This window comes from Mus musculus, chromosome 5 (genome assembly GCF_000001635.26).
Source record: "Mus musculus strain C57BL/6J chromosome 5, GRCm38.p6 C57BL/6J".
Classification (NCBI taxonomy): Eukaryota; Metazoa; Chordata; class Mammalia; order Rodentia; family Muridae; genus Mus; species Mus musculus.
In genome coordinates, this window is record NC_000071.6 from 138011784 (window position 1) to 138073973 (window position 62190).

The 62190-nt window shown below is 44.5% G+C and overlaps 3 protein-coding genes across 5 annotated transcripts; all 3 read left to right on the forward strand.

The window, feature by feature from the left end:
- The first annotated feature begins 9492 nt into the window (after positions 1-9492).
- On the forward strand, positions 9493-22882 carry Smok3a (sperm motility kinase 3A). 2 transcript variants are annotated; one of them, NM_001126045.1, is made up of 3 exons: positions 9646-9904; positions 20567-22152; positions 22568-22882. In NM_001126045.1, the coding sequence occupies exon 2, from the start codon at positions 20593-20595 to the stop codon at positions 22105-22107; it is 1515 nt and encodes a 504-aa protein (NP_001119517.1). In that variant the 5' UTR covers positions 9646-9904; positions 20567-20592; the 3' UTR covers positions 22108-22152; positions 22568-22882. The 2 variants fall into 2 exon arrangements, with proteins under 2 accessions (NP_001162073.1, NP_001119517.1); NM_001168602.1 differs by having other exon boundaries at positions 9493-9904; positions 20567-22877.
- A 2558-nt stretch (positions 22883-25440) lies between these two features.
- Smok3b (sperm motility kinase 3B) lies at positions 25441-38850 on the forward strand. The gene is made up of 3 exons (NM_001039889.3): positions 25441-25873; positions 36538-38123; positions 38539-38850. Exon 2 carries the CDS (start codon positions 36564-36566, stop codon positions 38076-38078), a length of 1515 nt encoding a protein of 504 aa, NP_001034978.1. The 5' UTR covers positions 25441-25873; positions 36538-36563; the 3' UTR covers positions 38079-38123; positions 38539-38850.
- A 2561-nt stretch (positions 38851-41411) lies between these two features.
- Positions 41412-54756, forward strand: Smok3c (sperm motility kinase 3C). Of its 2 annotated transcripts, NM_001310703.1 has the most exons (3): positions 41412-41844; positions 52444-54029; positions 54445-54756. In NM_001310703.1, exon 2 carries the CDS (start codon positions 52470-52472, stop codon positions 53982-53984), a length of 1515 nt encoding a protein of 504 aa, NP_001297632.1. In that variant the 5' UTR covers positions 41412-41844; positions 52444-52469; the 3' UTR covers positions 53985-54029; positions 54445-54756. The 2 variants fall into 2 exon arrangements, with proteins under 2 accessions (NP_001297632.1, XP_017176542.1); XM_017321053.1 differs by lacking the exon at positions 54445-54756 and having other exon boundaries at positions 41537-41844; positions 52444-54257.
- Positions 54757-62190: the final 7434 nt, after the last annotated feature.

Sequence of the window (62190 nt, forward strand, 5' to 3'; positions counted from 1 at the left end):
TCGGTTCCCACCCTGTGGTCTGAGAAATGTTAATTAGCCTCTTCCTTCCGGAGGGGCAAGTGTTTCATGACCTTCTCAAAGTTCCTAAGCTGGCTTTATCATTCCCCACTTTTCTTTGCGCATGCTTCAATCTTGAAGCTATTGTGGATAGATATGCAGCTCATATCCCTGGTCCTCTGTACTTAGTTAGCTCTTGATATCTTTGTCTCAGGACCATCAACTGTACCATCACTTATGTGAGTTTTAATGAAAGCAACTAAGCAATTTAGAATGTAAAGGCCAAAGGTCAGAAGCAGGAACAAAATGATCAGGGGTCCTAACAATGCAGAAATCAATGTAGTAAACCAGGGGGAAATGTTAAACCAAGACTCAAACAGCCCTGTCTCTGTTCTCTCTTCTGTCTGGCTAACTCCTCTCTCACCTTGGCCATTGACTCTTTAACAACCCCCAGAATGGTCTCCAGTATGTGCTTCCTGATGTTCCACACCCCCAGGGAGCACATAAGAAATGGTTGGCCCCCTAACACTGAGGGGCCTGCTGCTGGCTTCTCTCATCTCAGGGCTACACATTTATGGGGGTTTCTCACAGGAACTTCAATTTTGGGTGTCCGCACCCTAAGCCCCACCCTCCAAGGCCACTTCTGTGACACAGTTTAGATTTACAAGTCCCTCTTCCCTCACATTCAGGCAATCCCTCTCCCTGTGTCTCCAGGACAGTGACACCTCATAAGTCAAGGTCCACCACCTAATTACAGGTTGAGGGCCACTGGTGATGTGAAGGTCACCGGATCTGAATTTAGCAACAGAGTCTGATAATGAGTCGTGCAGGCGTTGGTCAGCCATTGATCCAGGGACTGGCAAACAACACTCTCCAAGGCATGTCACAGTCAGGTTCTGCCCCAGAGTCAATTTATCAGCAACTAGAACCAGCACCGCTGCCATTATCCATAGGCAAGCAGGCCACCCAGCAGTGACAGGGTCTAATTTCTTTGACAGATAGGCAACTGGGTGCTTCCAGGGGCCCAGCCACTGAGGGAGCACCCCCTTGGCTATCCCCCTGTTCTCAGCAACATAAAGGTGGAACGGTCTACTGGCATTAGGCAGTCCTAGAGCAGGGACCTTGAGCAGAGCCTGCTTAATCATGTCAAAAACCTGTTGCCTTTCTTCCTCCATTTTTAGTCAGGGGGTAGAGGAGGTGGGGCAGCCAATTCAACAAACCTTGGGATCCATAGCCAGCAGAACCCAGAAATTCCCATGCCTGCTTGGGGCTTTTTCTCTGGCAGATTTGGGCCTTCTTGGCCAGGGCTATGTATCTCAATCCTCCTAGCTCCTCCAAGAGGTATTTAATCCCCTCTAGACAATCCTCCTTAGTCTTAGGTCTCAGGTTTCTTCACAGGCAGGAGGGGAGTATTCCAAGCCAATTGGCACCTCCACAGGACTCATTGTTCTAGGATCCTGGTAATGTGGGGCCTGATCCTGTCCCAGGCCTCCCTCAACATCGATATTGGTGCACAGACACCGGGGAGTCTTGGGCTCTGAGCTCCACATGAATGAGGGACTGGTTGGTGGCTCTCCCCATCCCTGCCATCTCAGCCTGGGCCTGGGAAAAGGACCTCAGTCTAGGTCCTGGGGTGCCCTGTTCAAGGTCTCAAACAACTTGTATTCATCCTCTAGCCTGAGAGTCAGGACTCTATAGATTCCCTGTTGCCTTTCTTTCTTCCTTCCTTCCTTTCTTTCTTTCTTTCTTTCTTTCTTTCTTTCTTTCTTTCTTTCTTTCTTTCGTTTGTTCGTTCTTTCTTTCTTTCTTTCTCTCTCTCTCTTTCTCTCTCTCCCTCTCTCTCTCTCTCTCTCTCTCCCTCTCTCTCTCTTTCTCTCTCTCTCTCTCTCTCTCTCTCTCTCTCTCTTTCTTTCTCTTTCTTTGCTCCTTTCCCTCCTCTGTCTCCCTATTACAGTAGACTTTCTCAGCAACCTGAACTAAATCCCTCAACAATTCATCCTGTCTTTCTAGCCTCTGACACTTTTTCCTGATATCTCTACTAGGCCTGGTCTATAAAACCCATTGTCATGGTAGTTTTACGTTCTTTGCTGCTGGGGTCATAGGGTGAATATTGGGTATATATTGGCACTCTAGAAAGGCTGTGGGCAGCTCATCTGGACTCTGCTTAACCTCACGTACCTTTGTCAAAATTTGTGAGTCACATGCAACTCCCTTGAGACCAGGTGATGGACCTTCAGGTGTCCCGTACCTTTTGCCATATTAAAGTCCCAGTCAGATCTAGTCAGGGAAAACCTGATGTCCATAACAGCCTGGTCAATCAATGGCGCCCCCATGTCTGAGGGCATATTCTAGATAGATAGAGATAGAGATAGAGATAGAGATAGAGATAGAGATAGAGATAGATATAGATATAGATATAGACAGACAGATAGATAATAGATAGATAGAGATAGAGACATATAAATAAATAGAATCATACACTCTTTGTCCTTGTCTGAGTGGCTTCTTTCATTTGGTGCAGTTACCTTTCAGCCATGTTGTGTGATGTATCAGAATGCCCTTCCTGTTGCATTTTTTAAAAAATTTATGTGTGTATATACGTGCACACACACACACACTCACATGAGTGCAGGTGCTCAAAGAGTCCAGAAAACAGTGTCAGATGCCCAAGGACTGGAGTTAGAAGTGGTTGCAAGCCACCCAGGGTGAGTGTTGGAAATGAACTCAGATCTTGATAAGTGAGCTCTTAACCACTGAGCCATATCCCAGCCCCCGTCCTTCCTTTTTAAAGACTGTGGGTGTGTCAGCTTTTTTTAAAAAGCCATCTATCAGTTGTTGGACACTTCACTTGGTGTCCTAGATTGCTTCTCTGATGGTGTGATAAAACACTGACCAAAGCAACTTGAGGAGAAAGGGAACATTTTTTGGTTCACACAACACAATCACAGTCCACCACTGAGGGAGTCAGAGTAGGAACTCAAGCAGAAATAGGAGCAGGAACCATGGAGGATAGCTAGTTACTGTGTGGTTTTCTCTAGGTTACTTAGCTACCTTCCTTACACAGCCCAGGACATACATACATCATACATACATACATACATACATACATACATACATACATACATACATGGGGAGAATAAATCCTGCTTTAATTAAGCAATTGTGTAAATTAATGATATAACACAAAACCCAGGCATGAACTGGTGATAACTCAGCTATTGAGGTATATGCTTTGCAAGCATGAGTTTAGTCCCCCAAACTCACATTAAGAAAAGAAAAAAGGGAGCTGGCGAGATGGCTTAGCAGTTAATAGCACTGACTGCTCTTCCAAAGGTCCTGAGTTCAAATCCCAGCAACCACACGGTGGCTTGCAATCACCCATAATGAGATCTGACACCCTCTTCTGGTGAGTCTGAAGACAGCTACAGTGTACTTATGTATAATAATAAATAAATCTTTAAAAATAAGACAGCTACAATGTGTTTATTGCTACAATGTACTTATTTATAATAATAAATAAATCTTTGGGCCTGAGTGAGCAGGGCCGATTGGAGCGAGCAGAGGTCCTTAATTCAATTCCAAACAACCACATGAAGGCTCACAACCATCTTACAGCTACTCACATACATAAAATAAATAAATCATTAAAAAAGAAAAAGTTGGGGCTGGAGAGATGGCTCAGTGGTTAAGAGCACTGACTGCTCTTCCGAAGGTCCTGAGTTCAAATCCCAGCAACCACATGGTGGCTCACAACCATCTGTAATGAGATCTGACGCCCTCTTCTGGTGCATCTGAAGACAGCTACAGTGTACTTAGATATAATAATAAATAAATCTTTAGGAAAAAAAAAGAAAAAGAAACGAAACTGTCAAAAAGAAAGAAAGAAAGAAAGAAAGAAAGAAAGAAAGAAAGAAAGAAAGAAAGAAAGAAAGAAAGAAAGAAAGAGAAAAGAGAAAAGAGAAAAGAAAAAGCCGGATGGTGGTGGCACAGGCCTCAGCACTCAGGAGGCGGCTGCATGCTGTGAGTTTGGAACCATCCTGCTCTAAAGAGAGGCTACATAAAGAGACCGTGTCTCAAAAGAAACAAAATAAAAACAAAAAAAGAAAGAAAAGGGGAAACTAAGCATGGTAGTACTTGCTTCTAATTCCAATGCTGGCGAGGAAGAGACAGGAGGGACTTGAGGCTTCTGGAGAGCCAGTTTCGCTTACTTGGTAACTTCCAGACCAGTGACAGACTGTTTCAAAACAGAAAAATAAGACAGACAGCATCTGAAGAATGACACCAGGAACTGTTCTAGTCACATGCGCACGTATGACCTGTACTCACACACATAAAAGCCAGGCCTGAAGAATGCACACCTCTGATCCTAGCACTCAGGACTCCAAGGCAAGAAAATTGCAAGTTCAAGGTCAGCCTGGGCTAGAGAAAAATGGAGGGAGAGAGAGAGAGAAGGAAGGACTGATATGTTCATGCTTAGATACAGAGAAAGCTGAGGGCTGTGGAGTATTAAGAAACAATGGTTTCCACTCTCTAACACCCATTCCCCCCTCATTCCCACAGGAGATAAAACTCTCCAGGCAGTAGGTACAGCTGGCCTCTTAGGAACCTGACAGGATTGGCAGACTCCACCCTTCACACAACTTCTCTCCCATCACCCAAGCCACCTCACCATCTCCCAGAGCCGATCTCTGCCTAGACAGGAAGACTCTGCTTGGACAATTTAAAATATTCTTTGTAAAGTGTTTGAAAGAGAAAGAAGGAAAGCCTAGGCCAGGTTGTAACTGAACCCAGAGAGCCCACTCGCGCTGTTCACACAAGGAGAAAGAGAGCCAAGACAGATGACCTTGTTGCCAGGGGCCCAAGATTAAATAAGTCACCAAAGCCAAGATCCCAGTGCCTCACCCTCCTTAATGTAGGCTACACCACACAGAAGTGGAGTAGAAGAGCCTCTGGGTGTAGGGAGGCCTGTTTCCTCTGCAGGGTGAGGGATGTTTGCACAAGGAGGGAGTTAGCAGCAAACACCTGGCTATTCTCTGCCTGAGAATGAAGCATTTGCAGACAGACCAGGCACCTTCTATCCTCCTAAGGCCCTGGAGAGGCAGCATGCCCTCCAAGTGTTCCTCTCTTCCTTGACAGTTTTAAAGAAAATGTTATAACATAGCTGTTGCTAAAATTCCTTCCTTGAGTGGTGGTGGGATGCACAGCATCTACTGCTTCTTCTGAGGTTTCAATGACAAACTGAAGTTTCATTGTGTTGAAGCTCAACCCAGGGTGAACTTTGAGTTTATTTGGCTTACTTACAGATGGTGGGTGAGGGGCTACTGGCAGGGGAATGGCTGACCCCAAAGCAGCCACAGTCTTTTCTCTAAATGAATAATGACTTTTTCTTTGGTAGTATAGATGGAGCTCTGTTCCTCTAGACTGCACAGCTTATTATATACTCTAGCCTTCCCAGAGGCATCCCATGCCCCACACAATCCAATCCATGTATAATTGGGGCAAATTTCCATACAAATGGCTGGAAGGGATGGCTAGCTGGTCAAGTGAGGATTCAACCTCTCTCTCTCTCTCTCTCTCTCTCTCTCTCTCTCTCTCTTTGTCACACACACACACACACACACACACACACCCTTCTCTGAAGGAACATCAACCACAGTGTGACAGGCCAACCCGGGCTAGGCCCGTGAACCCATCGGTGACCCCATTCCCTTCCCTTGTTGATACTGCTACTACCCGTCTCGGACTTCGCAGGAGAGAGAATGAACCCACATGTCCCTGGTCATCCGCCAATAGGCAAGTGTCTGTCTGTGGCAAGAGTACTAGTAAGAAAAGAGACAGAAGAGTCAGTTGGCCCAGTGTTCTCGGCAGGCCACGCCACACAACACCCACAATAAACCACACACGCACCCGTACTAGGAGTGTACCCTGCATTTACTCAGTATTTTGCACAGTCCAGCCAAACAGCAGCGAAGAGAGCACACAAGGCCACACCAGAGCCTCAGCAGCAGATAAGCCTGTCTGCAGCAGGGGCTGGCCCAGAGGCATCAAGGGCTGGACGAGGATGATAGGAAATGCGATGAGGAAGCTCTGTTGCTGTATCCCATCCAAAAAGACATCTCACCTGGGGCAGAACAGAGTCTCCCCCCCAAAAATAAGACACAGGAAGGGTGTCAGGAGAACAAGCATCCGGCACGGCCCAGGTACATTTCTGCATTTGAATGTATCTATGTTACTCATGTCTGTGTCAACTGGCAGATGGTACTTATGTACATGGTGCAAAGCATGGGGAAGCTAGGTCTAGACACTGTGGGATGATGGGTAAATCAAACCTGCCAACAGACCTAGCATCCCAGAAGGTATCTCCTGTGTGTATCCTGCATGTTGAACAAGGAGGGGGACTGACCATGCTAGGGGAAGGAAGTGGGAGAAGGAAAAGGAGGAGATGCTGAGGGAGGAGAGGATGGTATGTGATGGGAGCTAGGAGATGGGGGGAAGAGGTTGAGACAGGAGGAGGCAACTTGGGGGAGCAGTGTAAAACAGGGTAACCACAGCTGGAGAGATGCCCTGTGCAGCTGAGGTTCTCAGAGTCCCTCTCACGTGTGCTTTGCATTTTAGAAGATCACCAGAGGATGCCGGATGCTACGATTCTACAGTTATAGTATTGGAAAGGACCCATGTATAGACACGGACCTGTAAAAGGGAACCTTGTGGAAAGGCATCATGTTCTGGATTCAGCGTGCTTCACTCAGAGCCCCCAGTCCAGCCAGGGGGCAAGAAAGCAAATGATGAAATCCCAGATGGCCTCTGGGATCACCATTCAGAGTAGTGGCTTAAAGCATGTCCAAAGCTGGTAGAGACAGCCCCTCTGCCTGCCCAGGCTCATAATCAGACTCCTCCTCTGAGAATAAAATAGATGTTTGTGAAAGATGACCTCGGAGATTTTCCTGCCTCTTCTTTTTTTTTTAATTTTATCTCTTTTCTTCTTTCGTTTTTAATATTTTTATGTTAGGTATTTTCCTCATTTACATTTCCAATGCTAACCCAAAAGTCCCCCATACCGCCCCCCCACTCCCGAACCCATCCCCTCCCACTTTTTGGCCCTGCCATTCCCCTCTACTGGGACATATAAAGTTTGCATGCCTCTTCTTTACATAGGAAAATTGTTCCTGTGGTGTCAAAAGCCCCAGGAAGAATAACTTCACACCCCAAACCACCTGATCATTAAAAGTGCCTTTGAAGGGACCAAGTTTCAGGTACCTGAAGTGGGGAAGCGTAGAAGCTGGGTGTGGACTTTGGGTTCTTCTGGACCCAGCAGCATGATCAGAAGGACCAGAGAGAACATTAGATAGCATCAGCTTGACCCTCTTCCACAGAGGCAAACTCGGTAACCCTGTGAATTCCTGGAGATGTGGCATGAGTTGCATCACAGGGTCTCTGCCTATGTAAGATCAGAGAGCCTGGAGTTAGCTAAATATCAGTATCCCTTGGCCTCAAGGGAGACGGGAGTTTGGATTCCAGCTCTCCCCTAGTCCTGTAATAAACAGTCCCCCTCAAATGCAGACAGCAAGGCCTACATGATGTTCACAGCTCCCCTGGCCTGAAACCGTCCTGTGATTGATACTACAAACTAGGAAACAGGGACTTGAACTTGAGATCACTGACTCAGGCTAGGGAGGGCTCCAGGGCACCTGATCTCAATTGCAATGTCAGAAGCTGAGGCACAATGACCAGTGGTGGCAGGTTTTCTTTTCTGCTCTCAGGCCTGGCAATGAGGTCCACATAGGTGGATCTTTCCTCCTAGTCGTACTGTCTGCAGATATGAGGTTCCTCAAGAGAGGATTCAAAACCCCAGAAAAGAGTCTTCAAAAGGAAAGAGCTACACACTGCACTGCCCACAGCACTCTGAAAAGTAGAGGCCCTTTCAGGGTTTGAGCCAATCAGCGATCAATAGTTAACTTCCGGGTACACTGGGTGCTCAGGAATAACACAGCACCATGGGTTCTGTGACCTGACTGTGGTTCAGAGTCTGATTCCTGTGTGTCAGCAGCACAGCTAATCTGTTCACGGTGTCCACAGAGCTTTGGTCCTCACAAGTGGATGCTCCATATTGGACCTTAGAGTGTAAAGTGACCCTGCACACAGTATGGACTTGGTTTTCTATACATCATGCCACCCTCTGTGTGTGATGATGGGGCAGGGGTGTGTCTTGGGGGGGTGAGAGAAAGAGGTGGGTAGAGAAAGGGAGGGAAGGAGAGAGGGGAGAGAGAGAATGGAACAAGCTTGTATGTACATGGTCGTGGATATGTCCCACCATGTGTGTGGTGGTTAGAGGACATGTTTGTCCGACTTTACCTTCTACTTTGTTTGAAACTAGGTGTGTGGTTTGATACTACATATGCCAAGGTACCTGGCACACAAGCTCCCAGACATTTTCCTGTCTCTAATGCTTTCCCTGCTTCCTAGGAGCTCTGATATTGCAAGTGTGTGCTCAGTGTCCACATGCTTTCCAACTCAGGCACTCACACTTTGCAGGGCAGGTGTTCTAACCACTTGTCTATCCCCTAAGGCCCCTCCCTTGTTTTTGATGGGAATCCAAAACCTTGGAAATTATGAGAAAGGCCTCTTTCTGTCATCCTCACAGGTGGTAATAAGCTGCCCTATTATATTTCATGAGCAGAGTTGGGGTCCAGGAATCACCCCACAAACCACTCAGCCATCTCAGTCAAGCAGGGATAATTTATTGAACATATAGCCTGGGACTGAGTGATCAGGGGCACAGGTCAGACTCAGAAGTTTAGACTGCAACCCTGTTTCCCAAGAGTTGCTTATAAAAGGCAAAAACCATAGAACCTCACAGCAACCATAAGAGCTCTTACACAGGTGCAGGAAGTCTTGTCAGGCAGTTGGGTTATTTTTGCTAACTGTACAAAGCTATTTTAACTGACCTTAGTATTTAGGATTGGCCCTAAAAAAAGGGCTAGGGTTGGGGGAGTTTCCACGAACACCAAAGCATAAAGCTTTATGAGATATGCAGTTAATGGTTAGCCGGGTATGAGAAAGGCCTTCTGTAATAATGTAAGACGGCTGCGACAGGTATAAAAAGAAATGGCTACAGTAATGTCAGAAAGGCAGCATGAACCTAGGTCTTAATGAGAAGGACCTTTTTTTTTTTTTTTATGTTAAGCGGTGGCATCATCCTGGACGCATCAGTTGGAATGCAAAGGTGACACACAGAGTGTAGACATGAGGAGTTTAAAGCAGGAGGCACAGCAAACATTCAAACCAGAGACCTAAGGACATCAACACATCCTAGAGGTTTTGATTTCTAAAAGCCTAATGTCAGTCTCCATAGCCCACCTAAGCCAGAGCCTTGAGTCCCTCCCAGGCCTGCCAGGACAGGTCCTGATATGACCTCATGAGGAGCGACTATGATGCGGCCCAGCCAGCAGGGTTAAGCTGTGGCCACACCTAGATTTCTTTGAGTGTGTTGAGAGGAGTTGGTGGAGTTGGTGGAGTTTGGTGGAGTTGGTGGTGCCCTTTGCGATTTCGTTGTATCTAGTGAGCTGTGTGTGGATTTTGTGTTTGATTGGTTTGTGTGTGAGCTTGTGTGTGTGTGTGTGTGTGTGTGTGTGTGTGTGTCTAGATCAGTGTGTGTTTGGGAGGAGCGTTGCTTGTGTTTGTGAGTTGAGTTTTAAGTTTACTTGCGTGTGAGTAACTTTGTGTTGTGTGTGGGTGTGTGTGTGTAGGTATACCCGTGGGTGACTCTAAGTGCACCTGTGTGTTTGTGACCGAGTGTGTGAGAGTGTGTGTGTGTGAGCACACAAGAGTGTGTGTAGGTGCACGTGTAGCAGGTGTGAGAACATCTGTTGTGTTGAGGCCGTCAGTCAGCTTGGCCATTGTTTCTAAGGTAAACCATCTACTTTATTTTTTTAAGATTTTTTTATTATTATTTATTCACTTTACATTCCAATCATAGCCCCCTTCCCTCCTCTTCTCCTAGTTCCACCTCACATGCCCCTCCTCCTCTAATTCCCTCCCCTTCTCAGAGAAAGGGAGGCTGACTCCTTAGGTGCCACCATGCCCTGGGACATCTAGTCCTAGCAGGACTAAGCCTATCCTCTCCCACTGAGGCCAGAAAAGACTGCCCAGCTAAGGGAAAAGGGATCCAAAGGCAGGTAACAAAGTCAGAGACAGCCTCTGCTCCAGTTGGTAGGAGACCCAAATGAAGACTAAGATGTACATCTACTACAAATACGTAGGGGGACTAGGCCCACCCCTGCATGTTCTTTAGTTGCTGGTTCAGTCTCTGTGACTTCCATGTGCCCAAGTTAGTTGACTCTGTAGGTCTTCTTGTGGTGTCCTTGACCCCTCTGGCTTGCTCAGTTCTATCCCCACTCTTCCACAAGACTCCCCAAGCTCCACCTAGTGTTTGACTCTGGATCTCTGCATCTGTTTCCATCAGCTGCTAGGTGAAGCCTCTCAGAAGACAGTTAGGTCCTGTCTGCAAGTCATAGAGCATCGTTAACAGTGGTCTCTCCCATGGGGTGGGTCTCAAGTTTGGCCTGTCATTGGTTGGCCGTTCCCTCAATCTCTGCTCCATCTTTATCCCTGAACAGCTTATAGGTGAGACAAATTTTGGGTTGAAGGTTACCTGGGTTGGTTAGTGCCTCCCTCCCCCTACTGGAAATGCTGCCTGGCTACAGGAGATGGCCACTTCAGTCTCTCCAACCCCAGCTGCTAGAAGTCTCAGCTAGCATTTTCTCATAGGCTCCCTAGAGTCTCCCCCAACCCCATCCCCGCCAAGTCTCCAACTCATCCCAGAGATTTATCCCCCACATACACCCCTCTTCTGCCCCTCCCCCTGCTCTCCCCACACCTATCCCTACCCCTGTTCCCCTCCCCCACAACTCTCCCCCTCAGTTCCCTCCTTCCATCCAACTCTATTGGATTTCCCCTTTTGAATGGGATTCAAGCATGCTCTCTTGGGTCATCCTTGGTATTTAACTTCTTTGGGTCTGTTCATTACAGCGTGGTGATTCTGTACTTTATAGCTAATATCCACTTATAAGTGAGCACATACCATGTTTGTCTTTCTGGGTCTGGGTTACCTCACTCAGGATGATATTTTCAAGTTCCATCCATTGGCCTGCAAATTTCATGATGTCTTTGTTTTTCATAGCTGAATAGTATTCCATTGTGTAAATGAACCACATTTTCTTTATCCATTCTTCAGTTGAGGGACATCTGGGTTGTTTCAAGTTTCTGGCTGTCATGAATAAGGCTGCTATGAATATAGTTGAGGAAGTTTCTTGTTTGGGGTATATGTCTGGGAGTGGTAGAGCTGCGTCTTTGAGGTAGAACTATTCCTGGTTTTCTAAGAAAGTGCCAAATTGATTTCCAGAGTAGTTGTACAAGTTTGTACTCCCACCAGCAATTGAGAAGAGTTACCCTTGCTTCACATCCTCAACAGCATGTGACATCACTTGAGTTTTAGATCTTAGCCATTCTGATGGGTGTAAGATGGAATTTCAGAATCATTTTCATTTGTATTTCTCTGATGACTAAGTACGTTGAACATTGCTTTAAGTGCTTCTCAGCCATTCAAGATTCCTCTGTTGTGAATTCACTTGTTTAGTTCTATGCCCAATTTTTTGATTGGATTGTTTGGAATTTTGGGTGGTGGGGTTTCGATTGTTTGGTTGATTTTTTGGTTTCTTTTTTTTTAACGTTAGCTACCTCTTGAGTTCTTCATATATTTTGGATATCAGCCCTCTATCAGCTGTAGGACAGTGAAGACTCTCTCCCAGTCTATAGGCTGTTTTGTCCTAATGACAATGTCCTTTGCTTTACCGAAGCTTGCAGTTTCATGAGGTCCCACTTACTGTTGATCTTAGTGGCTGATCCCTTGGTGTTCTGTTCAGGAAGCTGTCTCCTGGGCTGATGAGTTCAAGGCTATCCCCCACTTTCTGTCCTATTAGACCTTGTGTGTCTGGTTTTATGTTGAGGTCTTTGATCCACTTCAAAATCTGAAATTAAAATTACTCCGTTGACGGTTTTTTCACAGGGTTTTTAAACACTGAAAGTTGGTCCTTGTGTTTTGGTGAACTAGCTACCAAGTCTGTGGATATTGGAGGGTTTTGTTTTGTTTTTGTTGCTCTTTTATTCATGAGACAGGGTTTCTCTGTGTAGCCATGGATGACCTTGAACTCGCTCTGTAGCCCAGGCTAGCCTTAACTCCGAAATCCAAGTGCTTCTGCTTCCTCAGTGCTGGGACTAAAGCTGTGTCCCACCCCCTGGTGGTTATTTGAGTCTTAACCTTATACGCTTTGGATTTTATTTTCTGGTTTCTTTGTTTGGCTGGTTTTTGGCTTTCAGTGTTGATTGAGGATTTTGTTTGAAATTCTCCTTTGATTTTATTATGTTTAGCATTTGGTGGAATTTTGTGCCAGTTTTTTCTTCTAGAATAACTTTTGTTATTCTAGATTTTCTTTTTTTTTCTTTTCCATTTTTTATTAGGTATTTAGCTCATTTACATTTCCAATGCTATATCAAAAGTCCCCCATAGCCAACCACCCCCACTCCCCTACGCACCCACTCCCCCTTTTTGGCCCTGGCATTCCCCTATACTGGGGCATATAAAGTTTGCGTATCCAATGGGTCTCTCTTTCCAGTGATGGCTGACTAGGCCATCTTTTGATACATATGCAGCTAGAGTCAAGAGCTCCGGGGTACTGGTTAGTTCATAATGTTGTTCCACCTATAGGGTTGCAGTTCCCTTTAGCTCCTTGGCTACTTTCTCTAGCTCCTCCATTGGGAGCCCTGTGATCCATCCATTAGCTGACTGTGAGCATCCACTTCTGTGTTTGCTAGGCCCCGGCATAGTCTCACAAGAGACAGCTACATCTGGGTCCTTTCGATAAAATCTTGCTAGTGTATGCAATGGTGTCAGCATTTGGATGCTGATTATGGGGTGGATCCCTGGATATGGCAGTCTCTACATGGTCCATCCTTTCATTACAGCTCCAAACTTTGTCTCTGTGTTCTCACTTCTAAGGAGGGGCATAGTGTCCACACTTCAGTCTTCATTTTTCTTGAGTTTCATGTGTTAGGAAATTGTATCTTATATCTTGGGTATCCTAGGTTTTGGGCTAATATCCACTTATCAGTAAGTACATATTGTGTGAGTTCCTTTGTGAATGTGTTACCTCACTCAGGATGATGCCCTCCAGGTCCATCCAATGGCTAGGAATTTCATAAATTCATTCTTTTTAATAGCTGAGTAGTACTCCATTGTGTAGATGTACCACATTTTCTGTATCCATTCCTCTGTTGAGGGGCATTAGGGTTCTTTCCAGCTTCTGGCTATTATAAATAAGGCTGCTATGAACATAGTGGAGCATGTGTCCTTCTTACCAGTTGGGGCATCTTCTGGATATATGCCCAGGAGAGGTATTGCTGGATCCTCCGGTAGTACTATGTCGAATTTTCTGAGGAACCGCCAGACTGATTTCCAGAGTGGTTGTACAAGCCTGCAATCCCACCAACAATGGAGGAGTGTTCCTCTTTCTCCACATCCATGCCAGCATCTGCTGTCACCTGAATTTTTGATCTTAGCCATTCTGACTGGTATGAGGTGGAATCTCAGGGTTGTTTTGATTTGCATTTCCCTGATGATTAAGGATGTTGAACATTTTTTCAGGTGCTTCTCTGCCATTCGGTATTCCTCAGGTGAGAATTCTTTGTTCAGTTCTGAGCCCCATTTTTTAATGGGGTTATTTGATTTTCTGAAGTCCACCTTCTTGAGTTCTTTATATATGTTGGATATTAGTCCCCTATCTGATTTAGGATAGGTAAAGATCCTTTCCCAATTGTTGGTGGTCTTTTTGTCTTATTGACGGTGTCTTTTGCCTTGCAGAAATTTTGGAGTTTCATTAGGTCCCATTTGTCAATTCTCGATCTTACAGCACAAGCCATTGCTGTTCTGTTCAAGAATTTTTCCCCTGTGCCCATATCTTCAAGGCTTTTCCCCACTTTCTCCTCTATAAGTTTCAGTGTCTCTGGTTTTATGTGGAGTTCCTTGATCCACTTAGATTTGACCTTAGTACAAGGAGATAAGTATGGATTGATTCGCATTCTTCTACACGATAACAACCAGTTGTGCCAGCACCAATTGTTGAAAATGCTGTCTTTCTTCCACTGGATGGTTTAGCTCCCTTGTCGAAGATCAAGTGACCATAGGTGTGTGGGTTCATTTCTGGGTCTTCAATTCTATTCCATTGGTCTACTTGTCTGTCTCTATACCAGTACCATGCAGTTTTTATCACAACTGCTCTGTAGTAAAGCTTTAGGTCAGGCATGGTGATTCCACCAGAGGTTCTTTTATCCTTGAGAAGAGTTTTTGCTATCCTAGGTTTTTTGTTATTCCAGATGAATTTGCAAATTGCTCCTTCTAATTTGTTGAAGAATTGTGTTGGAATTTTGATGGGGATTGCATTGAATCTGTAGATTGCTTTTGGCAAGATAGCCATTTTTACAATGTTGATCCTGCCAATCCATGAGCATGGGAGATCTTTCCATCTTCTGAGATCTTCTTTAATTTCTTTCTTCAGAGACTTGAAGTTTTTATCATACAGATCTTTCACTTCCTTAGTTAGAGTCATGCCGAGATATTTTATATTATTTGTGACTATTGAAAAGGGTGTTGTTTCCCTAATTTCTTTCTCAGCCTGTTTATTCTTTGTGTAGAGAAAGGCCATTGACTTGATTGAGTTAATTTTATATCCAGCTACTTCACCAAAGCTGTTTATCAGGTTTAGGAGTTCTCTGGTGGAATTTTTAGGGTCACTTATATATACTATCATATCATCTAAAAAAGTGATATTTTGAGTTCCTCCTTTCCAATTTGTATCCCCTTGATCTTCTTTTGTTGTCGAATTTCTCTGGCTAGGACTTCAAGTACTATGTTGAAGAGGTAAGGAGAAAGTGGGCAGCCTTGTCTAGTCCCTGATTTTAGTGGGATTGCTTCCAGCTTCTCTCCATTTACTTTGATGTTGGCTACTGGTTTGCTGTAGATTGCTTTTATCATGTTTAGGTATGGGCCTTGAATTCCTGATCTTTCCAAAACTTTTATCATGAATGGGTGTTGGATCTTGTCAAATGCTTTTTCTGCATCTAACGAGATGATCATGTGGTTTTTGTCTTTGAGTTTGTTTATATAATGGATTACATTGATGGATTTTCGTATATTAAACCATCCCTGCATCCCTGGAATAAAACCTACTTGGTCAGGATGGATGATTGCTTTAATGTGTTCTTGGATTCGGTTAGCGAGAATTTTATTAAGGATTTTTGCATCGATATTCATAAGAGAAATTGGTCTGAAGTTCTCTATCTTTGTTGGATCTTTGTGTGGTTTAGGTATCAGAGTAATAGTGGCTTCATAAAATGAGTTGGGTAGAGTACCTTCTACTTCTATCTTGTGAAATAGTTTGTGCAGAACTGGAATTAGATCTTCTTTGAAGGTCTGATAGAACTCTGAACTAAACCCATCTGGCCCTGGGCTTTTTTTGTCTGGGAGACTATTAATAACTGCTTCTATTTCTTTAGGGGATATGGGACTGTTTAGAAGGTCAACTTGATCCTGATTCAAGTTTGGTACCTGGTATCTTTCCAGAAATTTGTCCATTTCGTCCAGGTTTTCCAGTTTTGTTGAGTATAGCCTTTTGTAGAAGGATCTGATGGTGTTTTGGATTTCTTCAGGATTGGTTGTTATGTCTCCCTTTTCATTTCTGATTTTGTTGATTAGGATTTTGTCCCTGTGCCCTCTAGTGAGTCTAGCTAAGGGTTTATCTATCTTGTTGATTTTCTCAAAGAACCAACTCCTCGTTTGGTTAATTCTTTGAATAGTTCTTCTTGTTTCCACTTGGTTAATTTCACCCCTGAGTTTGATTGATTCCTGCCGTCTACTCCTCTTGGGTGAATTTGCTTCCTTTTTTTCTAGAGCTTTTAGATGTGTTGTCAAGCTGCTAGTATGTGCTCTCTCCTGTTTCTTTTTGGAGGTACTCAGAGCTATGAGTTTCCCTCTTAGAAATGCTTTCATTGTGTCCCAAAGGTTTGGGTACGTTGTGGCTTCATTTTCATTAAACTCTAAAAAGTCTTTAATTTCTTTCTTTATTCCTTCCTTGACCAAGGTATCATTGAGAAGAGTGTTGTTCAGTTTCCACGTGAATGTTGGCTTTCCATTATTTATGTTGTTATTGAAGATCAGTCTTAGGCCATGGTGGTCTGATAGGATACATGGGACAATTTCAATATTTTTGTATCTGTTGAGGCCTGTTTTGTGACCAATTATATGGTCAGTTTTAGAGAAGGTCCCGTAAGGTGCTGAGAAGAAGGTATATCCTTTTGTTTTAGGATAAAATATTCTGTAGATATCTGTCAGGTCCATTTGTTTCATAACTTCTGTTAGTTTCACTGTGTCCCTGTTTAGTTTCTGTCTCCACGATCTGTCCATTGATGAAAGTGGTGTGTTGAAGTCTCCCACTATTATTGTGTGAGGTGCAATGTGTGCTTTGAGCTTTACTAAAGTGTCTTTAATGAATGTGGCTGCCCTTGCATTTAGAGCGTAGATATTCAGAATTGAGAGTTCCTCTTGGAGGATTTTACCTTTGATGACTATGAAGTGTCCCTCCTTGTCTTTTTTGATAACTTTGGGTTGGAAGTCGATTTTATCCGATATTAGAATGGCTACTCCAGCCTGTTTCTTCAGACCATTTGCTTGGAAAATTGTTTTCCAGCCTTTCACTCTGAGGTAGTGTCTGTCTTTTTCCCTGAGATGGGTTTCCTGTAAGCAGCAGAATGTTGGGTCCTGTTTGTGTAGCCAGTCTGTTAGTCTATGTCTTTTTATTGGGGAATTGAGTCCATTGATATTAAGAGATATTAAGGAAAGGTAATTGTTGCTTCCTGTTATTTTTGTTGTTAAAGTTGGCATTCTATTCTTGTGGCTGTCTTCTTTTAGGTTTGTTGAGGGATTATCTTCTTGTTTTTTCTAGGGCGTGGTTCCCGTCCTTTTATTGGTTTTTTTCTGTTATTATCCTTTGAAGGGCTGGATTCGTGGAGAGATAATGGGTGAATTTAGTTTTGTCGTGGAATACTTTGGTTTCTCCATCTATGGTAATTGAGAGTTTGGCTGGGTATAGTAGCCTGGGCTGGCATTTGTGTTCTCTTAGTGTCTGTATAACATCTGTCCAGGCTCTTCTGGCTTTCATAGTCTCTGGTGAAAAATCTGGTGTAATTCTGATAGGCTTGCCTTTATATGTTACTTGACATTTTTCCCTTACTGCTTTTAGTATTCTATCTTTATTTAGTGCATTTGATGTTCTGATTATTATGTGTCGGGAGGAATTTCTTTTCTGGTCCAGTCTATTTGGATTTCTGTAGGCTTCTTGTATGTTCATGGGCATCTCTTTCTTTAGATTTGGGAAGTTTTCTTCAATAATTTTGTTGAAGATGTTTGCTGGTCCTTTGAGTTGAAAATCTTCATTCTCATCCACTCCTATTATCCGTAGGTTTGGTCTTCTCATTGTGTCCTGGATTTTCTGGATGTTTTTAGTTAGGATCTTTTTGCATTTTCCATTTTCTTTGATTGTTGTGCCGATGTTCTCTATGGAGTCTTCTGCACCTGAGATTCTCTCTTCCATCTCTTGTATTCTGTTGCTGATGCTGGCATCTATGGTTCCAGATTTCTTTCCTAGGGTTTCTATCTCCAGCGTTGCCTCACTTTGGGTTTTCTTTATTGTGTCTACTTCCCTTTTTAGGTCTAGTATGGTTTTGTTCATTTCCATCACCTGTTTGGATGTGTTTTCCTGTTTTTCTATAAGGACTTCTACCTGTTTGGTTGTGTTTTTTTGTTTTTCTTTAAGGACTTGTAACTCTTTAGCAGTGTTCTCCTGTATCTCTTTAAGTGAGTTATTGAATTCCTTCTTTATGTCCTCTACCATCATCATGAGATATGCTTTTAAATCCAGGTCTACCTTTTCAGGTGTGTTAGAGTGTCCTGGACTGGGCGAAGTGGGCGTTCTGGGTTCTGATGATGGTGAGTGGTCCTGGTTTCTGTTAGTAGGATTCTTACGTTTACCTTTCTCCATCTGGCAATCCCTGGAGTTAGTTGTTATAGTTGTCTTTGTTAAGAGATTGTTCCTCTGTTGATTTTGTTACCCTCAATCAGCAGGTGTGGGAGACAAGCTCTCTCCTCTGAGTTTCAGTGGTCAGAGCAGTCTCTGCAGGCAAGCTCTCCTCTTTCGGGGAAGGTGTACAGTTATCTGGTGTTTGGACCTCCTCCTGGCTGAAGGTGAAGGCCCAAAACAGGATCTTTCCCAGAAGCTGTGTTGCTTTGGCCAGGAAGGTGGCCGGTTGTCTGGAGTCGAAGATGTCGCCGCCTCAGAAGCTCTGTGGCTCTCGCCAGGAAGGTGGCCGGCCGTCTGGAGCCGAAGATGGCGCCGCCTCAGAAGCTCTGTGGCTCTCGCCAGGAAGGTGGCTGGTTGTCTGGAGCCGAAGATGGCGCCGCCCCAGAAGCTCTGCGACTCTCGCCCGTCCCAGAAACGGCTGGCCTCTGTATTCCACACGGTCACCCGTGCAGCCTGCCCTCTGCGGAGTCCCGGAGCCAAGAAGTCTCCCGCCGGCGCCTGTGACACAAACCTCTCAGGCCGGGCAGACCCCTGTGCTCTCACCAGGAAGGTGGCCGGCTGTCTGGAGCCGAAGATGGCGTCGCCCCAGAAGCTCTGCGACTCTCATCCGTCCCAGAAACGGCTGGCCTCTGTATTCCACACGGTCACCCGTGCAGCCTGCCCTCTGCGGAGTCCCGGAGCCAAGAAGGCTCCCGCCGGCGCCTGTGACACAAACCTCTCAGGCCGGGCAGACCCCTGTGCTCTCACCAGGAAGGTGGCCAGCTGTCTGGAGCCGAAGATGGCGCCGCCCCTTGTTTTGTTTTTTTGAGACAGGGTTTCTCTGTGTAGCCCTGGCTGTTCTGGAACTCACTCTGTAGGACAGGATAGTCTCAAACTCAGAAATCTGGCTGCCTCTGCCTCTCAAGGCTGGGATCAAAGGTGTTTGCCACCACTGCCCAGCTTTTTTATGATTTTTAAAAGTTATAATATTTATTGATAATTTCAGACATCCATAAAATGTATCTGGATCCTAGTTACGCCATGCCCTTCCCTCACTCATCCCAGATCCCTCCCCACAGTCACTCCCACAACCCACAAAATTCATGTACTTGTTTACTAACCTGCTGTCATATGTTCATGAGTGTGGGGGCATCCACTGGAGTGTGGTTGATCTACCAGGAGCTACATCCTTAAGGAGGAATGACTGTCTTTTCTGGATGTCATCAACTGTCAATGTTCCCGGGATGGGTTAGTCAGGGTGCAATGCTTGATTTTGGGCAGATTTCATGCTGGAGGCCACTGCTGCTGTGAATTCATGAATACACTGGTCTTGTCATGTCAAGGAGATAATATTTTGCTCAGGTCCTTCCCAATCCCTGGTTCTTACAATCTCTCTATTCCCTTTTGCTGTGATAGTCCCTGAACCCTGGAGGGAGGGAAGGAAGGAGGGAGGAGGGAGAAAGGAAAACAGAAGAGGGTACAATGTAGACACCCCGGTTTTTGAGCACTTAGTTAACATTTACTCTCTAGTCTTTGACCAGTTGTGAGTTTCTGTATCATGGCACAAGGAAATTTCTCTGAGATATGAGAGTTACTAATAAAGGTCATTTCTCTGAGACAGGAGAGTTGTACTGATAAATACAGTGGCCACACCAGCTCATATCCTCCCATGGACAACTTACATGAGGGTTGCCATCCCCCACATCCACACACACCAGCATTGGTGCCTTTGCCATCTGATTAGAATAAGATAAAATCTCAAACTAGTATTAGTTTTCATATCCCTCATGGCCATATATATATACATTTTTCAGGCGATTCCACATCTTCTGAGAAAACCCTCTTCAGATCCCTATCCCAATTATTCCCAATTATCCATTGGGTTCTTTTCTCCATTATTTTTTTTACTTTTTTAATTCTTTGTGTATTCTAGAAGTTTTGATGAGTTTGTTATATTGATCATTTATACATTTCCTTGTACATTTTGTTATGTTTTGTTTTGTTTTTGGAGACAGGGTTTCTCTGTATAGCCCTGGCTGTACTGAAACTTACTCTCTAGACCAGGCTGGTCCCAAACTCAGAAATCCCCCTACCTCTGCCTCCCAAGTGCTGGTATTAAAGGTGTGCGCTACCATGCCCGCCTCCTTGTACATTTTTATTCTTACACACCACTTAGTAATATTTCTTCTTAGTGTTGCACAGCTGTGCCCCTCTCTTCTAGTGACTTGCAGCTAGGTTGTTTAATTTGGATTTTCTTGGCTTTGTGTGTGGTTTTGCTTTTCTGGGTTCCTGCTGTTGTTATATTTTTATTGGGTTTTAGTTGTCTGTTTTGCTTATTTTTCACTATTTTAATTTTTATCTTTGCTTTCTTTCTTCCCTTTCTTTCTTCCCCCCAAACCCCTTAGGTAGCATTTATACTTGGTTACCTCAAATGGGCCCTGGGAGTCAACAGAAGTCAGAAAAGCTCAGATCCAAGTCCCCTTTGGCTGACATGGATGGTTTGCATGCTCAATATGTGATGCTAGAGACTATCGGCCATGGAGGCTGTGCCACAGTGAAGCTGGCCCAGCACCGCCTCACAGGCACTCACGTGGCTGTCAAAACGATTCGAAAGAGGGAGTATTGGTGCAACCGTGTCATTTCTGAGGTAGAGTTACTGATGATGGCCGATCATCCGAATATCATCTCTCTCCTTCAAGTCATTGAGACCAAGAAGAAAGTATACCTCATTATGGAGTTGTGCAAGGGTAAATCACTTTACCAACACATCCGAAAAGCTGGCTACCTGCAGGAGCATGAAGCACGCGCATTATTCAAGCAGCTCTTAAGTGCTATGAACTACTGCCACAACCAGGGTATAGTTCACAGGGACCTGAAACCGGACAATATCATGGTTGAAAAAGATGGGAAAGTGAAGATCATTGATTTTGGACTCGGCACCAAAGTGAAGCCAGGGCAAAAACTCAACTTATTCTGTGGGACTTACCCATTTAGTGCTCCTGAGGTGCTCCTTAGCACACCCTATGATGGGCCCAAGATCGATGTATGGACTCTTGGAGTTGTGCTGTATTTTATGGTAACTGGAAAGATCCCGTTTGATGCTTGCAGCATAAAAAAGCTGGTAAAGCGAATTCTTGCAGGAAAGTATTCTATTCCCTCTAGACTGTCAGCAGAGCTCCAAGACCTGCTTAGTCTTTTAATGACGGCCAACCCCAAACTCAGGCCCACTGTTGCTGAGGTTATGGTGCATCCCTGGGTCACAGAAGGCTCAGGGGTGTTCCCAGATCCTTGTGAAGAACAGACCCCCCTCAAGCCAGACCCTGCAATTGTAAAAGCAATGGGACATATCGGGTTCCAAGCTCAAGATATTGAAGATTCGTTACGTCAGAGAAAATTCAACCAAACCATGGCGTCTTATTGTCTACTGAAAAAACAGATTCTTAAGGAATGTGACAGGCCAACCCGGGCTAGGCCCGTGAACCCATCGGTGACCCCATTCCCTTCCCTTGTTGATACTGCTACTACCCGTCTCGGACTTCGCAGGAGAGAGAATGAACCCACATGTCCCTGGTCATCCGCCAATAGGCAAGTGTCTGTCTGTGGCAAGAGTACTAGTAAGAAAAGAGACAGAAGAGTCAGTTGGCCCAGTGTTCTCGGCAGGCCACGCCACACGGCACCCACAATGGACCACACACGCACCCGTACTAGGAGTGTACCCTGCATTTGCTCAATGTTTTGCACAGTCCAGCCAAACAGCAGCGAAGAGAGCACACAAGGCCACACCAGAGCCTCAGCAGCAGATAAGCCTGTCCACAGCAGGGGCTGGCCCAGAGGCATCAAGGGCTGGACGAGGATGATAGGAAATGCGATGAGGAAGCTCTGTTGCTGTATCCCATCCAAAGAGACATCTCACCTGGGGCAGAACAGAGTCTCCCCCAAAAAATAAGACACAGGAAGGGTGTCAGGAGAACAAGCATCCGGCACGGCCCAGGTACATTTCTGCATTTGAATGTATCTATGTTACTCATGTCTGTGTCAACTGGCAGATGATACTTATGTATATGGTGCAAAGCATGGGGAAGCTAGGTGTAGACACCGTGGGATGATGGGTAAATCGAACCTGCCAACAGACCTAGCATCCCAGAAGGTATCTCCTGCGTGTATCCTGCATGTTGAACAAGGAGGGGAACTGACCATGCTAGGGGGAGGAAGTGGGAGAAGGAAGAGGAGGAGATGCTGAGGGAGGAGAGGATGGTATGTGATGGGAGCTAGGAGATGGGGGGAAGAGGTTGAGACAGGAGGAGGCAACTTGGGGGAGCAGTGTGAAACAGGGTAACCACAGCTGGAGAGATGCCCTGTGCAGCTGAGGTTCTCAGAGTCCCTCTCACGTGTGCTTTGCATTTTAGAAGATCACCAGAGGATGCCGGATGCTACGATTCTACAGTTATAGTATTGGAAAGGACCCGTGTATAGACACGGACCTGAAAAAGGGAACCTTGTGGAAAGGCATCATGTTCTGGGTTCAGCGTGCTTCACTCAGAGCCCCCAGTCCAGCCAGGGGGCAAGAAAGCAAATGATGAAATCCCAGATGGGCTCTGGGATCACCATTCAGAGAAGTGGCTTAAAGCATGTCCAAAGCTGATAGAGACAGCCCCTCTGCCTGCCCAAGCTCATAATCAGACTCCTCCTCTGAGAATAAAATAGATGTTTGTGAAAGATGACCTCGGAGATTTTCCTGCCTCTTCTTTTTTTTTTAATTTTATCTCTTTTCTTCTTTCGTTTTTAATATTTTTATGTTAGGTATTTTCCTCATTTACATTTCCAATGCTAACCCAAAAGTCCCCCATACCGCCCCCCCACTCCCGAACCCATCCCCTCCCACTTTTTGGCCCTGCCATTCCCCTCTACTGGGACATATAAAGTTTGCATGCCTCTTCTTTACATAGGAAAATTGTTCCTGTGGTGTCAAAAGCCCCAGGAAGAATAACTTCACACCCCAAACCACCTGATCATTAAAAGTGCCTTTGAAGGGACCAAGTTTCAGGTACCTGAAGTGGGGAAGCGTAGAAGCTGGGTGTGGACTTTGGGTTCTTCTGGACCCAGCAGCATGATCAGAAGGACCAGAGAGAACATTAGATAGCATCAGCTTGACCCTCTTCCACAGAGGCAAACTCGGTAACCCTGTGAATTCCTGGAGATGTGGCATGAGTTGCATCACAGGGTCTCTGCCTATGTAAGATCAGAGAGCCTGGAGTTAGCTAAATATCAGTATCCCTTGGCCTCAAGGGAGACGGGAGTTTGGATTCCAGCTCTCCCCTAGTCCTGTAATAAACAGTCCCCCTCAAATGCAGACAGCAAGGCCTACATGATGTTCACAGCTCCCCTGGCCTGAAACCGTCCTGTGATTGATACTACAAACTAGGAAACAGGGACTTGAACTTGAGATCACTGACTCAGGCTAGGGAGGGCTCCAGGGCACCTGATCTCAATTGCAATGTCAGAAGCTGAGGCACAATGACCAGTGGTGGCAGGTTTTCTTTTCTGCTCTCAGGCCTGGCAATGAGGTCCACATAGGTGGATCTTTCCTCCTAGTCGTACTGTCTGCAGATATGAGGTTCCTCAAGAGAGGATTCAAAACCCCAGAAAAGAGTCTTCAAAAGGAAAGAGCTACGCAATGCACTGCCCACAGCACTCTGAAAAGTAGAGGCCCTTTCAGGGTTTGAGCCAATCAGCGATCAATAGTTAACTTCCGGGTACACTGGGTGCTCAGGAATAACACAGCAGCATGGGTTCTGCGACCTGACTGTGGTTCAGAGTCTGTTTCCTGTGTGTCAGCAGCACAGCTAATCTGTTCACGGTGTCCACAGAGCTTTGGTCCTCACAAGTGGATGCTCCATATTGGACCTTAGAGTGTAAAGTGACCCTGTACACAGTATGGACTTGGTTTTCTATACATCATGCCAACCTCTGTGTGTAATGACGGGGAAGGGGTGTGTCTTGGGGGGGTGAGAGAAAGGAGAGAGAAAGAGGTGGGTAGAGAAAGGGAGGGAAGGAGAGAGGGGAGAGAGAGAACGGAACAAGCTTGTAAGTACATGGTCATGGATATGTCCCACCATGTGTGTGGTGGTTAGAGGACATTTTTGTCAGACTTTACCTTCTACTTTGTTTGAAACTAGGTGTGTGGTTTGATACTACATATGCCAAGGTACCTGGCACACAAGCTCCCAGACATTTTCCTGTCTCTAATGCTTTCCCTGCTTCCTAGGAGCTCTGATATTGCAAGTGTGTGCTCAGTGTCCACATGCTTTCCAACTCAGGCCCTCACACTTTGCAGGGCAGGTGTTCTAACCACTTGTCTATCCCCTAAGGCCCCTCCCTTGTTTTTGATGGGAATCCAAAACCTTGGAAATTATGAGAAAGGCCTCTTTCTGTCATCCTCACAGGTGGTAATAAGCTGCCCTATTATATTTCATGAGCAGAGTTGGGGTCCAGGAATCACCCCACAAACCACTCAGCCATCTCAGTCAAGCAGGGATAGTTTATTGAACATATGCCCTGGGACTGAGTGGTCAGGGGCGCAGGTCAGACTCAGAAGTTTAGACTGCAACCCTGTTTCCCAAGAGTTGCTTATAAAAGGCAAAAACCATAGAACCTCACAGCAACCATAAGAGCTCTTACACAAGTGCAGGAAGTCTTGCCAGGCAGTTGGGTTATTGTTGCTAACTGTACAAAGCTATTCTAACTGACCTTAGTAGTTAGATTGGCCCTAAAAAAGGGCTAGGGTTGGGGGAGTTTCCACGAACACCAAAACATAAAGCTTAATGAGATATGCAGTTAATGGTTAGCCGGGTATGAGAAAGGCCTTCTGTAATAATGTAAGACGGCTGGCTACAGGTATAAAAAGAAATGGCTACAGTAATGTCAGAAAGGCAGCATGAACCTAGGTCTTAATGAGAAGGACCTTTTTTTTTTCTTATGTTAAGTGGTGGCATCATCCTGGACGCATCAGTTGGAATGCAAAGGTGACACACAGAGTGTAGACATGAGGAGTTTAAAGCAGGAGGCACAGCAAACATTCAAACCAGAGACCTAAGGATATCAACACATCCTAGAGGTTTTGATTTCTAAAAGCCTAATGTCAGTCTCCATAGCCCACCTAAGCCAGAGCCTTGAGTCCCTCCCAGGCCTGCCAGGACAGGTCCTGATATGACCTCATGAGGAGCGACTATGATGCGGCCCAGCCAGCAGGGTTAAGCTGTGGCCACACCTAGATTTCTTTGAGTGTGTTGAGAGGAGTTGGTGGAGTTGGTGGAGTTTGGTGGAGTTGGTGGTGCCCTTTGCGATTTCGTTGTATCTAGTGAGCTGTGTGTGGATTTTGTGTTTGATTGGTTTGTGTGTGAGCTTGTGTGTGTGTGTGTGTGTGTGTGTGTGTGTGTGTGTGTGTCTAGATCAGTGTGTGTTTGGGAGGAGCGTTGCTTGTGTTTGTGAGTTGAGTTTTAAAATTACTTGAGTGTGAGTGACTTTGTGTTGTATGTGGGTGTGTGTGTGTAGGTATACCCGTGGGTGACTCTAAGTGCACCTGTGTGTTTGTGACCGAGTGTGTGAGAGTGTGTGTGTGCGAGCACACAAGAGTGTGTGTAGGTGCACGTGTAGCAGGTGTGAGAACATCTGTTGTGTTGAGGCCGTCAGTCAGCTTGGCCATTGTTTCTAAGGTAAACCATCTACTTTATTTTTTTTAAGATTTTTTTTATTATTATTTATTCACTTTACATTCCAATCATAGCCCCCTTCCCTCCTCTTCTCCTAGTTCCACCTCACATGCCCCTCCTCCTCTAATTCCCTCCCCTTCTCAGAGAAAGGGAGGCTGACTCCTTAGGTGCCACCATGCCCTGGGACATCTAGTCCTAGCAGGACTAAGCCTATCCTCTCCCACTGAGGCCAGAAAAGACTGCCCAGCTAAGGGAAAAGGGATCCAAAGGCAGGTAACAAAGTCAGAGACAGCCTCTGCTCCAGTTGGTAGGAGACCCAAATGAAGACTAAGATGTACATCTACTACAAATACGTAGGGGGACTAGGCCCACCCCTGCATGTTCTTTAGTTGCTGGTTCAGTCTCTGTGACTTCCATGTGCCCAAGTTAGTTGACTCTGTAGGTCTTCTTGTGGTGTCCTTGACCCCTCTGGCTTGCTCAGTTCTATCCCCACTCTTCCACAAGACTCCCCAAGCTCCACCTAGTGTTTGACTCTGGATCTCTGCATCTGTTTCCATCAGCTGCTAGGTGAAGCCTCTCAGAAGACAGTTAGGTCCTGTCTGCAAGTCATAGAGCATCGTTAACAGTGGTCTCTCCCATGGGGTGGGTCTCAAGTTTGGCCTGTCATTGGTTGGCCGTTCCCTCAATCTCTGCTCCATCTTTATCCCTGAACAGCTTATAGGTGAGACAAATTTTGGGTTGAAGGTTACCTGGGTTGGTTAGTGCCTCCCTCCCCCTACTGGAAATGCTGCCTGGCTACAGGAGATGGCCACTTCAGTCTCTCCAACCCCAGCTGCTAGAAGTCTCAGCTAGCATTTTCTCATAGGCTCCCTAGAGTCTCCCCCAACCCCATCCCCGCCAAGTCTCCAACTCATCCCAGAGATTTATCCCCCACATACACCCCTCTTCTGCCCCTCCCCCTGCTCTCCCCACACCTATCCCTACCCCTGTTCCCCTCCCCCACAACTCTCCCCCTCAGTTCCCTCCTTCCATCCAACTCTATTGGATTTCCCCTTTTGAATGGGATTCAAGCATGCTCTCTTGGGTCATCCTTGGTATTTAACTTCTTTGGGTCTGTTCATTACAGCGTGGTGATTCTGTACTTTATAGCTAATATCCACTTATAAGTGAGCACATACCATGTTTGTCTTTCTGGGTCTGGGTTACCTCACTCAGGATGATATTTTCAAGTTCCATCCATTGGCCTGCAAATTTCATGATGTCTTTGTTTTTCATAGCTGAATAGTATTCCATTGTGTAAATGAACCACATTTTCTTTATCCATTCTTCAGTTGAGGGACATCTGGGTTGTTTCAAGTTTCTGGCTGTCATGAATAAGGCTGCTATGAATATAGTTGAGGAAGTTTCTTGTTTGGGGTATATGTCTGGGAGTGGTAGAGCTGCGTCTTTGAGGTAGAACTATTCCTGGTTTTCTAAGAAAGTGCCAAATTGATTTCCAGAGTAGTTGTACAAGTTTGTACTCCCACCAGCAATTGAGAAGAGTTACCCTTGCTTCACATCCTCAACAGCATGTGACATCACTTGAGTTTTAGATCTTAGCCATTCTGATGGGTGTAAGATGGAATTTCAGAATCATTTTCATTTGTATTTCTCTGATGACTAAGTACGTTGAACATTGCTTTAAGTGCTTCTCAGCCATTCAAGATTCCTCTGTTGTGAATTCACTTGTTTAGTTCTATGCCCAATTTTTTGATTGGATTGTTTGGAATTTTGGGTGGTGGGGTTTCGATTGTTTGGTTGATTTTTTGGTTTCTTTTTTTTTAACGTTAGCTACCTCTTGAGTTCTTCATATATTTTGGATATCAGCCCTCTATCAGCTGTAGGACAGTGAAGACTCTCTCCCAGTCTATAGGCTGTTTTGTCCTAATGACAATGTCCTTTGCTTTACCGAAGCTTGCAGTTTCATGAGGTCCCACTTACTGTTGATCTTAGTGGCTGATCCCTTGGTGTTCTGTTCAGGAAGCTGTCTCCTGGGCTGATGAGTTCAAGGCTATCCCCCACTTTCTGTCCTATTAGACCTTGTGTGTCTGGTTTTATGTTGAGGTCTTTGATCCACTTCAAAATCTGAAATTAAAATTACTCCGTTGACGGTTTTTTCACAGGGTTTTTAAACACTGAAAGTTGGTCCTTGTGTTTTGGTGAACTAGCTACCAAGTCTGTGGATATTGGAGGGTTTTGTTTTGTTTTTGTTGCTCTTTTATTCATGAGACAGGGTTTCTCTGTGTAGCCATGGATGACCTTGAACTCGCTCTGTAGCCCAGGCTAGCCTTAACTCCGAAATCCAAGTGCTTCTGCTTCCTCAGTGCTGGGACTAAAGCTGTGTCCCACCCCCTGGTGGTTATTTGAGTCTTAACCTTATACGCTTTGGATTTTATTTTCTGGTTTCTTTGTTTGGCTGGTTTTTGGCTTTCAGTGTTGATTGAGGATTTTGTTTGAAATTCTCCTTTGATTTTATTATGTTTAGCATTTGGTGGAATTTTGTGCCAGTTTTTTCTTCTAGAATAACTTTTGTTATTCTAGATTTTCTTTTTTTTTCTTTTCCATTTTTTATTAGGTATTTAGCTCATTTACATTTCCAATGCTATATCAAAAGTCCCCCATAGCCAACCACCCCCACTCCCCTACGCACCCACTCCCCCTTTTTGGCCCTGGCATTCCCCTATACTGGGGCATATAAAGTTTGCGTATCCAATGGGTCTCTCTTTCCAGTGATGGCTGACTAGGCCATCTTTTGATACATATGCAGCTAGAGTCAAGAGCTCCGGGGTACTGGTTAGTTCATAATGTTGTTCCACCTATAGGGTTGCAGTTCCCTTTAGCTCCTTGGCTACTTTCTCTAGCTCCTCCATTGGGAGCCCTGTGATCCATCCATTAGCTGACTGTGAGCATCCACTTCTGTGTTTGCTAGGCCCCGGCATAGTCTCACAAGAGACAGCTACATCTGGGTCCTTTCGATAAAATCTTGCTAGTGTATGCAATGGTGTCAGCATTTGGATGCTGATTATGGGGTGGATCCCTGGATATGGCAGTCTCTACATGGTCCATCCTTTCATTACAGCTCCAAACTTTGTCTCTGTGTTCTCACTTCTAAGGAGGGGCATAGTGTCCACACTTCAGTCTTCATTTTTCTTGAGTTTCATGTGTTAGGAAATTGTATCTTATATCTTGGGTATCCTAGGTTTTGGGCTAATATCCACTTATCAGTAAGTACATATTGTGTGAGTTCCTTTGTGAATGTGTTACCTCACTCAGGATGATGCCCTCCAGGTCCATCCAATGGCTAGGAATTTCATAAATTCATTCTTTTTAATAGCTGAGTAGTACTCCATTGTGTAGATGTACCACATTTTCTGTATCCATTCCTCTGTTGAGGGGCATTAGGGTTCTTTCCAGCTTCTGGCTATTATAAATAAGGCTGCTATGAACATAGTGGAGCATGTGTCCTTCTTACCAGTTGGGGCATCTTCTGGATATATGCCCAGGAGAGGTATTGCTGGATCCTCCGGTAGTACTATGTCGAATTTTCTGAGGAACCGCCAGACTGATTTCCAGAGTGGTTGTACAAGCCTGCAATCCCACCAACAATGGAGGAGTGTTCCTCTTTCTCCACATCCATGCCAGCATCTGCTGTCACCTGAATTTTTGATCTTAGCCATTCTGACTGGTATGAGGTGGAATCTCAGGGTTGTTTTGATTTGCATTTCCCTGATGATTAAGGATGTTGAACATTTTTTCAGGTGCTTCTCTGCCATTCGGTATTCCTCAGGTGAGAATTCTTTGTTCAGTTCTGAGCCCCATTTTTTAATGGGGTTATTTGATTTTCTGAAGTCCACCTTCTTGAGTTCTTTATATATGTTGGATATTAGTCCCCTATCTGATTTAGGATAGGTAAAGATCCTTTCCCAATTGTTGGTGGTCTTTTTGTCTTATTGACGGTGTCTTTTGCCTTGCAGAAATTTTGGAGTTTCATTAGGTCCCATTTGTCAATTCTCGATCTTACAGCACAAGCCATTGCTGTTCTGTTCAAGAATTTTTCCCCTGTGCCCATATCTTCAAGGCTTTTCCCCACTTTCTCCTCTATAAGTTTCAGTGTCTCTGGTTTTATGTGGAGTTCCTTGATCCACTTAGATTTGACCTTAGTACAAGGAGATAAGTATGGATTGATTCGCATTCTTCTACACGATAACAACCAGTTGTGCCAGCACCAATTGTTGAAAATGCTGTCTTTCTTCCACTGGATGGTTTAGCTCCCTTGTCGAAGATCAAGTGACCATAGGTGTGTGGGTTCATTTCTGGGTCTTCAATTCTATTCCATTGGTCTACTTGTCTGTCTCTATACCAGTACCATGCAGTTTTTATCACAACTGCTCTGTAGTAAAGCTTTAGGTCAGGCATGGTGATTCCACCAGAGGTTCTTTTATCCTTGAGAAGAGTTTTTGCTATCCTAGGTTTTTTGTTATTCCAGATGAATTTGCAAATTGCTCCTTCTAATTTGTTGAAGAATTGTGTTGGAATTTTGATGGGGATTGCATTGAATCTGTAGATTGCTTTTGGCAAGATAGCCATTTTTACAATGTTGATCCTGCCAATCCATGAGCATGGGAGATCTTTCCATCTTCTGAGATCTTCTTTAATTTCTTTCTTCAGAGACTTGAAGTTTTTATCATACAGATCTTTCACTTCCTTAGTTAGAGTCATGCCGAGATATTTTATATTATTTGTGACTATTGAAAAGGGTGTTGTTTCCCTAATTTCTTTCTCAGCCTGTTTATTCTTTGTGTAGAGAAAGGCCATTGACTTGATTGAGTTAATTTTATATCCAGCTACTTCACCAAAGCTGTTTATCAGGTTTAGGAGTTCTCTGGTGGAATTTTTAGGGTCACTTATATATACTATCATATCATCTAAAAAAGTGATATTTTGAGTTCCTCCTTTCCAATTTGTATCCCCTTGATCTTCTTTTGTTGTCGAATTTCTCTGGCTAGGACTTCAAGTACTATGTTGAAGAGGTAAGGAGAAAGTGGGCAGCCTTGTCTAGTCCCTGATTTTAGTGGGATTGCTTCCAGCTTCTCTCCATTTACTTTGATGTTGGCTACTGGTTTGCTGTAGATTGCTTTTATCATGTTTAGGTATGGGCCTTGAATTCCTGATCTTTCCAAAACTTTTATCATGAATGGGTGTTGGATCTTGTCAAATGCTTTTTCTGCATCTAACGAGATGATCATGTGGTTTTTGTCTTTGAGTTTGTTTATATAATGGATTACATTGATGGATTTTCGTATATTAAACCATCCCTGCATCCCTGGAATAAAACCTACTTGGTCAGGATGGATGATTGCTTTAATGTGTTCTTGGATTCGGTTAGCGAGAATTTTATTAAGGATTTTTGCATCGATATTCATAAGAGAAATTGGTCTGAAGTTCTCTATCTTTGTTGGATCTTTGTGTGGTTTAGGTATCAGAGTAATAGTGGCTTCATAAAATGAGTTGGGTAGAGTACCTTCTACTTCTATCTTGTGAAATAGTTTGTGCAGAACTGGAATTAGATCTTCTTTGAAGGTCTGATAGAACTCTGAACTAAACCCATCTGGCCCTGGGCTTTTTTTGTCTGGGAGACTATTAATAACTGCTTCTATTTCTTTAGGGGATATGGGACTGTTTAGAAGGTCAACTTGATCCTGATTCAAGTTTGGTACCTGGTATCTTTCCAGAAATTTGTCCATTTCGTCCAGGTTTTCCAGTTTTGTTGAGTATAGCCTTTTGTAGAAGGATCTGATGGTGTTTTGGATTTCTTCAGGATTGGTTGTTATGTCTCCCTTTTCATTTCTGATTTTGTTGATTAGGATTTTGTCCCTGTGCCCTCTAGTGAGTCTAGCTAAGGGTTTATCTATCTTGTTGATTTTCTCAAAGAACCAACTCCTCTTTTGGTTAATTCTTTGAATAGTTCTTCTTGTTTCCACTTGGTTAATTTCACCCCTGAGTTTGATTGATTCCTGCCGTCTACTCCTCTTGGGTGAATTTGCTTCCTTTTTTTCTAGAGCTTTTAGATGTGTTGTCAAGCTGCTAGTATGTGCTCTCTCCTGTTTCTTTTTGGAGGTACTCAGAGCTATGAGTTTCCCTCTTAGAAATGCTTTCATTGTGTCCCAAAGGTTTGGGTACGTTGTGGCTTCATTTTCATTAAACTCTAAAAAGTCTTTAATTTCTTTCTTTATTCCTTCCTTGACCAAGGTATCATTGAGAAGAGTGTTGTTCAGTTTCCACGTGAATGTTGGCTTTCCATTATTTATGTTGTTATTGAAGATCAGTCTTAGGCCATGGTGGTCTGATAGGATACATGGGACAATTTCAATATTTTTGTATCTGTTGAGGCCTGTTTTGTGACCAATTATATGGTCAGTTTTAGAGAAGGTCCCGTAAGGTGCTGAGAAGAAGGTATATCCTTTTGTTTTAGGATAAAATATTCTGTAGATATCTGTCAGGTCCATTTGTTTCATAACTTCTGTTAGTTTCACTGTGTCCCTGTTTAGTTTCTGTCTCCACGATCTGTCCATTGATGAAAGTGGTGTGTTGAAGTCTCCCACTATTATTGTGTGAGGTGCAATGTGTGCTTTGAGCTTTACTAAAGTGTCTTTAATGAATGTGGCTGCCCTTGCATTTAGAGCGTAGATATTCAGAATTGAGAGTTCCTCTTGGAGGATTTTACCTTTGATGACTATGAAGTGTCCCTCCTTGTCTTTTTTGATAACTTTGGGTTGGAAGTCGATTTTATCCGATATTAGAATGGCTACTCCAGCCTGTTTCTTCAGACCATTTGCTTGGAAAATTGTTTTCCAGCCTTTCACTCTGAGGTAGTGTCTGTCTTTTTCCCTGAGATGGGTTTCCTGTAAGCAGCAGAATGTTGGGTCCTGTTTGTGTAGCCAGTCTGTTAGTCTATGTCTTTTTATTGGGGAATTGAGTCCATTGATATTAAGAGATATTAAGGAAAGGTAATTGTTGCTTCCTGTTATTTTTGTTGTTAAAGTTGGCATTCTATTCTTGTGGCTGTCTTCTTTTAGGTTTGTTGAGGGATTATCTTCTTGTTTTTTCTAGGGCGTGGTTCCCGTCCTTTTATTGGTTTTTTTCTGTTATTATCCTTTGAAGGGCTGGATTCGTGGAGAGATAATGGGTGAATTTAGTTTTGTCGTGGAATACTTTGGTTTCTCCATCTATGGTAATTGAGAGTTTGGCTGGGTATAGTAGCCTGGGCTGGCATTTGTGTTCTCTTAGTGTCTGTATAACATCTGTCCAGGCTCTTCTGGCTTTCATAGTCTCTGGTGAAAAATCTGGTGTAATTCTGATAGGCTTGCCTTTATATGTTACTTGACATTTTTCCCTTACTGCTTTTAGTATTCTATCTTTATTTAGTGCATTTGATGTTCTGATTATTATGTGTCGGGAGGAATTTCTTTTCTGGTCCAGTCTATTTGGAGTTCTGTAGGCTTCTTGTATGTTCATGGGCATCTCTTTCTTTAGATTTGGGAAGTTTTCTTCAATAATTTTGTTGAAGATGTTTGCTGGTCCTTTGAGTTGAAAATCTTCATTCTCATCCACTCCTATTATCCGTAGGTTTGGTCTTCTCATTGTGTCCTGGATTTTCTGGATGTTTTTAGTTAGGATCTTTTTGCATTTTCCATTTTCTTTGATTGTTGTGCCGATGTTCTCTATGGAGTCTTCTGCACCTGAGATTCTCTCTTCCATCTCTTGTATTCTGTTGCTGATGCTGGCATCTATGGTTCCAGATTTCTTTCCTAGGGTTTCTATCTCCAGCGTTGCCTCACTTTGGGTTTTCTTTATTGTGTCTACTTCCCTTTTTAGGTCTAGTATGGTTTTGTTCATTTCCATCACCTGTTTGGATGTGTTTTCCTGTTTTTCTATAAGGACTTCTACCTGTTTGGTTGTGTTTTTTTGTTTTTCTTTAAGGACTTGTAACTCTTTAGCAGTGTTCTCCTGTATCTCTTTAAGTGAGTTATTGAATTCCTTCTTTATGTCCTCTACCATCATCATGAGATATGCTTTTAAATCCAGGTCTACCTTTTCAGGTGTGTTAGAGTGTCCTGGACTGGGCGAAGTGGGCGTTCTGGGTTCTGATGATGGTGAGTGGTCCTGGTTTCTGTTAGTAGGATTCTTACGTTTACCTTTCTCCATCTGGCAATCCCTGGAGTTAGTTGTTATAGTTGTCTTTGTTAAGAGATTGTTCCTCTGTTGATTTTGTTACCCTCAATCAGCAGGTGTGGGAGACAAGCTCTCTCCTCTGAGTTTCAGTGGTCAGAGCAGTCTCTGCAGGCAAGCTCTCCTCTTTCGGGGAAGGTGTACAGTTATCTGGTGTTTGGACCTCCTCCTGGCTGAAGGTGAAGGCCCAAAACAGGATCTTTCCCAGAAGCTGTGTTGCTTTGGCCAGGAAGGTGGCCGGTTGTCTGGAGTCGAAGATGTCGCCGCCTCAGAAGCTCTGTGGCTCTCGCCAGGAAGGTGGCCGGCCGTCTGGAGCCGAAGATGGCGCCGCCTCAGAAGCTCTGTGGCTCTCGCCAGGAAGGTGGCTGGTTGTCTGGAGCCGAAGATGGCGCCGCCCCAGAAGCTCTGCGACTCTCGCCCGTCCCAGAAACGGCTGGCCTCTGTATTCCACACGGTCACCCGTGCAGCCTGCCCTCTGCGGAGTCCCGGAGCCAAGAAGTCTCCCGCCGGCGCCTGTGACACAAACCTCTCAGGCCGGGCAGACCCCTGTGCTCTCACCAGGAAGGTGGCCGGCTGTCTGGAGCCGAAGATGGCGTCGCCCCAGAAGCTCTGCGACTCTCATCCGTCCCAGAAACGGCTGGCCTCTGTATTCCACACGGTCACCCGTGCAGCCTGCCCTCTGCGGAGTCCCGGAGCCAAGAAGGCTCCCGCCGGCGCCTGTGACACAAACCTCTCAGGCCGGGCAGACCCCTGTGCTCTCACCAGGAAGGTGGCCAGCTGTCTGGAGCCGAAGATGGCGCCGCCCCTTGTTTTGTTTTTTTGAGACAGGGTTTCTCTGTGTAGCCCTGGCTGTTCTGGAACTCACTCTGTAGGACAGGATAGTCTCAAACTCAGAAATCTGGCTGCCTCTGCCTCTCAAGGCTGGGATCAAAGGTGTTTGCCACCACTGCCCAGCTTTTTTATGATTTTTAAAAGTTATAATATTTATTGATAATTTCAGACATCCATAAAATGTATCTGGATCCTAGTTACGCCATGCCCTTCCCTCACTCATCCCAGATCCCTCCCCACAGTCACTCCCACAACCCACAAAATTCATGTACTTGTTTACTAACCTGCTGTCATATGTTCATGAGTGTGGGGGCATCCACTGGAGTGTGGTTGATCTACCAGGAGCTACATCCTTAAGGAGGAATGACTGTCTTTTCTGGATGTCATCAACTGTCAATGTTCCCGGGATGGGTTAGTCAGGGTGCAATGCTTGATTTTGGGCAGATTTCATGCTGGAGGCCACTGCTGCTGTGAATTCATGAATACACTGGTCTTGTCATGTCAAGGAGATAATATTTTGCTCAGGTCCTTCCCAATCCCTGGTTCTTACAATCTCTCTATTCCCTTTTGCTGTGATAGTCCCTGAACCCTGGAGGGAGGGAAGGAAGGAGGGAGGAGGGAGAAAGGAAAACAGAAGAGGGTACAATGTAGACACCCCGGTTTTTGAGCACTTAGTTAACATTTACTCTCTAGTCTTTGACCAGTTGTGAGTTTCTGTATCATGGCACAAGGAAATTTCTCTGAGATATGAGAGTTACTAATAAAGGTCATTTCTCTGAGACAGGAGAGTTGTACTGATAAATACAGTGGCCACACCAGCTCATATCCTCCCATGGACAACTTACATGAGGGTTGCCATCCCCCACATCCACACACACCAGCATTGGTGCCTTTGCCATCTGATTAGAATAAGATAAAATCTCAAACTAGTATTAGTTTTCATATCCCTCATGGCCATATATATATACATTTTTCAGGCGATTCCACATCTTCTGAGAAAACCCTCTTCAGATCCCTATCCCAATTATTCCCAATTATCCATTGGGTTCTTTTCTCCATTATTTTTTTTACTTTTTTAATTCTTTGTGTATTCTAGAAGTTTTGATGAGTTTGTTATATTGATCATTTATACATTTCCTTGTACATTTTGTTATGTTTTGTTTTGTTTTTGGAGACAGGGTTTCTCTGTATAGCCCTGGCTGTACTGAAACTTACTCTCTAGACCAGGCTGGTCCCAAACTCAGAAATCCCCCTACCTCTGCCTCCCAAGTGCTGGTATTAAAGGTGTGCGCTACCATGCCCGCCTCCTTGTACATTTTTATTCTTACACACCACTTAGTAATATTTCTTCTTAGTGTTGCACAGCTGTGCCCCTCTCTTCTAGTGACTTGCAGCTAGGTTGTTTAATTTGGATTTTCTTGGCTTTGTGTGTGGTTTTGCTTTTCTGGGTTCCTGCTGTTGTTATATTTTTATTGGGTTTTAGTTGTCTGTTTTGCTTATTTTTCACTATTTTAATTTTTATCTTTGCTTTCTTTCTTCCCTTTCTTTCTTCCCCCCAAACCCCTTAGGTAGCATTTATACTTGGTTACCTCAAATGGGCCCTGGGAGTCAACAGAAGTCAGAAAAGCTCAGATCCAAGTCCCCTTTGGCTGACATGGATGGTTTGCATGCTCAATATGTGATGCTAGAGACTATCGGCCATGGAGGCTGTGCCACAGTGAAGCTGGCCCAGCACCGCCTCACAGGCACTCACGTGGCTGTCAAAACGATTCGAAAGAGGGAGTATTGGTGCAACCGTGTCATTTCTGAGGTAGAGTTACTGATGATGGCCGATCATCCGAATATCATCTCTCTCCTTCAAGTCATTGAGACCAAGAAGAAAGTATACCTCATTATGGAGTTGTGCAAGGGTAAATCACTTTACCAACACATCCGAAAAGCTGGCTACCTGCAGGAGCATGAAGCACGCGCATTATTCAAGCAGCTCTTAAGTGCTATGAACTACTGCCACAACCAGGGTATAGTTCACAGGGACCTGAAACCGGACAATATCATGGTTGAAAAAGATGGGAAAGTGAAGATCATTGATTTTGGACTCGGCACCAAAGTGAAGCCAGGGCAAAAACTCAACTTATTCTGTGGGACTTACCCATTTAGTGCTCCTGAGGTGCTCCTTAGCACACCCTATGATGGGCCCAAGATCGATGTATGGACTCTTGGAGTTGTGCTGTATTTTATGGTAACTGGAAAGATCCCGTTTGATGCTTGCAGCATAAAAAAGCTGGTAAAGCGAATTCTTGCAGGAAAGTATTCTATTCCCTCTAGACTGTCAGCAGAGCTCCAAGACCTGCTTAGTCTTTTAATGACGGCCAACCCCAAACTCAGGCCCACTGTTGCTGAGGTTATGGTGCATCCCTGGGTCACAGAAGGCTCAGGGGTGTTCCCAGATCCTTGTGAAGAACAGACCCCCCTCAAGCCAGACCCTGCAATTGTAAAAGCAATGGGACATATCGGGTTCCAAGCTCAAGATATTGAAGATTCGTTACGTCAGAGAAAATTCAACCAAACCATGGCGTCTTATTGTCTACTGAAAAAACAGATTCTTAAGGAATGTGACAGGCCAACCCGGGCTAGGCCCGTGAACCCATCGGTGACCCCATTCCCTTCCCTTGTTGATACTGCTACTACCCGTCTCGGACTTCGCAGGAGAGAGAATGAACCCACATGTCCCTGGTCATCCGCCAATAGGCAAGTGTCTGTCTGTGGCAAGAGTACTAGTAAGAAAAGAGACAGAAGAGTCAGTTGGCCCAGTGTTCTCGGCAGGCCACGCCACACGGCACCCACAATGGACCACACACGCACCCGTACTAGGAGTGTACCCTGCATTTGCTCAATGTTTTGCACAGTCCAGCCAAACAGCAGCGAAGAGAGCACACAAGGCCACACCAGAGCCTCAGCAGCAGATAAGCCTGTCCACAGCAGGGGCTGGCCCAGAGGCATCAAGGGCTGGACGAGGATGATAGGAAATGCGATGAGGAAGCTCTGTTGCTGTATCCCATCCAAAGAGACATCTCACCTGGGGCAGAACAGAGTCTCCCCCAAAAAATAAGACACAGGAAGGGTGTCAGGAGAACAAGCATCCGGCACGGCCCAGGTACATTTCTGCATTTGAATGTATCTATGTTACTCATGTCTGTGTCAACTGGCAGATGATACTTATGTATATGGTGCAAAGCATGGGGAAGCTAGGTGTAGACACCGTGGGATGATGGGTAAATCGAACCTGCCAACAGACCTAGCATCCCAGAAGGTATCTCCTGCGTGTATCCTGCATGTTGAACAAGGAGGGGAACTGACCATGCTAGGGGGAGGAAGTGGGAGAAGGAAGAGGAGGAGATGCTGAGGGAGGAGAGGATGGTATGTGATGGGAGCTAGGAGATGGGGGGAAGAGGTTGAGACAGGAGGAGGCAACTTGGGGGAGCAGTGTGAAACAGGGTAACCACAGCTGGAGAGATGCCCTGTGCAGCTGAGGTTCTCAGAGTCCCTCTCACGTGTGCTTTGCATTTTAGAAGATCACCAGAGGATGCCGGATGCTACGATTCTACAGTTATAGTATTGGAAAGGACCCGTGTATAGACACGGACCTGAAAAAGGGAACCTTGTGGAAAGGCATCATGTTCTGGGTTCAGCGTGCTTCACTCAGAGCCCCCAGTCCAGCCAGGGGGCAAGAAAGCAAATGATGAAATCCCAGATGGGCTCTGGGATCACCATTCAGAGAAGTGGCTTAAAGCATGTCCAAAGCTGATAGAGACAGCCCCTCTGCCTGCCCAAGCTCATAATCAGACTCCTCCTCTGAGAATAAAATAGATGTTTGTGAAAGATGACCTCGGAGATTTTCCTGCCTCTTCTTTTTTTTTTAATTTTATCTCTTTTCTTCTTTCGTTTTTAATATTTTTATGTTAGGTATTTTCCTCATTTACATTTCCAATGCTAACCCAAAAGTCCCCCATACCGCCCCCCCACTCCCGAACCCATCCCCTCCCACTTTTTGGCCCTGCCATTCCCCTCTACTGGGACATATAAAGTTTGCATGCCTCTTCTTTACATAGGAAAATTGTTCCTGTGGTGTCAAAAGCCCCAGGAAGAATAACTTCACACCCCAAACCACCTGATCATTAAAAGTGCCTTTGAAGGGACCAAGTTTCAGGTACCTGAAGTGGGGAAGCGTAGAAGCTGGGTGTGGACTTTGGGTTCTTCTGGACCCAGCAGCATGATCAGAAGGACCAGAGAGAACATTAGATAGCATCAGCTTGACCCTCTTCCACAGAGGCAAACTCGGTAACCCTGTGAATTCCTGGAGATGTGGCATGAGTTGCATCACAGGGTCTCTGCCTATGTAAGATCAGAGAGCCTGGAGTTAGCTAAATATCAGTATCCCTTGGCCTCAAGGGAGACGGGAGTTTGGATTCCAGCTCTCCCCTAGTCCTGTAATAAACAGTCCCCCTCAAATGCAGACAGCAAGGCCTACATGATGTTCACAGCTCCCCTGGCCTGAAACCGTCCTGTGATTGATACTACAAACTAGGAAACAGGGACTTGAACTTGAGATCACTGACTCAGGCTAGGGAGGGCTCCAGGGCACCTGATCTCAATTGCAATGTCAGAAGCTGAGGCACAATGACCAGTGGTGGCAGGTTTTCTTTTCTGCTCTCAGGCCTGGCAATGAGGTCCACATAGGTGGATCTTTCCTCCTAGTCGTACTGTCTGCAGATATGAGGTTCCTCAAGAGAGGATTCAAAACCCCAGAAAAGAGTCTTCAAAAGGAAAGAGCTACGCAATGCACTGCCCACAGCACTCTGAAAAGTAGAGGCCCTTTCAGGGTTTGAGCCAATCAGCGATCAATAGTTAACTTCCGGGTACACTGGGTGCTCAGGAATAACACAGCAGCATGGGTTCTGCGACCTGACTGTGGTTCAGAGTCTGTTTCCTGTGTGTCAGCAGCACAGCTAATCTGTTCACGGTGTCCACAGAGCTTTGGTCCTCACAAGTGGATGCTCCATATTGGACCTTAGAGTGTAAAGTGACCCTGTACACAGTATGGACTTGGTTTTCTATACATCATGCCAACCTCTGTGTGTAATGACGGGGAAGGGGTGTGTCTTGGGGGGGTGAGAGAAAGGAGAGAGAAAGAGGTGGGTAGAGAAAGGGAGGGAAGGAGAGAGGGGAGAGAGAGAACGGAACAAGCTTGTAAGTACATGGTCATGGATATGTCCCACCATGTGTGTGGTGGTTAGAGGACATTTTTGTCAGACTTTACCTTCTACTTTGTTTGAAACTAGGTGTGTGGTTTGATACTACATATGCCAAGGTACCTGGCACACAAGCTCCCAGACATTTTCCTGTCTCTAATGCTTTCCCTGCTTCCTAGGAGCTCTGATATTGCAAGTGTGTGCTCAGTGTCCACATGCTTTCCAACTCAGGCCCTCACACTTTGCAGGGCAGGTGTTCTAACCACTTGTCTATCCCCTAAGGCCCCTCCCTTGTTTTTGATGGGAATCCAAAACCTTGGAAATTATGAGAAAGGCCTCTTTCTGTCATCCTCACAGGTGGTAATAAGCTGCCCTATTATATTTCATGAGCAGAGTTGGGGTCCAGGAATCACCCCACAAACCACTCAGCCATCTCAGTCAAGCAGGGATAGTTTATTGAACATATGCCCTGGGACTGAGTGGTCAGGGGCGCAGGTCAGACTCAGAAGTTTAGACTGCAACCCTGTTTCCCAAGAGTTGCTTATAAAAGGCAAAAACCATAGAACCTCACAGCAACCATAAGAGCTCTTACACAAGTGCAGGAAGTCTTGCCAGGCAGTTGGGTTATTGTTGCTAACTGTACAAAGCTATTCTAACTGACCTTAGTAGTTAGATTGGCCCTAAAAAAGGGCTAGGGTTGGGGGAGTTTCCACGAACACCAAAACATAAAGCTTAATGAGATATGCAGTTAATGGTTAGCCGGGTATGAGAAAGGCCTTCTGTAATAATGTAAGACGGCTGGCTACAGGTATAAAAAGAAATGGCTACAGTAATGTCAGAAAGGCAGCATGAACCTAGGTCTTAATGAGAAGGACCTTTTTTTTTTCTTATGTTAAGTGGTGGCATCATCCTGGACGCATCAGTTGGAATGCAAAGGTGACACACAGAGTGTAGACATGAGGAGTTTAAAGCAGGAGGCACAGCAAACATTCAAACCAGAGACCTAAGGATATCAACACATCCTAGAGGTTTTGATTTCTAAAAGCCTAATGTCAGTCTCCATAGCCCACCTAAGCCAGAGCCTTGAGTCCCTCCCAGGCCTGCCAGGACAGGTCCTGATATGACCTCATGAGGAGCGACTATGATGCGGCCCAGCCAGCAGGGTTAAGCTGTGGCCACACCTAGATTTCTTTGAGTGTGTTGAGAGGAGTTGGTGGAGTTGGTGGAGTTTGGTGGAGTTGGTGGTGCCCTTTGCGATTTCGTTGTATCTAGTGAGCTGTGTGTGGATTTTGTGTTTGATTGGTTTGTGTGTGAGCTTGTGTGTGTGTGTGTGTGTGTGTGTGTGTGTGTGTGTGTGTCTAGATCAGTGTGTGTTTGGGAGGAGCGTTGCTTGTGTTTGTGAGTTGAGTTTTAAAATTACTTGAGTGTGAGTGACTTTGTGTTGTATGTGGGTGTGTGTGTGTAGGTATACCCGTGGGTGACTCTAAGTGCACCTGTGTGTTTGTGACCGAGTGTGTGAGAGTGTGTGTGTGCGAGCACACAAGAGTGTGTGTAGGTGCACGTGTAGCAGGTGTGAGAACATCTGTTGTGTTGAGGCCGTCAGTCAGCTTGGCCATTGTTTCTAAGGTAAACCATCTACTTTATTTTTTTTAAGATTTTTTTTATTATTATTTATTCACTTTACATTCCAATCATAGCCCCCTTCCCTCCTCTTCTCCTAGTTCCACCTCACATGCCCCTCCTCCTCTAATTCCCTCCCCTTCTCAGAGAAAGGGAGGCTGACTCCTTAGGTGCCACCATGCCCTGGGACATCTAGTCCTAGCAGGACTAAGCCTATCCTCTCCCACTGAGGCCAGAAAAGACTGCCCAGCTAAGGGAAAAGGGATCCAAAGGCAGGTAACAAAGTCAGAGACAGCCTCTGCTCCAGTTGGTAGGAGACCCAAATGAAGACTAAGATGTACATCTACTACAAATACGTAGGGGGACTAGGCCCACCCCTGCATGTTCTTTAGTTGCTGGTTCAGTCTCTGTGACTTCCATGTGCCCAAGTTAGTTGACTCTGTAGGTCTTCTTGTGGTGTCCTTGACCCCTCTGGCTTGCTCAGTTCTATCCCCACTCTTCCACAAGACTCCCCAAGCTCCACCTAGTGTTTGACTCTGGATCTCTGCATCTGTTTCCATCAGCTGCTAGGTGAAGCCTCTCAGAAGACAGTTAGGTCCTGTCTGCAAGTCATAGAGCATCGTTAACAGTGGTCTCTCCCATGGGGTGGGTCTCAAGTTTGGCCTGTCATTGGTTGGCCGTTCCCTCAATCTCTGCTCCATCTTTATCCCTGAACAGCTTATAGGTGAGACAAATTTTGGGTTGAAGGTTACCTGGGTTGGTTAGTGCCTCCCTCCCCCTACTGGAAATGCTGCCTGGCTACAGGAGATGGCCACTTCAGTCTCTCCAACCCCAGCTGCTAGAAGTCTCAGCTAGCATTTTCTCATAGGCTCCCTAGAGTCTCCCCCAACCCCATCCCCGCCAAGTCTCCAACTCATCCCAGAGATTTATCCCCCACATACACCCCTCTTCTGCCCCTCCCCCTGCTCTCCCCACACCTATCCCTACCCCTGTTCCCCTCCCCCACAACTCTCCCCCTCAGTTCCCTCCTTCCATCCAACTCTATTGGATTTCCCCTTTTGAATGGGATTCAAGCATGCTCTCTTGGGTCATCCTTGGTATTTAACTTCTTTGGGTCTGTTCATTACAGCGTGGTGATTCTGTACTTTATAGCTAATATCCACTTATAAGTGAGCACATACCATGTTTGTCTTTCTGGGTCTGGGTTACCTCACTCAGGATGATATTTTCAAGTTCCATCCATTGGCCTGCAAATTTCATGATGTCTTTGTTTTTCATAGCTGAATAGTATTCCATTGTGTAAATGAACCACATTTTCTTTATCCATTCTTCAGTTGAGGGACATCTGGGTTGTTTCAAGTTTCTGGCTGTCATGAATAAGGCTGCTATGAATATAGTTGAGGAAGTTTCTTGTTTGGGGTATATGTCTGGGAGTGGTAGAGCTGCGTCTTTGAGGTAGAACTATTCCTGGTTTTCTAAGAAAGTGCCAAATTGATTTCCAGAGTAGTTGTACAAGTTTGTACTCCCACCAGCAATTGAGAAGAGTTACCCTTGCTTCACATCCTCAACAGCATGTGACATCACTTGAGTTTTAGATCTTAGCCATTCTGATGGGTGTAAGATGGAATTTCAGAATCATTTTCATTTGTATTTCTCTGATGACTAAGTACGTTGAACATTGCTTTAAGTGCTTCTCAGCCATTCAAGATTCCTCTGTTGTGAATTCACTTGTTTAGCTCTATGCCCAATTTTTTGATTGGATTGTTTGGAATTTTGGGTGGTGGGGTTTCGATTGTTTGGTTGATTTTTTGGTTTCTTTTTTTTTAACGTTAGCTACCTCTTGAGTTCTTCATATATTTTGGATATCAGCCCTCTATCAGCTGTAGGACAGTGAAGACTCTCTCCCAGTCTATAGGCTGTTTTGTCCTAATGACAATGTCCTTTGCTTTACCGAAGCTTGCAGTTTCATGAGGTCCCACTTACTGTTGATCTTAGTGGCTGATCCCTTGGTGTTCTGTTCAGGAAGCTGTCTCCTGGGCTGATGAGTTCAAGGCTATCCCCCACTTTCTGTCCTATTAGACCTTGTGTGTCTGGTTTTATGTTGAGGTCTTTGATCCACTTCAAAATCTGAAATTAAAATTACTCCGTTGACGGTTTTTTCACAGGGTTTTTAAACACTGAAAGTTGGTCCTTGTGTTTTGGTGAACTAGCTACCAAGTCTGTGGATATTGGAGGGTTTTGTTTTGTTTTTGTTGCTCTTTTATTCATGAGACAGGGTTTCTCTGTGTAGCCATGGATGACCTTGAACTCGCTCTGTAGCCCAGGCTAGCCTTAACTCCGAAATCCAAGTGCTTCTGCTTCCTCAGTGCTGGGACTAAAGCTGTGTCCCACCCCCTGGTGGTTATTTGAGTCTTAACCTTATACGCTTTGGATTTTATTTTCTGGTTTCTTTGTTTGGCTGGTTTTTGGCTTTCAGTGTTGATTGAGGATTTTGTTTGAAATTCTCCTTTGATTTTATTATGTTTAGCATTTGGTGGAATTTTGTGCCAGTTTTTTCTTCTAGAATAACTTTTGTTATTCTAGATTTTCTTTTTTTTTCTTTTCCATTTTTTATTAGGTATTTAGCTCATTTACATTTCCAATGCTATATCAAAAGTCCCCCATAGCCAACCACCCCCACTCCCCTACGCACCCACTCCCCCTTTTTGGCCCTGGCATTCCCCTATACTGGGGCATATAAAGTTTGCGTATCCAATGGGTCTCTCTTTCCAGTGATGGCTGACTAGGCCATCTTTTGATACATATGCAGCTAGAGTCAAGAGCTCCGGGGTACTGGTTAGTTCATAATGTTGTTCCACCTATAGGGTTGCAGTTCCCTTTAGCTCCTTGGCTACTTTCTCTAGCTCCTCCATTGGGAGCCCTGTGATCCATCCATTAGCTGACTGTGAGCATCCACTTCTGTGTTTGCTAGGCCCCGGCATAGTCTCACAAGAGACAGCTACATCTGGGTCCTTTCGATAAAATCTTGCTAGTGTATGCAATGGTGTCAGCATTTGGATGCTGATTATGGGGTGGATCCCTGGATATGGCAGTCTCTACATGGTCCATCCTTTCATTACAGCTCCAAACTTTGTCTCTGTGTTCTCACTTCTAAGGAGGGGCATAGTGTCCACACTTCAGTCTTCATTTTTCTTGAGTTTCATGTGTTAGGAAATTGTATCTTATATCTTGGGTATCCTAGGTTTTGGGCTAATATCCACTTATCAGTAAGTACATATTGTGTGAGTTCCTTTGTGAATGTGTTACCTCACTCAGGATGATGCCCTCCAGGTCCATCCAATGGCTAGGAATTTCATAAATTCATTCTTTTTAATAGCTGAGTAGTACTCCATTGTGTAGATGTACCACATTTTCTGTATCCATTCCTCTGTTGAGGGGCATTAGGGTTCTTTCCAGCTTCTGGCTATTATAAATAAGGCTGCTATGAACATAGTGGAGCATGTGTCCTTCTTACCAGTTGGGGCATCTTCTGGATATATGCCCAGGAGAGGTATTGCTGGATCCTCCGGTAGTACTATGTCGAATTTTCTGAGGAACCGCCAGACTGATTTCCAGAGTGGTTGTACAAGCCTGCAATCCCACCAACAATGGAGGAGTGTTCCTCTTTCTCCACATCCATGCCAGCATCTGCTGTCACCTGAATTTTTGATCTTAGCCATTCTGACTGGTATGAGGTGGAATCTCAGGGTTGTTTTGATTTGCATTTCCCTGATGATTAAGGATGTTGAACATTTTTTCAGGTGCTTCTCTGCCATTCGGTATTCCTCAGGTGAGAATTCTTTGTTCAGTTCTGAGCCCCATTTTTTAATGGGGTTATTTGATTTTCTGAAGTCCACCTTCTTGAGTTCTTTATATATGTTGGATATTAGTCCCCTATCTGATTTAGGATAGGTAAAGATCCTTTCCCAATTGTTGGTGGTCTTTTTGTCTTATTGACGGTGTCTTTTGCCTTGCAGAAATTTTGGAGTTTCATTAGGTCCCATTTGTCAATTCTCGATCTTACAGCACAAGCCATTGCTGTTCTGTTCAAGAATTTTTCCCCTGTGCCCATATCTTCAAGGCTTTTCCCCACTTTCTCCTCTATAAGTTTCAGTGTCTTTGGTTTTATGTGGAGTTCCTTGATCCACTTAGATTTGACCTTAGTACAAGGAGATAAGTATGGATCGATTCGCATTCTTCTACATGATAACAACCAGTTGTGCCAGCACCAATTGTTGAAAATGCTGTCTTTCTTCCACTGGATGGTTTTAGATCCCTTGTCGAAGATCAAGTGACCATAGGTGTGTGGGTTCATTTTTGGGTCTTCAATTCTATTCCATTGGTCTACTTGTTTGTCTCTATACCAGTACCATGCAGTTTTTATCACAATTGCTCTGTAGTAAAGCTTTAGGTCAGGCATGGTGATTCCACCAGAGTTTCTTTTATCCTTGAGAAGAGTTTTTGCTATCCTAGGTTTTTTGTTATTCCAGATGAATTTGCAAATTGTTCCTTCTAATTCGTTGAAGAATTGAGTTGGAATTTTGATGGGGATTGCATTGAATCTGTAGATTGCTTTTGGCAAGATAGCCATTTTTACAATGTTGATCCTGCCAATCCATGAGCATGGGAGATCTTTCCATCTTCTGAGATCTTCTTTAATTTCTTTCTTCAGAGACTTGAAGTTTTTATCATACAGATCTTTCACTTCCTTAGTTAGAGTCACACCGAGATATTTTATATTACTTGTGACTATTGAGAAGGGTGTTGTTTCCCTAATTTCTTTCTCAGCCTGTTTATTCTTTGTGTAGAGAAAGGCCATTGACTTGTTTGAGTTAATTTTATATCCAGCTACTTCACCAAAGCTGTTTATCAGGTTTAGGAGTTCTCTGGTGAATTTTTAGGGTCACTTATATATACTATCATATCATCTGCAAAAAGTGATATTTTGACTTCCTCCTTTCCAATTTGTATTCCCTTGATCTCCTTTTGTTGTCGAATTGCTCTGGCTAATACTTCAAGTACTATGTTGAAAAGGTAGGGAGAAAGTGGGCAGCCTTGTCTAGTCCCTGATTTTAGTGGGATTGCTTCCAGCTTCTCTCCATTTACTTTGATGTTGGCTACTGGTTTGCTGTAGATTGCTTTTATCATGTTTAGGTATGGGCCTTGAATTCCTGATCTTTCCAAAACTTTTATCATGAATGGGTGTTGGATCTTGTCAAATGCTTTTTCTGCATCTAACGAGATGATCATGTGGTTTTTGTCTTTGAGTTTGTTTATATAATGGATTACATTGATGGATTTTCGTATATTAAACCATCCCTGCATCCCTGGAATAAAACCTACTTGGTCAGGATGGATGATTGCTTTAATGTGTTCTTGGATTCGGTTAGCGAGAATTTTATTAAGGATTTTTGCATCGATATTCATAAGAGAAATTGGTCTGAAGTTCTCTATCTTTGTTGGATCTTTGTGTGGTTTAGGTATCAGAGTAATAGTGGCTTCATAAAATGAGTTGGGTAGAGTACCTTCTACTTCTATCTTGTGAAAAAGTTTGTGCAGAACTGGAATTAGATCTTCTTTGAAGGTCTGATAGAACTCTGAACTAAACCCATCTGGCCCTGGGCTTTTTTTTGACTGGGAGACTATTAATAACTGCTTCTATTTCTTTAGGGGATATGGGACTGTTTAGAAGGTCAACTTGATCCTGATTCAAGTTTGGTACCTGGTATCTGTCCAGAAATTTGTCCATTTCGTCCAGGTTTTCCAGTTTTGTTGAGTATAGCCTTTTGTAGAAGGATCTGATGGTGTTTTGGATTTCTTCAGGATCTGTTGTTATGTCTCCCTTTTCATTTCTGATTTTGTTAATTAGGATTTTGTCCCTGTGCCCTCTAGTGAGTCTAGCTAAGGGTTTATCTATCTTGTTGATTTTCTCAAAGAACCTACTCCTCGTTTGGTTAATTCTTTGAATAGTTCTTCTTGTTTCCACTTGGTTGATTTCACCCCTGAGTTTGATTATTTCCTACCGTCTACTCCTCTTGGGTGAATTTGCTTCCTTTTTTTCTAGAGCTTTTAGATGTGTTGTCAAGCTGCTAGTATGTGCTCTCTCCCATTTCTTCTTGGAGGAACTCAGAGCTATGAGTTTCCCTCTTAGAAATGCTTTCATTGTGTCCCAAAGGTTTGGGTACGTTGTGGCTTCATTTTCATTAAACTCTAAAAAGTCTTTAATTTCTTTCTTTATTCCTTCCTTGACCAAGGTATCATTGAGAAGAGTGTTGTTCAGTTTCCACGTGAATGTTGGCTTTCCATTATTTATGTTGTTATTGAAGATCAGTCTTAGGCCATGGTGGTCTGATAGGATACATGGGACAATTTCAATATTTTTGTATCTGTTGAGGCCTGTTTTGTGACCAATTATATGGTCAATTTTGGAGAAGGTCCCGTGAGGTGCTGAGAAGAAGGTATATCCTTTTGTTTTAGGATAAAATGTTCTGTAGATATCTGTCAGGTCCATTTGTTTCATAACTTCTGTTAGTTTCACTGTGTCCCTGTTTAGTTTCTGTTTCCACGATCTTTCCATTGATGAAAGTGGTGTGTTGAAGTCTCCCACTATTATTGTGTGAGGTGCAATGTGTGCTTTGAGCTTTACTAAAGTGTCTTTAATGAATGTGGCTGCCCTTGCATTTGGAGCGTAGATATTCAGAATTGAGAGTTCCTCTTGGAGGATTTTACCTTTGATGACTATGAAGTGTCCCTCCTTGTCTTTTTTGATAACTTTGGGTTGGAAGTCGATTTTATCCGATATTAGAATGGCTACTCCAGCCTGTTTCTTCAGACCATTTGCTTGGAAAATTGTTTTCCAGTCTTTCACTCTGAGGTAGTGTCTGTCTTTTTCCCTGAGATGGGTTTCCTGTAAGCAGCAGAATGTTGGGTCCTGTTTGTGTAGCCAGTCTGTTAGTCTATGTCTTTTTATTGGGGAATTGAGTCCATTGATATTAAGAGATATTAAGGAAAAGTAATTGTTGCTTCCTATTATTTTTGTTTTTAGAGATGGCATTCTGTTCTTGTGGCTGTCTTCTTTTTGGTTTGTTGAGGGATTACTTTCTTGTTTGTTCTAGGGCATGATTTCCGTCCTTGTATTGCTTCTTTTCTGTTATTATCCTTTGAAGGGCTGGATTTGTGGAAAGATAATGTGTGAATTTGGTTTTGTCGTGGAATACTTTGGTTTCTCCTCTATGGTAATTGAGAGTTTGGCCGGGTATAGTAGCCTGGGCTGGCATTTGTGTTCTCTTAGTGTCTGTATAACATCTGTCCAGGCTCTTCTGGCTTTCATAGTCTCTGGTGAAAAGTCTGGTATAATTTTGATAGGCCTTCCTTTATATGTTACTTGACCTTTCTCCCTTACTGCTTTTAATATTCTATCTTTATTTAGTGCATTTGTTGTTCTGATTATTATGTGTCGGGAGGAATTTCTTTTCTGGTCCAGTCTATTTGGAGTTCTGTAGGCTTCTTGTATGATCATGGGCATCTCTTTCTTTATGTTTGGGAAGTTTTCTTCTATTATTTTGTTGAAGATATTAGCTGGCCCTTTAAGTTGAAAATCTTCATTCTCATCAATTCCTATTATCCGTAGGTTTGGTCTTCTCATTGTGTCCTGGATCCTGGATGTTTTGAGTTAGGATCCTTTTGCATTTTGTATTTTCTTTGACTGTTGTGTCGATGTTCTCTATGGAATCTTCTGCACCTGAGATTCTCTCTTCCATTTCTTGTATTCTGTTGCTGATGCTCGCATCTATGGTTCCAGATCTCTTTCCTAGGGTTTCTATCTCCAGCGTTGCCTCGCTTTGGGTTTTCTTTATTGTGTCTACTTCCCTTTTTAGTTCTAGTATGGTTTTGTTCATTTCCATCACCTGTTTGGATGTGTTTTTCTGTTTTTCTTTAAGGACTTCTACCTGTTTGGTTGTGTTTTCGTGCTTTTCTTTAAGGGCCTGTAACTCTTTAGCAGTGCTCTCCTGTAATTCTTTAAGTGACTTATGAAAGTCCTTCTTGATGTCCTCTATCATCATCATGAGAAATGTTTTTAAATCTGGGTCTAGATTTTCGGTTGTGTTGGGGTGCCCAGGACTAGGTGGGGTGGGAGTGCTGCGTTCTGATGATGGTGAGTGTTCTTGATTTCTGTTAGTAGGATTCTTACGTTTGCCTTTCGCTATCTGGTAATCTCTGAAGCTAGCTGTTATAGTTGTCTCTGTTAAGAGCTTGTTCTTCAGGTGACTCTGTTAGCCTCTATAAGCAGACCTGGGAGGGTAGCTCTCTCCTTAGTTTGAGTGGGCAGAGTATTCTCTGCAGGCAAGCTCTCTTCTTGCAGGGAAGGTACCCAGATATCTGGTGTTCGAACCGGACTCCTCGCAGGAGTTGTGTTCCACTCACTAGAGGTCTTAGGATCCCGTGGGGAATCCTGTGTGGGCCCTTGCGGGTGTCGGGCACCTCCGCTGGCAAGGTACCTCGGGGCTCGAGTGGAGCGGAAGGGGCTTGTGCCCCAGGTCAGGCCCGGGTAGTCCGCTTCCCTATTTACCGCAGTCTCAGGTTCTGAGCGTTTGGATTGGGGCAGGGGCTGTGTTCCACTCACCAGAGGTCTTAGGATCCCGTGGGGAATCCTGTGTGGGCCCTTGCGGGTGTTGGGCGAGACTCTGCTGGCAAGGTACCTCGGGGCTCGAGTGGAGCGGAAGGGGCTTGTGCCCCAGGTCCGGCCCGGGTAGTCCGCTTCCCTATTTACCCTAGATTTTCTTATTTATTGTATTTTTGGTTGTTTCAGTTTTGGCTTTGTTTGGGGCTTTATATATTGTTTTGTTTTTGTTTTAGTTTGTTTTTGTTTGTTTGTTTGTTTTTGGTTTTCTTTTGTTTTTTTGTTTTTTTGTTTTTTTTTTTTTTTGGTTTGTTTGTTTTTTGAGACAGGGTTTCTCTGTGTAGCCCTGGCTGTTCTGGAACTCACTCTGTAGGACAGGATAGTCTCAAACTCAGAAATCTGGCTGCCTCTGCCTCTCAAGGCTGGGATCAAAGGTGTTTGCCACCACTGCCCAGCTTTTTTATGATTTTTAAAAGTTATAATATTTATTGATAATTTCAGACATCCATAAAATGTATCTGGATCCTAGTTACGCCATGCCCTTCCCTCACTCATCCCAGATCCCTCCCCACAGTCACTCCCACAACCCACAAAATTCATGTACTTGTTTACTAACCTGCTGTCATATGTTCATGAGTGTGGGGGCATCCACTGGAGTGTGGTTGATCTACCAGGAGCCACATCCTTAAGGAGGAATGACTGTCTTTTCTGGATGTCATCAACTGTCAATGTTCCCGGGATGGGTTAGTCAGGGTGCAATGCTTGATTTTGGGCAGATTTCATGCTGGAGGCCACAGCTGCTGTGAATTCATGAGTGCACTGGTCTTGTCGTGTCAAGGAGATAATATTTTGCTCAGGTCCTTCCCAATCCCTGGTTCTTACAATCTCTCTATTCCCTTTTGCTGTGATAGTCCCTAAGCCCTGGAGGGAGGGAAGGAAGGAGGGAGGAGGGAGAAAGGAAAGGAGAAGAGGGTACAATGTAGACACCCCGGTTTTTGAGCACTTAGTTAACATTTACTCTCTTGTCTTTGACCAGTTGTGAGTTTCTGTATCATGGCACAAGGAAATTTCTCTGAGATATGAGAGTTACTAATAAAGGTCATTTCTCTGAGACAGGAGAGTTGTACTAATAAATACAGTGGCCACACCAGCTCATATCCTCCCATGGACAACTTACATGAGGGTTGCCATCCCCCACATCCACCCACACCAGCATTTGTGCCTTTGCCATCTGATTAGAATAAGATAAAATCTCAAACTAGTATTAGTTTTCATATCCCTCATGGCCATATATATATATATATATATATATATATATATATATATATATATACATTTTTCAGGCGATTCCACATCTTCTGAGAAAACCCTCTTCATATCCCTATCCCAATTATTCCCAATTATCCATTGGGTTCTTTTCTCCATTATTTTTATTTTTATTTTTTTAATTCTTTGTGTATTCTAGAAGTTTTGATGAGTTTGTTATATTGATCATTTATACATTTCCTTGTACATTTTGTTATGTTTTGTTTTGTTTTTAAAGACAGGGTTTCTCTGTATAGCGCTAGCTGTACTGAAACTTACTCTATAGACCAGGCTGGTCCCGAACTCAGAAATCCCCCTACCTCTGCTTCCCAAGTGCTGGGATTAAAGGTGCATTCCACCATGCACAGCTCCTTGTACATTTTTATACTTACATACCACTAGGTAATATTTCTTCTTAGTGTTGCTGAGCTGTGCCCCTCTGTCCTAGTGACTTGCAGCTAGGTTTTTTAATTTGGATTTTCTTGGCTTTCTGTGTGGTTTTGATTTTCTTGGTTTCTGCTGTTGTTAGTTTTTATTGGGTTTTAGTTGTCTGTTTTGCTTATTTTTCACTATTTTAATTTTTATCTTTGCTTTCTTTCTTTTCTTTATTTCTTCCCCCCCCCCCCCACCAAACCCCTTAGGTAGCATTTATATTTTGTTACCTCAAATGGGCCCTGGGAGTCAACAGAAGTCAGAAAAGCTCAGATGTAAGCCTCCTTTCTCTAACATGGATGGTTTTCATGCTCAATATGTGATGCTAGAGACTATCGGCCATGGAGGCTGTGCCACAGTGAAGCTGGCCCAGCACCGCCTCACAGGCACTCATGTGGCTGTCAAAACCATTCAAAAGAGGGGGTATTGGTGCATCCTTATCATGTCTGAGGTAGACTTACTGATGATGGCCGATCATCCAAATGTCATCTCTCTCCTTCAAGTCATTGAGACCAAGAAGAAAGTATACCTCATTATGGAGTTGTGCGAGGGTAAATCACTTTACCAACACATCCGAAAAGCTGGCTACCTGCAGGAGCATGAAGCACGCGCATTATTCAAGCAGCTCTTAAGTGCTATGAACTACTGCCACAACCAGGGTATAGTTCACAGGGACCTGAAACCGGACAATATCATGGTTGAAAAAGATGGGAAAGTGAAGATCATTGATTTTGGACTCAGCACCAAAGTGAAGCCAGGGCAAAAACTCAACTTATTCTGTGGGACTTACCCATTTAGTGCTCCTGAGGTGCTCCTTAGCACACCCTATGATGGGCCCAAGATCGATGTATGGACTCTTGGAGTTGTGTTGTATTTTATGGTAACTGGAAAGATCCCGTTTGATGCTTGCAGCATAAAAAGGCTGGTAAAGCGAATTCTTGCAGGAAAGTATTCTATTCCCTCTAGACTGTCAGCAGAGCTCCGAGACCTGCTTAGTCTTTTAATGACGGCCAACCCCAAACTCAGGCCCACTGTTGCTGAGGTTATGGTGCATCCCTGGGTCACAGAAGGCTCAGGGGTGTTCCCAGATCCTTGTGAAGAACAGACCCCCCTCAAGCCAGACCCTGCGATTGTAAAAGCAATGGGACATATCGGGTTCCAAGCTCAAGATATTGAAGATTCGTTACGTCAGAGAAAATTCAACCAAACCATGGCGTCTTATTGTCTACTGAAAAAACAGATTCTTAAGGAATGTGACAGGCCAACCCGGGCTAGGCCCGTGAACCCATCGGTGACCCCATTCCCTTCCCTTGTTGATACTGCTACTACCTGTCTCGGACTTCGCAGGAGAGAGAATGAACCCACATGTCCCTGGTCATCCGCCAATAGGCAAGTGTCTGTCTGTGGCAAGAGTACTAGTAAGAAAAGAGACAGAAGAGTCAGTTGGCCCAGTGTTCTCGGCAGGCCACGCCACACGGCACCCACAATGGACCACACACGCACCCGTACTAGGAGTGTACCCTGCATTTGCTCAATGTTTTGCACAGTCCAGCCAAACAGCAGCGAAGAGAGCACACAAGGCCACACCAGAGCCTCAGCAGCAGATAAGCCTGTCCGCAGCAGGGGCTGGCCCAGAGGCATCAAGGGCTGGACGAGGATGATAGGAAATGCGATGAGGAAGCTCTGTTGCTGTATCCCATCCAAAGAGACATCTCACCTGGGGCAGAACAGAGTCTCCCCCAAAAAATAAGACACAGGAAGGGTGTCAGGAGAACAAGCATCCGGCAAGGCCCAGGTACATTTCTGCATTTGAATGTATCTATGTTACTCATGTCTGTGTCAACTGGCAGATGATACTTATGTATATGGTGCAAAGCATGGGGAAGCTAGGTGTAGACACCGTGGGATGATGGGTAAATCGAACCTGCCAACAGACCTAGCATCCCAGAAGGTATCTCCTGTGTGTATCCTGCATGTTGAACAAGGAGGGGAACTCACCATGCTAGGGGGAGGAAGTGGTGAGAAGGAAGAGGAGGAGATGCTGAGGGAGGAGAGGATGGTATGTGATGGGAGCTAGGAGTGGGGGGAAGAGGTTGGGACAGGAGGAGGCAACTTGGGGGAGCAGTGTGAAACAGGGTAACCACAGCTGGAGAGATGCCCTGTGCAGCTGAGGTTCTCAGAGTCCCTCTCACGTGTGCTTTGCATTTTAGAAGATCACCAGAGGATGCCGGATGCTACGATTCTACAGTTATAGTATTGGAAAGGACCCGTGTATAGACACGGACCTGAAAAAGGGAACCTTGTGGAAAGGCATCATGTTCTGGGTTCAGCGTGCTTCACTCAGAGCCCCCAGTCCAGCCAGGGGGCAAGAAAGCAAATGATGAAATCCCAGATGGGCTCTGGGAACACCATTCAGAGTAGTGGCTTAAAGCATGTCCAAAGCTGGTAGAGACAGCCCCTCTGCCTGCCCAGGCTCATAATCAGACTCCTCCTCTGAGAATAAAATAGATGTTTGTGAAAGATGACCTCGGAGATTTTCCTGCCTCTTCTTTTTTTTTTAATTTTATCTCTTTTCTTCTTTCTTTTTTAATATTTTTATGTTAGGTATTTTCCTCATTTACATTTCCAATGCTATCCCAAAAGTCCCCCATAACCTCCCCCCCACTCCCGTTCCCATCCCCTCCCACATTTTGGCCCTGCCATTCCCCTGTACAGGGACATATAAAGTTTGCATGCCTCTTCTTTACATAGGAAAATTGTTCCTGTGGTGTCAAAAGCCCCAGGACGAATAACTTCACACCCCAAACCACCTGATCATAAAGAGTGCCTTTGAAGGGACCAAGCTTTCAGGTACCTGAAGTGGGGAATTGTAGAAGCTGGGTGTGGACTTTGGGTCCTTCTGGACCCAGCAGCATGATCAGAAGGACCAGAGAGAACATTAGATAGCATCAGCTTGACCCTCTTCCACAGAGGCAAGCTCGGTAACCCTGTGAATTCCTGGAGATGTGGCATGAGTTGCATCACAGGGTCTCTGCCTATGTAAGATCAGAGAGCCTGGAGTTAGCTAAATATCAGTGTCCCTTGGCCTCAAGGGAGACGGGAGTTTGGATTCCAGCTCTCCCCTAGTCCTGTAATAAACAGTCCCCCTCAAATGCAGACAGCAAGGTCTACATGATGTTCACAGCTCCCCTGGCCTGAAACCGTCCTGTGATTGATACTACAAACTAGGAAACAGGGACTTGAACTTGAGATCACTGACTCAGGCTAGGGAGGGCTCCAGGGCACCTGATCTCAATTGCAATGTCAGAAGCTGAAGCACAATGACCAGTGGTGCCAGGTTTTCTTTTCTGCTCTCAGGCCTGGCAATGAAGTCCACATAGGAGAATCTTTCCTCCCAGTCGTACTGTCTGCAGATACGAGGTTCCTCAAGAGAGGACTCAAAACCCCAGAAAAGAGTCTTCAAAAGGAAAGAGCTACACACTGCACTGCCCACATGTAGTGGCTATTCCTGGTTGTCAACTTGACAATATTTGGAATGAACTACAATCCGGAATTGGAAGGCTCACCAGTGACCCTTATCTGGAGGCTTGGAGATCCTTATCTGGATCTTGGTTTGAAGATCTTGATCCATAGTGGCTATGGATTCCAGAAGATTGAATCTCCGAGTTTAAGGAACACACCTTTAATCTGGGCTCCACCTTCTGCTGGAGACAATATAAGGACATTGGAAGAAGGGAGTCTAGCTCTTGCTCTTGCTCCTTCGCCTGCTTGCTGCGTGAGACTGAGTAACTGCTAGATCCTTGGACTTCCATTCACAGCTGCGACTGAACAATTGTTGGGAATTGGGCTGCCGACTGTAAGTCATCAATAAATTCCTTTACTATCTAGACACTATCCATAAGTTCTGTGACTCTAGAGAACCCTGACTAATACAGAAGTTGGTACCAGGAGTGGTTCTAGAGTAACAGAAGTACAAGGATGAATCTTTTAAAATACTGGAATTGGCTTGTTGATCCACCAGCACTTTCAACTATTGAAACCTCTCCAGATTCTCTCCCTCCTGGGAGCTCAGAGAATTTTGAAGACCCATGGTTTAAACTATATTCCGAACTTAAAGAAGCTAATGCCCTTGATTTTCTTAATGAATTAGGTGATTCAGTGCACAAAGCTTTCTACAAGATGGGGAAAAAATCGGAAAATGATTTTACTGGCTGGCTGCTCTTAGTATCTGTGGAAAGAATGATGAATGAAAGGAAGGAGTTGTGTGATAAAATCGAAAGGCTCCAGACACAAGTAAACGATCTAAAAGTTGCTAAGTGTGTCCTTGAAGAGAATCTTCTCTCTTGTAGCAATAGAGCTCAAGTTGCAGAAAATCAAACAGAAACTCTCATTGTAAGGTTGGCTGAACTACAGCGAAAATTCAAGTCTCAGCCTCAGAGTGTGTCGACAGTTAAAGTAAGGGCTCTAATTGGCAAAGAATGGGATCCTACAACATGGGACGGGGATGTGTGGGAAGACCATGTTGAAACTGAGAATTTTGAATCTTCAGATTCTCAAGGGTTTGCCCCACCTGAGGAAGTAGTACCCTCAGCCCCACCCCTTGAAATAATGCCTTCCCCACATGAGGAAATTAATTTTGCAGAGTCTGATAGACCAGCAATGACTTTCACTACTGATGTTTCTCAAGGCCCACCAATAGTTTCTTCTAGACCTGTAACCAGACTCAAAGCAAAACAGGCTCCTAGAGGGGAGGTAGAAAGTGTAGTCCACGAGGAAATTCGCTACACTACTAAGGAGCTTAATGAGTTTGCTAATTCATTCAAGCAGAAACCTGGTGAATATGTGTGGGAATGGATTTTAAGGGTGTGGGATAAGGGTGGAAGGAACATAAGACTAGAGCAGGCTGAGTTTATTGACATGGGTCCTCTGAGTAGAGATTCTAGGTTTAATACGGAAGCTCGCATAGTTAAAAAAGGTGTCAAAAGTTTGTTTGAATGGTTGGCTGAGGTGTTTATCAAAAGATGGCCTACTGGAAATGACTTGGAGATGCCTGATATTCCGTGGCTTAATGTTGATGAAGGGATTTTAAGACTTAGGGAAATTGCAATGCTAGAGTGGATATATTGTGTAAAGCATAATTGTCCACATTGGGAAGGTCCAGAAGATATGCCTTTCACCAGCTCTATAAGACGCAAATTGGTGAGAGGGGCACCAGCACATTTGAAGGGTTTTGTTCTTTCCCTTTTCCTTGTGCCAGATCTTAGCATTGGAGATGCTTCTGCTCAATTAGATGAATTAAATTCACTGGGTTTAGTTGGATTCCGAGGTAACAAGGGCCAGGTGGCAGCATTGAATCGCCGGAGACAAGGTGATTCTAGTTATTATAATGGACAGTGTAGACAAAAGAATGTTTATAATAACATACCCAGTAATGGTCAGCACAGGAGAGGTGAAATTTATAATGGCATGACTCGGTTGGACCTTTGGTACTGGCTAACCAATCATGGTGTTTCCAGGAATGAAATACATAGGAAGCCTACTGCATATTTGTTTGATCTGTATAAGCAGAAAAATTCTCAAACAAATGAAAGAAAGGATACATTAGATCGTGGTAAACAGCCCAATGAAAGAAAGGCTACATTAGATCGTGGTAAACAGCAATCTCGGCCAGTGAATCAATTTCCAGACTTGAGACAGTTTGCAGATCCGGAACCCCTTGAATGAAGGGGTGGCCAGGTTCCGCTGAGGAAGGATCTTGATAAGACACCCAAAGGTTTTGCTGTTACCCTTTCTCCAGTTCTTCCCCAGAGGGACCTACGGCCTTTTACAAGGGTAACTGTACACTGGGGAAAAGGAAATAATCAGACTTTTCGGGGTCTGCTGGATACTGGTTCTGAGTTGACACTGATCCCAGGGGATCCCAAGAAACATTGTGGCCCTCCAGTTAAAGTAGGGGCTTATGGAGGGCAGGTGATTAATGGAGTTTTGACTGATGTCCGACTCACAGTAGGTCCAGTAGGTCCCCGGACACATCCTGTGGTGATTTCCCCAGTTCCAGAATCTATAATTGGGATAGATATACTCAGAAATTGGCAGAATTCTCATATTGGTTCCCTGAACTGTAGAGTGAGGGCTATTATGGTTGGAAAGGCCAAATGGAAGCCTTTAGAGTTGCCTCTGCCAAAGAAAATAGTGAATCAAAAACAGTATCGTATTCCTGGAGGCATTGCAGAAATTACTGCCACTATCAAGGACTTGAAAGATGCAGGGGTGGTGGTTCCCACCACATCTCCGTTTAACTCTCCTATCTGGCCAGTGCAGAAAACAGATGGATCATGGAGAATGACAGTTGATTATCGAAAACTAAATCAGGTAGTAACTCCAATTGCAGCTGCTGTACCAGATGTAGTTTCGTTACTTGAGCAAATTAACACATCTCCTGGCACCTGGTATGCGGCTATTGATCTGGCAAATGCCTTCTTCTCAGTACCTGTCCATAAGGACCACCAGAAGCAATTTGCTTTCAGTTGGCAAGGCCAACAGTATACCTTCACAGTTTTGCCTCAAGGATATATTAACTCTCCTGCCCTGTGTCATAATTTAGTTAGAAGGGATCTTGATCGTTTGAGTCTTCCACAAAATATCACATTGGTGCATTATATTGATGACATTATGCTGATTGGACCAAGTGAGCAGGAAGTAGCAACCACTTTGGACTCATTGGTAACACATATGCGTATCAGAGGATGGGAAATAAATCCAACCAAAATTCAAGGACCATCTACCTCAGTGAAATTCTTAGGAGTCCAGTGGTGTGGAGCATGCAGAGATATTCCTTCTAAGGTGAAAGATAAGTTATTGCACCTGGCCCCTCCTACAACCAAGAAAGAAGCACAACGTTTAGTGGGCCTATTTGGATTCTGGAGACAACACATCCCTCACTTGGGTGTGTTACTTAGGCCTATTTACCAAGTGACTCGGAAAGCTGCTAGCTTTGTGTGGGGCCTGGAACAGGAGAAGGCCCTTCAACAGGTCCAGGCTGCTGTGCAGGCTGCTCTACCACTTGGACCATATGACCCAGCAGACCCGATGGTACTTGAGGTGTCTGTGGCTGATAGAGATGCTGTTTGGAGCCTCTGGCAGGCCCCTGTAGGTGAATCACAGAAAAGACCTTTGGGATTTTGGAGCAAAGCTCTACAATCATCTGCAGACAACTATTCTCCCTTTGAAAAACAGCTCTTGGCCTGCTATTGGGCCTTAGTGGAAACTGAACGTTTGACAATAGGACACCAAGTTACTATGCGACCTGAACTACCCATCATGAGCTGGGTACTATCAGACCCTGCAAGTCATAAAGTGGGACGCGCACAGCAGCAGTCTATTATCAAATGGAAGTGGTATATACGTGATCGGGCCAGAGCAGGTCCTGAAGGCACAAGCAAGTTACATGAAGAAGTTGCTCAAATGCCTATGGTTTCTACTCCTGTTACAATGCCATCTGCTGCCAAGCATGCGCCTATAGCCTCATGGGGTGTTCCCTATGATCGACTGACCGAAGAGGAGAAGACTAGGGCCTGGTTTACTGATGGCTCTGCACGTTATGCAGGCACCACCCAGAAGTGGACAGCTGCAGCATTACAACCCCTTTCTGGGACAACCTTGAAAGACACAGGTGAAGGGAAATCTTCACAGTGGGCAGAACTTCGGGCAGTACACATGGTATTACAGTTTGTTTGCAAGAAGAAATGGCCAGATGTACGATTATTCACTGACTCATGGGCTGTAGCCAATGGATTGGCTGGATGGTCAGGGACTTGGAAAGATCACAATTGGAAAATTGGTGAGAAAGACATCTGGGGAAGAAGTATGTGGATAGATCTCTCCAAATGGGCAAAGGATGTGAAGATATTTGTGTCCCATGTAAATGCTCACCAAAAGGTGACTTCAGCCGAGGAGGAGTTCAATAATCAAGTGGATAAGATGACCCGTTCTGTGGACAGTCAGCCTCTCTCCCCAGCCATCCCTGTCATTGCTCAATGGGCACATGAACAAAGTGGCCATGGTGGTCGAGATGGAGGTTATGCTTGGGCTCAGCAACATGGGCTTCCACTCACCAAAGCTGACCTGGCTACAGCTGCTGCTGATTGCCAGATCTGCCAACAGCAGAAACCAACACTGAGCCCCAGATATGGCACCATTCCTCGAGGTGACCAGCCAGCAACCTGGTGGCAGGTTGACTACATTGGACCACTTCCTTCATGGAAAGGACAGCGTTTTGTTCTTACTGGAGTAGATACTTATTCTGGTTATGGATTTGCTTTTCCTGCACGTAATGCCTCTGCTAAAACCACCATTCATGGATTGACAGAATGCCTTATCTATCGTCATGGTATTCCACACAGTATTGCTTCTGACCAAGGAACTCATTTCACAGCCAGAGAAGTACGACAGTGGGCTCACGATCATGGAATTCACTGGTCTTACCACATTCCCCATCATCCTGAAGCAGCTGGGCTGATAGAAAGATGGAATGGCCTTTTGAAGACGCAGTTACAACGCCAATTAGGTGGTAACAGCTTGGAAGGCTGGGGCAGAGTTCTTCAGAAGGCAGTATATGCTTTGAATCAGCGCTCGATATATGGTACAGTTTCACCCATAGCCAGGATTCATGGGTCCAGGAATCAAGGGGTGGAAAACGGAATAGTTCCACTTACTATCACTCCTAGTGACCCTCTAGGAAAATTTTTGCTTCCTGTCCCCATAACTCTAGGTTCTGCTGGCCTAGAAGTTTTGGCTCCAGAGAAGGGAGTGCTCCTACCAGGAGCTACAACAAACATTCCATTGAACTGGAAGCTCAGACTTCCCCCTGGTCATTTTGGGCTTCTAATGCCCTTAAACCAACAGGCTAAAAAAGGAATAACAGTGTTAGGAGGGGTGATAGATCCAGATTACCATGGGGAAATTGGATTACCTCTTCACAATGGTGGTAAGCAAGATTATGTCTGGAGTGTAGGAGATCCCTTAGGGCGTCTCTTAGTACTACCATGTCCTGTGATTAAAGTCAATGGGAAACTACAACAGCCTAATCCAAGCAGGATGACAAAGGACGCAGACCCATCAGGAATGAAGGTATGGGTCAATCCTCCAGGAAAAGAGCCAAGACCTGCTGAGGTGCTGGCTGAAGGAGAAGGAAATACAGAATGGGTAGTAGAGGAAGGTAGTTATAAATACCAATTAAGGCCACGTAACCAGTTGCAGAAACGAGGATTATAAAGTAATATGAATGCCCATTGTAAATTTACTAATGCGTTTGCGATTGTACGAGAGATAGTTATATCATGTTAGGCGTATTTACAACCTTGTTATTGTTTCATGTGAACATGAGATATTATTTGTGTCAAGTTGACAAGGGGTGGATTGTAGTGGCTATTCCTGGTTGTCAACTTGACAATATTTGGAATGAACTACAATCCGGAATTGGAAGGCTCACCAGTGACCCTTATCTGGAGGCTTGGAGATCCTTATCTGGATCTTGGTTTGAAGATCTTGATCCATAGTGGCTATGGATTCCAGAAGATTGAATCTCCGAGTTTAAGGAACACACCTTTAATCTGGGCTCCACCTTCTGCTGGAGACAATATAAGGACATTGGAAGAAGGGAGTCTAGCTCTTGCTCTTGCTCCTTCGCCTGCTTGCTGCGTGAGACTGAGTAACTGCTAGATCCTTGGACTTCCATTCACAGCTGCGACTGAACAATTGTTGGGAATTGGGCTGCCGACTGTAAGTCATCAATAAATTCCTTTACTATCTAGATACTATCCATAAGTTCTGTGACTCTAGAGAACCCTGACTAATACACCACAGCACTCTGAAAAGCAGAGGCTCTTTCAGGGTTTGAGCCAATCAGTACTCAATAGTTAACTTCCTGGTACACTGGGTGCTCAGGAATAACACAG

Bases quoted from the DNA above. Each gene is read 5' to 3' on its own strand.
- Smok3a (NM_001168602.1), top strand. From the start codon at position 20,593: ATGGGCCCTGGGAGTCAACAGAAGTCAGAAAAGCTCAGATCCAAGTCC.
- Smok3b (NM_001039889.3), top strand. From the start codon at position 36,564: ATGGGCCCTGGGAGTCAACAGAAGTCAGAAAAGCTCAGATCCAAGTCC.
- Smok3c (NM_001310703.1), top strand. From the start codon at position 52,470: ATGGGCCCTGGGAGTCAACAGAAGTCAGAAAAGCTCAGATGTAAGCCT.